The 71,575-nt window shown below is 46.6% G+C and overlaps 3 protein-coding genes across 6 annotated transcripts; 1 reads left to right on the top strand and 2 right to left on the bottom strand.

The window, feature by feature from the left end:
• Positions 1-17,287: 17,287 nt before the first annotated feature.
• Positions 17,288-21,283, bottom strand: ZNF22 (zinc finger protein 22). 3 transcript variants are annotated; one of them, XM_080914815.1, is made up of 2 exons: positions 21,176-21,283; positions 17,288-19,377 (listed from the first exon to the last, which is right to left on the bottom strand). In XM_080914815.1, the coding sequence occupies exon 2, from the start codon at positions 19,273-19,275 to the stop codon at positions 18,562-18,564; it is 714 nt and encodes a 237-aa protein (XP_080770941.1). In that variant the 5' UTR covers positions 19,276-19,377; positions 21,176-21,283; the 3' UTR covers positions 17,288-18,561. The 3 variants fall into 3 exon arrangements, with proteins under 3 accessions (XP_080770941.1, XP_080770939.1, XP_080770940.1); XM_080914813.1 differs by lacking the exon at positions 21,176-21,283 and adding an exon at positions 20,957-21,137; XM_080914814.1 differs by lacking the exon at positions 21,176-21,283 and adding an exon at positions 20,999-21,137.
• An 8,962-nt stretch (positions 21,284-30,245) lies between these two features.
• Positions 30,246-51,912, bottom strand: RASSF4 (Ras association domain family member 4; the record flags this gene model as incomplete). Its single annotated transcript, XM_080914956.1, has 10 exons — positions 30,246-30,306; positions 31,449-31,546; positions 32,235-32,356; positions 33,420-33,471; positions 33,684-33,785; positions 37,426-37,586; positions 38,190-38,281; positions 39,953-40,095; positions 49,432-49,507; positions 51,851-51,912. 10 exons carry the CDS (start codon positions 51,910-51,912, stop codon positions 30,246-30,248), a joined length of 969 nt encoding a protein of 322 aa, XP_080771082.1.
• DEPP1 (DEPP autophagy regulator 1) lies at positions 43,163-45,210 on the top strand. Of its 2 annotated transcripts, none has more exons than XM_080914958.1 (2): positions 43,163-43,312; positions 44,130-45,210. In XM_080914958.1, the coding sequence occupies exon 2, from the start codon at positions 44,132-44,134 to the stop codon at positions 44,732-44,734; it is 603 nt and encodes a 200-aa protein (XP_080771084.1). In that variant the 5' UTR covers positions 43,163-43,312; positions 44,130-44,131; the 3' UTR covers positions 44,735-45,210. The 2 variants fall into 2 exon arrangements, with proteins under 2 accessions (XP_080771084.1, XP_080771083.1); XM_080914957.1 differs by having other exon boundaries at positions 44,127-45,210.
• Positions 51,913-71,575: the final 19,663 nt, after the last annotated feature.

Raw genomic sequence — 71,575 nt, 5'->3', positions numbered from 1 at the left:
AAGCATTTCCAAAAAACTACAAGAGATGGAAAAGAAAATCTCAGGGGCAGAAGACAACATTGTAAACATAGACAAAACAGCCAGAGAAGATGCAAAAAACAAAAAGCTCCTAACCCAAAATGTCCAGGAAATCCAGGACACAATGAGCAGACCGAACCTAAGGATAATAGGAATAGAAGAGGGAGAAGAGTATCAACTAAGAGGCACAGTAAATATCTTCAACAAAATCGTAGAAGAAAACTTCCCTACCCTTAAGAATGAGATGACCACGAGCATAAAAGAAGCCTTCAGAACTCCAAATAGGTTGGACCAGAAAAGAAATACCTCCCGACACATAATAGTCAAAACACCAAGTGCCCAAAGCAAGGAAAGAATACTAAAAGCAGTAAGGGAAAAAGGTCAGGTAACATATAAAGGCAGACCAATCAGAATCACACCCGATTTCTCAACAGAGACTATAAAAGCTAGAAGAGCCTGGACAGACATCATGCACACCCTAAGAGAGCACAAGTGCCAGCCCAAACTGTGATACCCAGCAAAACTATCAATCACCATAGATGAAGAGATGAAGATATTTCAAGACAAATCAAAATTTACACAATATCTGACCACAAACCCAGCACTACAACGAATTATAGGTGGAAAACCCAATACAATGAGGGGAAATACATGCTAATAAAAACAAGAAAACTCCTAAGCAAGAAAACCAAAAGAAGAAAAAGACACAGACACAACTCAACCCACTAAAGCAATAATAGCAGGAAACAGAAACAACTATTCCTTGATATCTATTAACATAAATGGACTCAACTCCCCAATAAAGAGACATAGGCTATCAGACTGGATGCATAAACAAAATCCAGCACTTTGCTGCATACAGGAAACTCATCTCAGAGACAAAGACAGACACTATCTCAGAGTAAAAGGGTGGGGAAAAAACTTCCAAGCAAACAGCCCCAAGAAGCAAGCTGGAGTGGCTAATCTAATATCAAATAAAGTAAATTTCCAACCAAAAGTTATCAAAAAAGATAAGGAAGGACACTTTTTACTCATTACCGGGAAAATCTGTCAGGAGGAACTCTCAATCCTTAACATATATGCTCCAAATAAAAAAGCACCCACATTCATAAAAGAAACCCTACTAAAGCTCAAAATATACATTTCACCCCACACAATAATATTGGGAGACTTTAATACCCCACTCTCACCAATGGACAGATCAGGGAAACAGAAACGGAACAAGGACACTGTAAAACTAGCAGAGACTTTGAACCAACTAGAATTAATAGATATCTACAGAACATATCATCCTAAAGTAAAAGAATACACCTTCTTCTCATCACCCCATGGCACCTTCTCAAAAATTGACCACATAATTGGACACAGAACGAGCCTCAATCGATATAAGAAGATCGAAATACTCCCATGCATCCTCTCAGATCACCATGGTCTACAGCTGGTCTTTAACAACAACAAAGACAACAAAAAGCCCACATACACATGGAAACTAAACAACGCTCTGTTAAAAGATAGCAGGGTCAAAAAAGAAATAAAGAAATTAAAGATTTTCTAGAATTCAACGAAAACGAAACCACAACACACCCAAACCTATGGGATGCAATGAAAGCAGTACTGAGAGGAAAACTCATAGCCCTAAGTGCTTCCAAAAAGAAACTGGAGAGAGCATACATCAGCAACTTGACAGCACAGCTAAAAGTCCTAGAACAAAAGGAAGCAGATACACCCAAGAAGAGTAGACAGCAAGAAATAATCAAAATTAGGGCAGAAATAGACCATATAGAAACAAAAAGAACCATTGAAAAAATCAACAAAACCAAGAGCTAGTTCTTTGAGAAAATCAACAAGATTGATAAACCCCTAGCCAGACTAACTAGAGGGCAAAGAGTATACAAATTAACAAAATCAGAAAGGAAAATGGAGACATAACAACTGAAACTGAGGAAATTCAAGAAATCATCAGATCCCACTACAAAAACCTATACTTCACAAAGTTGGAAAATCTGGAGGAAATGGGCGAATTCCTAGACAGATACAAGATCCTAAAGTTAAACCAGGACCAAGTAAACCATCTAAATAATCCCATAACACCTAAAGAAATAGAAGAAGTCATCAAAAGCCTCCCAACAAAAATAAGCCCAGGTCCAGACGGGTTCAGTGCAGAATTTTATCAGACATTTATTTCGGACATAACACCAATACTCTCCAAACTATTCCAAAAGATAGAATCAGATGGAATACTACCTAACTCATTTTTTTGAGGCTACAATAACCCTCGTACCTAAACCACACAAAGACTCAACAAGGAAAGAGAACTTCAGACCAATCTCGCTTATGAATATTAATGAAAAATTACTCAACAAAGTCCTTGCAAACCAAATCCAAGAACACATCAAAATGATCATTCATCATGACCAAGTAGGCTTCATCCCTGGGATGCAGGGATGGTTTAATAAAAGGAAATCCATCAATGTAATCTACCATATAAACAAACTTAAAGAACAAAATCACATGGTCATATCACTAGATGCTGAGAAAGCATTTGACAAAATTCAACACCTCTTCATGTTAAAAGTCCTGGAAAGAACAGGAATCCAAGGTCTATACCTAAATATAATAAAAGCAATATACAGCAAACCAACAGCCAACATCAAACTTAACGGTGGGAAACTTGAAGCAATCCCACTAAAATCAGGGACTCCACAAGGCTGCCCACTCTCCCCCTACCTATTCAATATAGTACTGGAAGTCCTGGCTGGAGCAATTAGACAGCAAAAGGAGATCAAGAAGATACAAATCGGAAAGGAAGAGTTAAAAACATCACTCTTTGCAGATGACATGATAGTGTACTTGAGTGACCCCAAAAATTCCACCAGAGAACTCCTACAGCTGATAAACAAGTTCAGCAAAGTGGCTGGATACAAAATTAACTCGAACAAATCAGTAGCCTTCCTATACTCAAAAGACAAACATGTGGAAAAAGAAATTAGGGAAAAGGTACCCTTCACAATAGTCACAAAAACTATGAAATACCTTGGTGTGACTCTAACTAAGCAAGTGAAGGACCTGTATGACAAGAACTTCAAACCTCTAAAGAAGGAAATCGAGGAAGATCTCAGAAAATGGAAAGAACTCCCATGCTCATGGATTGGAAGGATCAACATTTTAAAAATGGCCATCCTACCAAAACAATCTACAGATTCAATGGAATCCCCATCAAAATTCCAACCCAGTTCTTCATTGAGTTGGAAAGAGCTAAGTGCAATTTCATATGGAACAACAAAAGACCTAGAATAGCAAAATCCATCCTCAACAACAAGAAAACATCTGCGGGAATCACTATCCCTGACCTCAAGCTATATTACAAGGCAATTGTGCTGAAAACTGCATGGTACTGGTACAGAAATAGGCATGTGGATCAATGGAATAGAATAGAAGATCCAGAAATGAGCCCTCATGTATATGGTCACCTGATTTTTGACAAAGGAGCCATAAACATTCAATGGAAAAAGGACAGCCTATTCAACAAATAGTGCTGGTCCAACTGGTACTCACCATGCAGAAGAATGAAAATAGACCCTTTCTTATCTCCTTGTACAAAGCTCAAGTGTAAGTGGATCAAAGATCTCCACATTAAACCAGATACACTGAAACTATTAGAGGAGAAAGTAGGGAAAACCTTAGAACACATGAGAAAATTTTCTGAACAAAACACCAATGGCTCAAGCTCTAAGGTCAAAGATTAACAAATGGGACTTAATGAGATTGCAAAGTTTCTGTAAGGCTAAGGACACTGTCAAGAAAACAAAATGGCAGCCAACAGAATGGGAAAAGATCTTTACCAACTCCACATCAGATAGAGGCCTAATATCCAAGGTATACAAAGAATTCAAAAAGCTAGACACCAGAGAATCAAACAACCCTATTAAAAAATGGGGTACAGAGCTAAACAAAATGTTCTCAATTGAAGAATATAGAATGGCTGAGAAACACCTGAGGAAGTGCTCAACATCCTTAGCCATCAAGGAAATGCAAATCAAAACAACCCTGAGATTCCACCTCACACCAGTCAGATTGGCCAAGATCCAAAACACAGATGACAACAGATGCTGGCGAGGTTGCGGAGAAAGAGGAACACTTCTCCACTGTTGGTGGGGTTTTAAACTGATACAACCACTCTGGAAATCAGTCTGGCGGTTCCTCAGAAAATTGCACATAGTACTACTTGAAGACCCAGCTATTCCACTTCTGGGCATATACCCCAGAGACACTTTAATACACCACAATGTTCATAGCAGCTCTATTTATAATAGTCAGAAGCTGGAAACAACCCAGATGTCCTTCAGTAGATGAATGGATACAAAAATTGTGGTACATTTACACAATGGAATACTACTCAGCCACCAGAAACAATGACTTAACAAAATTCTTTAGAAAATGGGTGCATCTAGAGAATATCATCCTGAGTAAGATAACCCAGTCACAAAAGAACAGACATAATATGCAGTCACTGATAGTGGGATGCTAACCCCAGAGGCTCGCACTGCCCCAGAAATAACTCACAGACTGTGTGAAGTCCAAGAAGAAAAGAAAAGAAAACAAAACAACAACAACAAAAAAAAGTTTTGCTCAATCCTTACCCACCAAGAACACATTGACAAATTCTGGGTTACACCCTGTATTACATGTACTGTTTGCTCATTGTAAAAAAAAAAAATCTTTACACAATAAGAAAACTTTGACTATTTCCAGGTTACATCTTGTTTTACATGTACTTTATGCTCATTGTAACTAGTAAGATCTTAATCACACTATCAAACCTTTAAAAGAAAAAAACCAAGTACCGACAAAAATATATTGTATACTTTTATGCAAAAAAATGCTTAAAACCTGTACATTTATCTTTGTTTTTTCAAATAAAATTGTACAAAAAATTTTTTAAAAACAGGTGCTAGGCATAAGGCTTGTTTATAATAATGTAATAATATATTTTTCTTAATGTTCCTCCTTCAAGAAATGTTCTCCTTACCATGGGTAATGAGTCCATAATTAATTAGAAACAAAACAATTCTGGCAAGTGAGAATGTGTGTCTGTAACACTGAGACCTTCAGGGCAGCCTTTAAGGCTGTGGAAAAGAACTCTGAACACATGAGTTCAAGAATACATAGATCAGTGTAAGAGCTGTGTTTTACAGTATTTCTCAACTATGCAAATGTAAGAGTGCAATATGATTTGTGTAAGTGGCTTCACAGACCTGAAAGAACAGAGGCAGCTGCACTAATGAGTCAGTTTTTCAGAAAGGTATTAAGGAGATAAAGAGATTCAGGGCAAGATCTCACCCAAATAAGTTTTTTTATTTGTGCTTACAAAGGTAGGCAGATCTCTGAATTAATTTGTTATGTTTGTGTTTTTTTTTAATGTTCTCTTGGGTATTCTGAGCTTTTGGGCTAATATCCACTTATCAGTGAGTGCATATCATGTGTGTTCTTTTGTGATTGGTTTACCACACTCAGGATAATATTTTCTAGTTCCATCTATTTGCCTAATAATCTCATGAAGTCATTGTTTTTAGTAGCTGAGTAGTACTTCATTGTGTAATTGTACCACATTTTCTGTATCTATTCCTCTGTTAAAGGAAATCTGGTTTTTTCCAGTTTAATCTCAAGAAAATGGAAAACCAAAGAGTGGATGCTTCAGTCCTTCTTAGAAGGGGGAACAAAATATTCAGAGGAGAAAATACAGAGACAAAGTGTGGAGCAGAGACTGAAAGAAAGTTCATCCAGAGACTGCCCCACCTGGGGATTCATCCCATAAACAGTCACCAAACCCAGACAAAATTGTGGATGCAAAGAAGTGCATGCTGACAGGAGCCTGATATGGCTGTCCACTGAGAGGCTCTGCTACAGCCTGAGAAATACAGAGTTAGATACTCTCAACCAACGATTGGACTAAGAATGGGGTTCCTATTGGGGGAGTTAGAAAAATAACTGAAGGAGCTGAAGAGGTATTCAACCCCACAGGAAGAACAACAATATCAACCAGTCAGATGACCCCCGCCCTGAGCTCCCAGAGACTCAACTACCAACCAAAGAGTACACATGGAAGAAACCATGGCTCTAACCACATTTGCAGCAGAGGATGGCCTTATTGGGCATCAACAAGAGGAGAGGCACTTGGCCTCCTAAATGCTCAATGCCCCAGTGTAGGATAATGCAAGGGCAGGGAGGTAAGAGGGAATGGGTGGATGGGTGAAGGAACACTCTCATAGAGGGGAGGAGGATTCCAGAGGGGAAAACAGGAAAAAGGATAACATTTGAAGTCTAAGTAAAGAAAATATCTAATAAATAAATAAGAATCAAGGGACTAAAATCTTTCATGGGATATTAAAAAAGGAACCTGGGTAAATGATTGAATTGATATATTAATAAAAGATTAAGCTTTGGCTTACAAGAAAGGGCTACCTAGATAGAACTGCATGGAGAGCTAACATAACTCTTTTAGAATTGTTTTGGTGGGTATTCAGACTTTGGTAGATCTATCTCAAGCAGAGAGCTGTCTGGAACAGAGAGTTATCTCGAGCAGAGAGCTGTCTTGAGGAGACTACAGAGCTGTCAGCTTGCAGCCCATCTTTGACTTTGAGTCATTTCTTTTGCTGCTCCCAAACATCTCTTTCTCAGGAACCCATCTCCAAGCTGGGGCTGGTCCTTAGCAACCTTCAAAATTATGTTTCAGTAACTCTGACCAAGCACGTGAAAAACTTGTATAACAAAAGACTTATACAATCAAAACTTCAAGTCATCAAAGGAAGAAATTAAAGAGGATATCAAAAGCAGGAAACACTTCCCATGTTCATGAATCAGCAGGATTAAAATGGCCACCTTACCATAAGCTGTCTACAGATTCAGTGCAATCCCAATGAAAATTTCAACACAATTCACACAAAATGGAAAAAAAAAAACTTTATATGGAAACACAGAAGCCCAAGATAGCTAAAATAACCGTAAACTGCAGAAGAAGCAGTGCAGAAATCACCATTCCCCAGGTCAGGATATGCTCTAGTTATAGCAATAAAACCAGCATGTTGTTGGAGTGAAAGAATATTGATCAATGGATTCGAATGGAAGACCAGAATATAAAAACATACCTATGGACACTTGATTCTTGACCAAAAAATACTCTAATACATCCTGGAGAAAGGACATTGTCTTTAAGAAATGGTACAGACTGAATTGGGTAGCTGTATGTAGAGGAATGAAAATAAATCCATTTCTAACACTGCATGGAAGTCAACCCTAAATGGATCAAGAACTTCAATGTGAGGCATTAAACCCTAAATCTTATAATAGAGAAAGTAGTGAATATGCTTGAACTCATTGGCACAGGAAAAAAACTTTCTGAACAAGACCTGCTACATTAGTTACTATTCTAATGCTGTGATGAAACAGCTTGGACTCCTGGTTCCACAGATATAGGAGCCTGTGACCATCATGACAGGCAGTCACAGTGCTATAGTAGCAGCTGAGAGCTCACATTCAGAGCCACAAACAGAAAGCAGACAGCATACTGGGGATGGCTGGAGTCCCCTAAAGCCTCAAGCCAGTCTCTCCTACATCTCCTCCAACAAAGCCACTCCTCCAGATCCTTCTCAATATATAACTCCAACTGGGACCAAGTACTAAAATATATAAGTCTACTGGGGCTCTTCACGTTCAAACTACCACACCAGACAGTGTTCACATTATGGCCAAGAGTTAATAAATGGTAGGTTCACCAAGCTCCAATGGCAGGCCATGGATCCTGGGGTCTTATAGACTAGGATCAAATAATACATGTTTTTGCAAAAAGATGCATATGTGAAGTGCTTTTAGCACTACTTAAAAAGAAAAGTGAAGTTTTACCAGGAAGATGTTATTTACATAACAGTCAGAATGCTGTCAGCAGATAGAATATTCACACTACTAGAGCCAGTAGGCAGAGAGGGAAATGGAAGCTTTTTATCACTGTCCACCCATCACACTCAGCATGTATGTTTTGCTTATCTACTCTGCAAATTGGTGCAGGGATAAGTTGTTTTCCAGTAAGAAAACAATAATTTAATAGGTACTAACAGCACATACTTCTTGTTCATTATACCACTCAAAACCAATTACTAACTTCCTATTGCTAGGGTCTCTAAATTTGGGACACCAATGTATAGGGTTTGTGAAATCACAGGATACATGGCTAAAACCCAAGAATTTATTTGTCTATACACTGGCCCCAAGAAAGACCATTTAAAACTATTTCCTAAGTGAGAAATAGCTACCAGCCACAGAGTGCCCAACTATGTATGCCCTTGGCTCTCATTTCAATCCTCAAGTATAAGTCAGCTTTTCAAGAAAATGAGCCCTGAGGGAAGCGAGACTGAAAACTTGGTAAGACTCTTATGTTGGGGGACAGGACGTAAACAATTAGCAGCTCAGTGATATGCATAAACAAGTGCTTATTTACATTGGGGTGCTTACAGGAAGTGTGGATCTGAACGGGTGGAGACAGAGGAGAGGGAGAAGCCAACTCATTTGTTGTCTTCTCTCGTGCCAACTATCTCTGAAAACTACGAACAGTTAACAGTAATTGCCATAGAACATTAGGGAGGAGATGTCCTTCTCTGGGGCTTCCCAAAACCCCATTACACAATAGTCAGTAAGGTGCGATAACTTAGGAGATAATTAATCCCACGGGAACAAATTACTTACTTAGTTTGACTTGATTTTTTTTTTTTTTTTTTTTTTTTTTTTTTGTGGAACTCACAAACCTTTGGGAAATCATAAAACGTTCGCTTTCACCACCTTGCCTATACCCTGAGTAATTAGAGCAGAGAAGCAGTTATTAGGTATTCCCTAAACTATCTTAGTGAATCTGCCTTTTGACTTCAGGATAAGGCTGCCAAAGACAGGTATAAGACGTAAGTATTTGATAGTAAACTATTAGTAATGCCTAGTGTAATATATGCATGTATTATAGTTCTACATGTAATGAACAGTTAGTTCATGGTATACACTGAGTATTACACCTTCACTGAGGAGGAAGAGAAAAGAAACACCAGAAGGTGTACAAAATGTATGTTCCAATATTGGGTGCAGGGAAGGGGTTTAAATAAAGAATAAATGAGTATTTGAGGGAGCTGGTATTAGGAAATATGGAAAAATTCATTCTCCCCTATTTATGAAGACAGCTATAAAATGAAAAATGTGGAGAGGCTACTAAAGCTTTGAAAACACCAGGACAGAGCACCAGAATCAGAGACACTATCAACTCACTGGTAAGTAGACTACAGCTTCATCCTGCCCAAGGACTAGATGTGAGTACAAACAGGAGCAGGAAGGAAGAACTGAGCCCTACTTCTTCTGCTGCAGGACCGTGAAGGTGGAACATCTAGAAGTGTAAGTGCTGAGAACCCGTGGTGGGTGGGAAAAAGCCTCTCATAAGAGATCCAATTAAAAATTATAAATAGTGTAATCACACATGACTGAATATAACACCCAAAGCCAATGGAAGTAAGACACAACCAGTACTGTGTTTTCTTCAGCTGGGTCTCAGGGTATCAAGAATGCATTTCAGGGCTGCCTAACTGGAGAGCCACCTCTGCATAGCAGCTGTTTAAATTGGGTCTAACAATTTTACTTGGATGAATTTAGAGTTGTGTGACATTTGCCCCCTTCTCAGCACCTCCAATGTGAGATCAAATTAGACCAAATAGGATGGGTCCTATCCTGGCAGTATGGGACAATGGTTAATCATCAATGTCTTCAAAGAGTATTCTTTCAGAGACAGGGAAGAAGTCATCAGAATTGAAATGAGGATGTGCTGAGCATGGACACTCTTTCCTGTACTTGGTAAGCTAAAGCACGAGACTATAAGTTTAAGGGCTGGGAAGGACTAGGCTTCATGAGAAGAGCCTGTCTCAAACCAACAAAATGGAGTTGCTTTTGCTACTACTTCCAAGAATAAGCAAGACCCAAGAGGTCATGGGAAATGTTTTGTCTCTTAACTTTCTATTGATCTTCGTGAGTTTTACATCATGCATCCAGTCCTGCTCATCTCCCTGTCCCCTCATAGTCACCCTTCACCCAACCCCAAAATAAAAATTACACAAATAACAGAAAAAAACAAAGCATAGAAAACATCTCATTGTTTTCAGGATGTCACAGTGTGTCCCAGAGTTTACCATTCTGTCCACACATCTTTACTTGTAAATATTCGTTGCAATGAGTCATTGGTGTGATTAGAGATCTCTGGACAGTATTGGATCCTAATAGAGACTCATCTGAGTCATCCTATTGATGCCCTATGTCATGGATATCCTGCAGCTTTGGGTCAACAGAACTGGCCCTTTCACTTGTCCCAACCATTTGCAGATGATACCGATTTTGGGGTAGGCCAGCTCAGAGCCCTAAATCTGGGCTTGGTTGACAGCCAAGGTAGTCAGCATGCCGGATTTCCCTTATCTGCACCACCAGAGTGTGCTCTACAGCACGACTTCGGTTAGGCCATCTAATGCCACCAAGGGCAGGAGACAGGCATCATATCTGCTCTCATGCCCTTAGGCCAGCTCATGTGCACCCATGCTTCCAGAGCCAGCTCCACTGTGCTGCCCAGTCAAGATGCAGGACTCACTCACCCAACTTCTGCAGCCTGCAAGGGGCTGGGTCAGCTCTACTGCTCTCACACCCTCGGGACTGGCTCATCCTGGCCTTCACCATCAGGGTTACCACTATGTTACCCAGAGGAGGGACAGAGCCCACTCTCCCGAGTGCCACAGCCAATGAGGGGGCGGGGTGGCTCTCCTACTCTCATGCATTGTCCTGGCTTTCATGCCACTTCATGGCAGGTGAGTGGCAAGGCCAGCTCTCCCAAGCGCTTGCTCTTGGGGCTGGCTCACCTGCACCTCTCCACAGCCATATTGTGCTACCCAGGTGAGGTACAGAGTCCACTCTTCCTCACACTGCATCCAGCATGGTACAGGACCCACTCTCACGACCCCGGGGTAGGCTCTCCCAACTGCCGCAGGTGAGGAGGGTTCAGGGGAGGAGGGCATTACCCCCATACGGATGCTCATGGCAGAAGAGTGGCAGGGCCAACTCTCCCATGCTCTCATTCTTGGACCGACCCACCTGCATCCCCATCACCAGGGTCTACAGCTGGTCTAGCTACTTTGTGGGTTCTTTTCCTCACCATTTAACCCCTTGGTTTTACCCCTGTCTCTAAATAGGAGAAAAAGGATAGAGTGGGGGTGGGAGAGATCCTTTAATATAATTTTTCTTCTTGTTTCTTCTTAGAGCACAACTACTAACAACCTGCAAACAACCTCCCTGAAGGATTAACAACCACCCACCCAAACTATGGAGCTTAAGCTTTGTGTACCCTTTGAAAAGTTCTCAGAACTCCGAATTGTCACACAATCACAGAAACGATCTGCCGGCAAAACCATGCCTCTGCTAGAGCACGAGGCAAATCACAGTCAGTTGCTGTGAAACAGTTCCACGTCCCCACACCTTGGATTAAAACAAAAAACATATTCTTACAATATTTCTGTGTTTTTTTTAAAAAAAAAGATTCCAGAACTCTCAGTACAAGGGTCAGCTCTGCTGTGCTGTCTAGGAGGGGGGCAGGGTCCAGTCTCCCAGGAGCTGCAGCTGGGGAGGGGAGGAGCTGCATGTAGACTGCAATCGGGTGTCTACATCCCACCTGTGCCATGCACCAGAGGGCTGGTCTGTGGGCGGCATGGTGGTCTGCGGGTCTCTGTCTTCCCCAGGCCGCACTCTGTGGGTGGTAAGTGGGGCTGTGTTTCTATGGCCCGACTTTGTTGTGAGGTGGAGCATCTTCCCCACCTGCGCCAAGTGCCACAGCAGAAAGCAAATGTTTGTCGTCTTTCTTCCTCCTCCTGAGCTGTGCTGCCTGAATTTGATTGAATTTTTAATTGTCCTAGGCATAAAACAGCTTGGGCCACGAAGCCAGGCATCAAGCTAGGATTTACAAAGGACTGCCATCCTCTCTGCACCGACTGATAAATGGTCATCGGCACCAACAAGGGGTCTTTTTGCCCACTGTCAGGGGCGTGGCGGGGGTTATGGTTCTCATGTTTTTTGTTGTGAGCCTAGCCTTTAACAGCTGGGCCATCTCTCCAGCCTTTTTCGGTTCTTATACACAACTATCCGACTCTAACTAGGTATTCAAATCTTGGTCCCTCCTTGCCTTTGGTCCCTCCTTGAATTATATGATATATATTCCAGACACGGACATGTCCCTTCTCAAGACTGAGGTGTTAAGACATAGAAGAGACTTGTAAGTGGCCTGGCAGAAATGATGATAGTCTGAAGAGACACATGTGTTCCCCAGTCAGGGTATTAAAACAATGGAGCCCAAGAAGTGGAAATGGCTCCAGAACTCTCATGCTGGGAGAAGGGAAAGGTCTCCACTAGAGGTGTCCACTAGAATATGCGTCTCAGACAGAAAACGTTCATAGTTCTAATAACTTTACAGGTCATGAAGCAGGGTGTAACAGAAGCCCAGAAGATGGTGAACTGGTAGAGGCTGGGGCCAGACTTGACTGCTTAGGCGCATATATTCCTGCTCTCTATGATTTCAATCAGTGTTTTAGAATTTAAGTTATGCATATGCTTTGATCAAATGCACACCACATCCCTCCCTTCCAGTTTCTCCTATACCTTCACCACTCCTCCCTCCTAATTTCATGGTTTTGTTTTTTCCCAAAGTCCACTTAGACCGGCCAGTGTGTGTGCGCAGGTGTAGGACCATCTCCTGGGGTGTGGGCATCCTTGTAGGGACAAACCCGTTAATAAAGTTAACCCAGTCTCCCAGCAACCCCCAACTGTCAAAGGTCTTCAGCAAAGACTTCATGACACCCCCCTGGGTTATCTTCTGACTTACCTTGGTCAGGTCTGTGCTTTCACAGCCATTCTGAGTTCTTATGTGCAAGTGCGTTGTGGTATATGTTAAATACTGGTGTGTGTGTGTGTGTGTGTGTGTGTGTGTGTGTGTGTGTGTGTGTGTTTAACCCATGTAAGGAAGGAGCAAGACGGTCCTCTTACAAAGCAAGAAAATAAGATTTGAGAGAAGCTAACCCTGCTGGAACTTTGGACTTTAGCTTCTCTCCTCCAGAATCATAAACACACACACACACACACACACACACACACACACACAAGTGTCTATTGTTTAATACAAAGTGTGACAATTTAGTATCACAAGCTATATGGCATTTTTGCATATCTAATATATACAACTGGCTCATAACATTTCAAATATTAATTTCACTACTCAACATCTTTTGGCCCCTGGGCACTTGGACACACACACACACAACAAACAAAGAAGTGAAGAAATAAATATTTTTAAAGTACCAGAAATCAGTAAAACTATGAACAGATTTTCTAATAATTTAACCCTGTTGGGTCTTTCTGAGCCTTACTTATCCACCACTGTATTATATATGGCATAGGAACTTATGTATTAGTAATGTCTCTTTTCAGTCATTGATGTTACCTTTAAATCTAATCTTCTCCCATACAATACATCCTGACCAGGACTTCTCTTCCCTCCCTTCCTCTCAGTTCTGCCCCACCAACCCTTTACCCTAGTCCACCACCCCCATCTCTCCCCCATCTCCTGAATCCCACCAGGACAGATCTCCCAGGGACATCAGCTATGCACAGCATAAGATACAGGCACAAACCCTTACCCCAAGGCTGGGCAAGGCAACCTAGTAGGAAAAATAAATGTCCCCAAAGCAAGCATAAGAGTCAGAGACACCCCAACTCCCACTGCCAGGAATTTTCCCCAAACACCAAACCAAGATCCATAACATATATGCAGAGGACCTAGTGCAGACCCATGCGAAGCACCATGACTCTGTGAGCCCCTATGAGGACACTTTGTTGATTCCACAGGACCTGTTCTCCCTGTCTCCTCGATCCCTCTGGTTCCCATAATTTCTCCTTCCCATGTTCTGTAGGGTTCCTATAGCTCTGAGGAGGAGGGACTTGATGACCTTCAACCTGGGCTCTCTCTTTGCCTAATGTTTGGCTGTGAGTCTCTGCTTCTTCTCCTATCAACTGCTGGAGTCAGACTCTTTGATGACAACTAGATTAGACACTGATCTATAAAGACAGTAGAACAGTATTAGGAATCATTTCATTCATTTGTCCCCAGCCATGTTTGGTTCTATCTTAGGTGGTTCTCGGCCATGCAGGCAGTGCTAAACATGGAGTGAAACTCAGATTAGACCATTAGCTGTCCACTTCCACAAGTTTTGCACCATCATTGCCCCCAGCATGTCTTGAAGGCAGGGCAGATTATAGGTCAATGGTTTTGTGGCTGGGTTGATGTCCCAGTCCCCATAACTGGAAACTTTTTCTGGTTACAAAAGATGGACGGTCCAGGTTCCTTGTCCTCCCTGTCCTATTACTAGGAGTCCTCTCTAGGGTCAACCCTGTAAATTCCAGGGGATCCCACATCTCTCTACTCCCAGTCATCTCTCCCTGTACTCTATCCTTCCACCCCTTCCCCACAGCCTGATCTCTCTTGTTCCCATCCCCACCAGCTCCAGTCAATTCACAGAATCTAGTCTATCTCCCTTCTCAGGGAAATCCATTTGTCCCCCCATAGCTCTCCTCCTTACTTAACCTCTCTGCATCTGATGTTTATTATTTACTTAACAGTTAAATCTACTTATAAATGATTAAATACCATGTTTATCTCTCTGGGCTGGGTTACCTCAGGAGGTTTTTCTTTTCTAGTTCTAGCATTTTGCTTGCAAATTCCATGATGCCATTTTTTCTCCATTAATTTATTTATTATTCACTTTACATCCCAGTTGCAACCCCCCTCTCTCCCAGTCCCCCATCACATGGCCCCTCCCCCATCCCTTCCTCCCTCCACCTCTGAGAAGTGGGAGGGTCCTACCAGGAAACCAACCTATGCTGGCACCTCAAGTCACTGCAGGGTTAGGTACATTCTCTCCCACGGAGGCCAGACCCAAAAAAAAAAAAAAAAACCATCCCAGTTGGGGGAACAGGATCTACAAGCAGGCAGGCAACAGGCAGACAGCTCCCACTCCAGTTGTTGGGGGGACCCACATGATGATCCAGCTGCACATCTGCTATACATGTGCAAGGGGGAGGGGCTAGGTCCTAGGCCCAGCCCTTGTAAGCTCTTTGGTTGGTGGTTCAGTCTCTGGAAGCCCCCACAGGTCCAAGTTAATTTACTCTGTTGGCCTTCTTGTGGAGTACCTGTCCCCTCTAGGTTCCTCGGATCCTTCCTCCAACTCTTCCACAAGACTCCCCGAGCTCTGTCAAATGTTTGGCTGTGTGCCTGCATCTGTTTCCATCAGCTGCTGGGTGGAGGCTCAGAGGACAGTTATGCTGGGCTCCTGTCTGTGAATGCAGGTTGACAGATACAAACACAGCCTGAGATCGAAAGGCAGTTGAAGGAGGAAGGCAGGTCAGCAATGTGTTTGTATAGCTCCTCTAAGAACGGCTCAGCTCATCCCCCCTCCCCCACCAAACAGGCAGGGGTTGCTACTGCATTCATTATGTCTGTCCCACACAGGACACCCGTGTATCCAGGCCAGCAGTGAGGGATACAGCTGTTGACAGTGCCTTCACGTATTGTATCACTGCGATAAGGCTTTGACCAACAAAGAGTCACCAAGATCTCCCAGTGTGTCCCTGTGTATCCTCTACCTGTGCGGTCACAGCAGTTTCCTCCAACCACACATAGACCTTCATGGTGTGGGGCTAAGGGTGGCAGTTTCACAGGTCAGTCCACTGTACCCAGAAGGAAATTGCCACAGGAAGCCCCTTTCTCCTGGGGTATTCATACAAGTGGCAATTTGTTGGCAGGGACTGGAGAAACAACCAAGTTTTACACCAAGATGCCATCAGGTGCCAACAGAAATGGAGCCAGTGGTGCCATTTCTTCCAGCTGTTATGAAGACAACCCTAATGCATGGTTGCCTCAGGCTTCTAAACTTTGTTTCTATTTCTACTCAGCTTCTGCCATTTGTTTCAGGCCAAGCCACCCTTAGCCCCACACCTCACTCATGGGACAGGAACGGTTTGGCATACTTACAAACCACAAGAAACACAAACAAAAACCTATGGAGCATGTCTCTTCCCAATAAAACATGAAGTCAAGGAGTCTGGTGGAATTGGGATGTGTCTTGGTAATAAAGCACTTCCCTAATAAGGCCTAGACCACTGTGTCTGGATGTGGGAGGAGGCTGTCTGCACCATAACAAGAACTGTGTTGGAAAACACCCGATCCTAGAAACTCAGCAGAATACAAGAGTTGAGGAGCAGTTTTTTAATACAATGAATCTGTATTTTCTAAGTTGTTATCCACTAGACACATCGGTATATTTATTAATTTTATATAATTGTGATCCCTCAGTTTTATTGGCGTTTCTAAAAAGAAATAAAAGTACACTGGTCACCACAGAAGACTCCCATGAATCAGTGTCTTTGATGCCTGTCAGCATCAGGAATTTCAGAATACTAATAAACTAAAGTCTGAAGGGTTTGTTTTAATAAGAAATACAGGTGGATCTATTAGATAAGAGTGAAAGCTATCAAAATTACTACAGAGGCCTTATTGTGGTTGTCATCAGAATGGGCAATTCAGAGGACTTTAGAGAATGGTGTTAGGCCTGTATGCCCTTTCCTCTCCTAGAAGCTATCTCAGACACAAACCTAAGACTGGCAGATGCTCACAGGGCCCCATAGATACATCCCTGCTATAGAGACTGACAGATGCTCACTAGGGCCTTATGGGTTTATCCCTGCTATAGAGATTTGGCTACAAGATATCAAGAATCAAGTCTTTCACAAAAGATGTCTATAATAGCCTTATACTTATAAGACACTTGGGATTCTCTGTTGAATGTAACTATTGTTGACAGGCCACATGCTATGTCTCTCCATTAAAATACAGGTGGTGGGGATGGTGCTGGTGGTAGGAGGGAGGCAAAGTTCAGATCTGAGAAAAACCAAAAACAGCAGAACAAGTCTCCTAAAAGCTGTGATCTGTTTTTTAATTTACTGAAAACAATTTCCCCTAAAGACAAATAGACAGTAGTATGTGAAAATATCTCAATTTTTATTTTTAAGGATAATTGTCATTAATACAGGAAGAACTGATACTATAAAAATCAGAGAACCTTAGCATTCAATAAACAAAAACTTGAACTAAAGAAGGATGTCTGCTAGTCTTCTTAAACAAACGCTATAAAGTAACAAAGTTAAGTTCTAACAGGGCTACAGTATGTTGGCCAGTAACTTGTAGACAAACATCTGTTTCATACAGTTGGTGGTATTCAAACCTCAGTCTGTAACTTTGTAGTTCTTCAGCCAGAAGTAAGTGGAGGCTTTCTTGGTAACAGTTTATTCATGCAAGAGCTGTTTGCAAGAGCACAAAGGAATGCCAAGAGGCTGTTGGTATGATTCAACACAAACCATTCCCATTTCAAGAAAGTGGCAGAGCAGTAACAGCATCATCATCGCAAGGGGCGGCGTGAGGAGGAGGAGGAGGTCTGCAGTTTCTCAATTTGGATTCTTTAAATCTCCAAGAATATGGTAAAGAAAAATAAACAAAAGAAAAGCCACATGGGGACCTTTTCACCCCTTCACTAACATAGTAGAAGGGAAGAGAACAAAAACTGGTTGTCATTAAAGCCTCAAACACTATGATAAACTATTATTAGTTTAAAAAAGCCAAAATCCTGTTTTTTGGAGAAAAATGGATAGAAGTAGAGAACATTACGGTAAGCACAGTAAAGCAGACTCGGAAAATAACCACATACATTTTGTCATCACAGTAAGCACAGCAAAGCAGATGCAGAAAATAACCAAATACATTTGCCGTCATTCACAAAATGTACGGTCAACATTTAAAGTGGGAAGGGACCTCTCTGGGAGAAAACAAGAGAACCAGGGGGAGGTGGAAACAAGGGTAACTGGGTGGATAAGATCAAAGCACATCATACAGATAAATCATATGCGTTAAAGAAAATGAAACTCATTACTCCGTACAATATACACTAATAAAAAAGACAAAAAACTATGAACTTGAATGAATTTTATTGTGTCAAACACTAAATTAATGCTGATACTAATGGTTAATAAACTATGAAACATTAAAATCAGTCAGTCCTAGAACTTAAAACTCATCCCTTCTTTAACGATTTTGAATACAGAAATTCCTAAAAAGCAAGAGTCATCATTGGCACGCCAGTGAATCATGAAAATGTGATGCTTTTTATCAAAATGTGGGGAAGAAATTTCAGCCGAGGCTAAGGATATTACATTCTTACCAAACTATTTTTTTCAGTTCTTTCTGCTCTGTCACAGAAGTGTATTTATTTATTTTTAAAGGAAATGAGGGTGGTTAGACTCAGAGTCTCAGCCCACAGTCGTGAGACTCCTGACGTCTCCCTGCTAGAGGACAAGTACCTAAGTGCTCTACTGTAAAGCATCCTCTCTGCTTCACTTCTTCTTTTTAAAAAGGCCGGAGGTGGCTCCCTTTACCTGGCGGAGCCCAGCCACTGCCTTCCTTCCCTTCCCACGTTTCCAGGACACCGGGTGAGTTTTCGCCCTGGCATTTTTACCCCTTTTGTGTGGCTTCTTTTCTTTGTGCACCTTCATGTGCTGCCTCAGATGGGAGCTCTGGCTGAAGCACTTGTCACACTCCTCACACTGGTAGGGCTTCTCTCCGGTGTGGGTTCTCTGGTGCTGAATGAGGTGAGAACTCTGGCTAAAGCACCGGCCACACTCATCACAGCAATAGGGCTTCTCCCCGGTGTGAATCCGCTGGTGCTGGATAAGATTGGAGCTCTGTTTAAACCTCTCTCCACACTCGTCACACTTATAGGGTTTTTCCCCCGTGTGGATCCGCCGATGCTGAATGAGGTTGGAACTCTGAAAGAAACTTTTCCCACAATCGGCACATTTGTGGGATTTCTTCCCAGTATGGATCTTCTTATGCTGAAAAAGGGTGGAGCTCTGACTGAAACTCTTAGAACATTTAGTACATTTGTAAGGCTTCTCATCCACGTTTCTTCTCCGTCTACTTATGCCTGAGTCGAAGCGAATGGCCACCCCCCATTTCTGTCGCTGGCGGGCTGTCTTGCGCTTGCTCTCGTAGGTTTTTCCTTGGCTTGCGCTTCGAGAAATACCCCCTTTAGGCTTTCCTAACCTCATGGTGAATAGCCAAATGTACTGTCAAGAGATTCTACTGTCTTCTGAACTTCTGAACTAAGGCCGCATATCCTAGAGTAACGCAACTAGTAACGCAATTTTCTTCTGTAGAAGAAAAACACAGATCAACCATTAATTCAACATTAACACCTCTTCAATCTATCATAACTGCATCCATATTTAAATCAAAGCACACCGAATACAAACAAAATTAATGCACTTTTAAGAGACAAATGCTTATTAGGTAATTCTAACACCAGAAGTTAAGCTTAATAAATATCACCGTCAATTTGCAATTTTACTGAGTTTGGAGAGGCGAAAGAAAAGATGAAGAAGATATAATAAATGTGTTAGGGAGCAGCAGAGAGTATTCTGAAAGACAAGTAAAAGTAAGATTAAAAACTCAGAGGGAATAATAAAATAACTGCAGAAGACGATCAAACCCTCTGCCACACAACATTGTATGTCAATTCTGACTGTGCTAAATTTCTCATGTAATAGCTGCTATGACATTCAGTTTCAAGAGAAATGAGAGATTAGATTCCTATTTATTCTTGTTTGGCTATTTCTGTAGATGATAACCTAGCAAATTGCATTGAAAATAGAAGCTAGTCAGTAAAAAGAATTACAAGTTTTCCAAGAGTCTTATTCAGAAAATACTAGGTGAGAAAAATCTGAAGAAATGCTTTATTCCTCCTTTCCCAGGCTACACTAGACCAAGAAGGAAAGCACAATCAAAAAACTTTATTTGTTAACATTTAAGGCTGTCTGGAGGCTGTCAAAACAACTCCTTGTGACACACACACACACACACACACACACACACACACACACACACACACGTTCCAAATATGCGGGAGGTGTTCAGGGCTGCAAAGCCAAACAGTTACTGGACTTTCAGTGTCTTAGGTTAGTTAGAAAGCCTTCTTGCAAGTCAGTAATTGTCCTGAGTTTTCTTGCATACAAGCATTTAAAGTTAGTAAATAAAACCACAAATAACATTTTTCCTGTCTTCTTGATTTTGTTCTATAATAACTTTTCAAGCATAAGAGTGCCCAGGGACTTTTTCTGGGTGTTTAATAATTTTATTTGCTATAACTGCAGCCAGAGAAAGAGCAAATTGCATACAACACAAATCTAGAGCAATATCTATCCATTAACTGCCTCCCTTATGTACAGTTAGGTGTTAGGTACAATCACATTAAACAGGAGACACTGTGGGGGTAACTGGTACTCAATAAGCAGCTATAATAGTAATCATACAATTTTAAACACATCTTTTAGAACATATTGGAACTCTCACAACTGGTTGGAAACTTATGGATTATGAAATCTACCTATGGATGAAGTAATAATATTTACAGGTAGCCTACGTGTGCTCTTATTTTTAAGGATTTTATGCAGCTTTACGCTTTTGCTTCCGTTTGTGGGTTTGTAAACACAAGCACAAAGCTCCTTTAATACACCCATCCCAATCCAGGAGCCGCCTCCGGGCCTAATTTCTCACGGTCTGAACTAGGAGAGAGGGGAGGGACGGGGAGGGTGCCCATCGCCCCCTCCTCTAACGCCAAGTCTGGTTTTCTGATAGAGGCCCCCAATAAAGAAGAGGCTCCGTAAAGCTGGATGGAGCTCCAGTCCCGGGAACCCGTCTAACCGGCATGCACCTGCTTCCTCACCCATTTACCGGAGCAACAAAGCGTCCACCCGCTCCCTCCAAGTCGCTCACAATGGCCCGGTGCAGCCTACACGGTCCTACAATGGAGTCTCTCTCCGCGAAGAGGCGACGAGCGGAGACGCCCAGGTCGAGGCCGCCCCCAGGCCGAGGCCACCCGCCCGGCTCCGTGCAGCGCCGCAGCCCGACCGGATACCCAACCAGCCCGACCCGCAGGCCCGGCGCACTCACCGCGCAGGCCGCCACGGTGCTCGCCTCGCGCCTCGCCCGCCGGAAGTGCGAGCGGCTAGCCGGACGCTCTAGGAAGAGGCGGAGAGACCCTCTATGGTCCCCGGCCCACCCCACCGAGCCCTGCGGATTCTTTCGATGGTCCTTTTGTGTTCCTCTCTTACCACTCAGAAGGCAGACCCAAGGACCGCAAGGCCTGTTACCTGCTCTTTTTCTATTCAGGTCGACGTACACAGAAACTGGCCTTTGTTAGATTCTCCCACCCCGCACCCCAAACCGGTTCAACTTGTAAATTGCATTCTTAGTACTGAATGTCTAGTATAGAGAAATAACGTCACATAAGGTGTTATTCTTGGGTGTTTTTGTTTTGTTTGTTTGTTTTGGCATTATATCACCAAAAGGCCCCGTGAATGAATTTTTGGAAGACACGGCTTGCAAAGGCTGATTGATTAAAATGACAGTGGTGAGGCAAGGGTTCAGGTCCAGAGTATGATTACTGTTCATCTTGGGCTGCATCCATTCCTTGTCTACTCATGTAGAAAGACATGTAACATCCTGATAGATAAAACACCTTTGGAATGTATTAGACAAAATCCCATTCTCCAATCAAGAGGCTAAGAATACTATATTAGGTAACATTTACAGCTGAGATGTCTAAACAGGGCTCTAACCCACCTCTTCATAATGTATTTAAAAGGATCTTGATTTATGGCTTTCTTTGTTCTGTTGCAGGTTGAAAGGTGGGGTTTGGGTAATTTAAATCCGTGTTCTCTGGGCCATGGTCACTCGTGTTTGGATCCAGAATAAAACTCTTATGACTTTGAGGTGAGAGTTGTAGTTTTGAATCAGCCACTCCTATCAGAGGAAAATGAATGTGTTCCGAATACTGCACAGGAAGCCCAGCATGGAGAGGATGTTTGCTCATGTTCACACTGTGTGTGAACAACTCAGAAAAAGCAGGCCTTTACTTCCTTCCCAGGGGAGTCCTTCCAGTCTGATGGCTTCAGATTCGTCACATTGCTGCAGACTTCCCTCATAGGTAACCTCGCACCGCTCCTGGTGCCTGTAAGTGCAAATTCCCACAAAGGAGTTGCACCTGCCACTGTGTCTTCTGCCAGGCTGGCTAGTAAGTGAACCTCTGTGGTCATGGAGAGTTTGCAATGTTGCAGATCCCCAGCCCAGTTAAAACATATTTTGAGGTATCTTTAGCCATGAAAATAACCACTACTTGGCCCACTTCTGTCAGACTCGGCATCCTGTGACTAATGGGCACAAATGTTTTGGGACGTGTTAATTTAACAAGACTTAATTTTCTACATCAAGAAGTTTGAGAGTCGTCTGATGGGCTGAGGCCTGCAGCTGAGGTTCCTTCATGTTGCTGTAACCACCCACTCCATGCTCCCAATAGTGTGTTTCCAAGTGTCTTCATTTATAACTCTCTTTAATCTGTTACTCTAAACTTTCATGAAACTGCTTCCATGTTGGGGCCTGGAGGTTGAGGTAACTGAAATCTGTTTCCAGGCTATGGTCATTTGCATTTGGTCCCAAAATAAACTCTCCTGTCCCATTTGAAGTAAGAGCCGTGGTTTTGTGACAACAGATGCAACATTCCAGAACTCCAGGCTCATATATCCAATCTCCTGGGTTCCCTGTTTGAATGTTCAATGAGTCTGACAGAGCAAACATGCCACCCCTCATGCCATCCCTCACCCCATTCCTCACCCCATCCCTCACCCCATCCCTCACACCATCCCTCACCCCACCCCTCACACCATCCCTCACCCCATCCCTCACCCCATCCCTCATGCCATCCCTCACCCCATCCCTCACCCCATCCCTCATCCCATCCCTCACCCCATCCCTCACCCCATCCCTCACCCCATCCCTCACCCCACCCCTCATGCCATCCCTCACCCCATCCCTCACCCCATCCCTCACGCCATCCCTCACCCCATCCCTCACCCCATCCCTCACACCATCCCTCATCCCATCCCTCACACCATCCCTCACCCCATCCCTCACCCCATCCTTCACCCCATCTCTCGGTAGTCTTCTCTCAGGTATTGACAGTCATATCGACACTCAACATCATTCTTGTCACTTTTTTTTCCACTCTGAACTTACAAACAACCCTTCTGTTACCATCTAGGGGTCTTGGTTGGTTATCTTTTCTCACCAATTAAAGAAATAAAAGACACAAAATATTCCAAGACACAAAAGGTAAAACAAAGAAACAAACAAAAAATGCACATGAACATTGGAAAAGGAAGTGTCAGACACCCCAGTTAAGGTCAGTGAGAAATCAGGCCCCAGACACAGCTACTGAAACACATACAGAAAGAAAGACTCTCCACAAGGTGGAAAGGGGATTCAGAAACCAAAATCCATTTCCTCATGTGGGGCTTTTGAGTGTTGTCGGTTGCCGGGGTTGAGTTCTCACTCCCCTCATTTCATATTGCTTAGTGTCCTGTTTGGTGTTACACTAACTTGACACAAGGTAGAGTCATTTTTAAAGAAGGACTCTCACTTGAGAACCACTAACTCCCCCCACCCATACACACACATCTGTAGATTATTTTCTTGGCTAATAATTGATGTAGGTGGGCCCAGCTCAGTGTAGGTAGTGCCAGCCTAGTCAGGTGATTCTGGGGTATTTAAGAACACAAACTGAATGGGCCCTGGAGAGGAAGCCAGCAAGTAGCATGTCTCCTTGGCTTCCTTAGTTCCTGCCTCTAGGTTTCTGCCCTGCTTGAGTTTCTGCCATGGTTTTCTTGGGGAATGGACTCCTACCTGGAAGTGTATGATGAAGCAAACCCTTTCCTTCCCAAGTTGCTTTTGGTTCCGGTGTTTAGCACATCAGTAGAAACTCGAACTGAGACAGTTTAGATGGATACCAGGGAGCTGACAGACCCACAGCTTTAGGTAAACATGCTCAGGATTGGCCTTGAACACATCTCAATAACCTGGACTTCTCAGCCTGCTGACAGAAGAAATTCTACCCGGCCTCTGTCTCAAGTCAGAAAGGTGAGAAGGAGGCTGAGAGTCTGCCAACTTTGTTATTCATCTGTGACCACTTTCCGTGCCTGCCTGCCTGGCGGGGATCTCTCTAGCTCATCCCTCATTTCCACAAACAGATTATTCTAGGCCTGTCTTCACAGTATGTTCAGAATCAAGCCTCTTTCCCACAACCTCCACAGAGCCTCTAGTGTCAGGGTCATTGTGCCCCCTGCCTCCCCCACCACACACGCCCTGACTGCGTTTGCTTCCTGACAAGCGTCCTTTCAAAGCTTAGTGTGACCCTCTAAGCACCAAGTTAGATCATGGCTCTCATATGTCCAAAACCTTCCCAAGTCTTTCCATCTCAAAACAAAAGCAAATGACCCGACTGTGGCACACGAAGTCCGACATGGTATGTGGTATTCTTGGTTGAGTTTGCAGGGCTAAGAGCCATGCTCGGAGGGCAGCAGGTTCTCAGTACATGTTTGCTGCATAGGTGAACTGCTGAGATGCTCCTTTGCTTATCTCAATACTTTGCCTCAGCTGCAGTCCCACAAAGCAGGCTCACCATATCTCCCTTGGCAGATATGTAAATGAGGGCTTCCGGAATCCATATCTCTGGCTAAAGAGTTCCGCCAGCAGAGGGAGCTGTTTCTGCAGGGCCACAGAGCACTGAGCTTAATCGTGGATATCAAAGACAGAATGAAATAATGTGCAGAATTGTCCTCATTAGCTTTGTCAAGTTGACGCAGCTTAAAATCATCTGAGAGGAAGGACATGAGGAATTTACCACATCAAATTGGCCTGTGGGCGTGTCTGTGGAGAATTCTCTTGATTATTAGTTGATGTAGAAGGACCCAGACTACTGTGAGTAGCACCGTGCCTTGGGTAATAGTCTTGAACTATGTAAGAAAGCTAGCTGAGAACAGGTCTGTGTGAAAGCCAGCAAACAGTACTTCTCCACGAGCCTCTTCTGCTTCAAGCCCTGCCCTGTCTTCCCTCGATGATGGAGCTGCTGGCTGAAATAAAGCATTGTTCCTCCCAATTGCTTCAGTTAGTATTTTATCACAAAGATAGCGACTAAACAGGAACGGATACTTTGTGCAACACACGGTAAACATGATTTATTGTTAACTTTATTGCTAAACTGTAACGTGTGGTTGGTGCTGGTTAAGTAAGGTTAGCAACAGTGCTGGGTGTAGTAGAATAGGAAAATAAACTCAAGAGCGAAAATATGCTGGGACTACTAGTCAGGAATTCTAAGTTTGTTGCCTCACTTAAAGGTAGAGCATCCTTCTTTCCTGTATAGAGAAACACCTGTACTGGCTACAAAAGTCCCAGGGGGATTCAGAATAGGCAGGAAGTAAAAAAGTAGTGGAGTTTTGAAAGGGGACAAATGTCAGGAGAGAAAGGAGCAAAGTCACCATGAGTAGAAAGAATGGGAGGGAAGCCTGGGGAGAGGCCTGGGCCAGGAAAAGACATGGGCATCAAAGTGGAAAGGAAAAGAGGTGTCAGCAATCAAAGCCCTATGCCCTAGGTCACGTACTAGCATAACAGTATTCTGTTGTTATACTTAGGCCCGGTACTGTAGCAGTTCTCCACTTGTGGGTCGTCACAACCCCCTTTGGAGTCCAATGACCCCATCACAGAGGTCAGTGAAGACCTTTGGAAATTTCCTTCAGATATTTCCATTGCAATTTATAACAGCAGCAGAATTACAATTGAAAAGTAGCAATGAAAGTGATCATTATGGCTGGGAGGTCGTCACGACATGAGAAAGTGTTGTAAAGGATGCAGCATTGGGAAGGTGGAGCATCCCTACCCGAGAGCATGCATCTCCAGATAAGGACTTACCCTGGCCAAGAGTGGATGGAGGCAACACGGTGGCCCAGAAGCAGCCTCAAGACACTCACTCCTGAGGTCACGTTGCTCTTTCCCTCCACTTTAATAACATGTCCTGAGGACTTTGGGGATCCAGGATGAAATCACATGCAGAACTGAGCCACATGAACACACCATGGGCACTATATAGTCCCACAGTTTTTGAGAAACGTAAAGTCTCCTGTGATGCTGAGATTTCTGGCCTTGTTAACGGCAATAAAGCTATGCCCCTCAACAACCTTGAGAGATAGGAACCATTTTTATCCCCATTTTACTGATGGGGAAAGTAAGGCAAGTAACTTTCCCAGTATAGAATTCAGTTTGACATGACCACAGACATGATATAGCCACCATCCTGCCTACCAGCTGAGCTTGGCACACGTCCCCAGCCTTGTAAAACAAACAAAGCTGTTAGAATATCCAAGCATTCTGTGATGGTCACTGACACGCAGTATTTTTCTTAACTGATACTGAACATGTCAACAGCTTTGGAGAAAGACATGGTATATACTGGCTAACTGCAGCTCACACTTGTCTGGAGCAGTGTATAAACTTCTTACTCCTACTTGAGATATGAGGACCCTTCTTTCTTGATTCTCAGACCATGGAGGCCTGTGAGTCCAAAAGTTACACTCTGTACTCTGGGGTCTATCTGTGCCTTCCTTTAGCTTCATCACACCTTGCGCCTTTGGCAGCTGGCTCTCACACATGAAGACCAGATGTTTTGAAACACCCACATGTACACACTTAGAGTCAACCATGCCATTTTTAAGTACATTAAATTATGAAGAACAGTCACATGTAGTCCTTAGATTAGTCAAAGGGAGACGAGACAAAGGGTAAGAGGAGAAGCCACAGCCTGGGCACCTGGCAGATTTTCTTTCTGGGGAGTCTTAGCTCAGTGGCTGTAGCTTCTCAGGAGATCTGCACCACAGGGGCCACTTACCCAGAGTGGGTTGGATATTTAAAGAGCTCATTCTGAAACAAAAAATATAGAGCAACAACAACAGCTGAGAAACAGCCTAGCAAAGAAAGTAATTTCACTTTCCTGTGGTTTTGTTCCTTAGACCCTGTCCTTCACATATATGTTTTGGTACATACATGTACACGAATAAGCACTGTATCAGTGAGGAATGCTGCTGTCATTGGCAGAACTGACCCACAGTCCAGAGATAGCATGATGGGTCTGGAATGGCCTGAGTATAGGAACAAACATAGTGTTTCTCTCAAAGTGGGTCCTTCAGCACACGACCCTGGACAATGACTCAGTAAGATAAGTCTATGGCATTGTCTTGTTTCCGTGGGACTGGATTAAAAAAGGAAATCCTGGGAATTCCCATGCTCTTGGCTGAGCAGAAAAACCTTTGTTACAACCCTGCTGGGGGGCATAGAGCCCCACCTCAGGTTCTGTGAGGCTCCCAGCACGTCAACAGTTGGCTAAATACCCAAGTGCAGTTCTTGGGGCCTAAATATAGCACACGTATCTGGTTGTTTACATATGTGCTTCTGCTTGGCTGTGACCTACCAGACTTCCTGCTTGACACTGATGAGGGTCAGAGGGCCTCTGAGAAGGACATTCCATGACTTGTCTCTGCACCTGTGCTCACACGGCACAGTTGGCATAATTCCAGTCCCTACTAAATCACCTGAGTAGACTACATAAGCCATTTCTCCTTTCCCTGGGACCAAGGAGCCAGATGTATCCTGGGTGAAAGGCTTTGTTTTGTCATAAAGTCTAAAGGTTATTGCCTCAGGAAAACAAGTTTTTCCCCTCTGTTCTGGTCATTTGTTCTGGACAAACAATCCTGTTTATCCTGAGCTCCGGACTTGTGCAACCTTGTAATGCTGATTTCATCCTGTGCTGTTTATTATTCTGGACACGGAGGACAGACCTATTTCCAAAGACAGTGTTTTCTGACCGGGATCTTCACTTTATCTGTAGATACCTATATCGTCTGAGAGGCGGAGAACACACCAGAAAGGCTTGACCTCCATAACAGATGATAGCCCTAGAGCACAGTGAAGCCTCAGCCTCCAGCCTCAGGTTCCTTTGCCTTGCAAAGGCTGGTTCTCCAGTTACCCTCAGAGAGCAAACGGGGCAAAGTTGCTCTAACACTTGTGAGCACTTCACAGGAACGCGGCAGAGGACACTGCTCTGCGCAACTTGCTAGAGATTTTCCTGTGTTATTCAGAAATTAGTCTTGATAGTATTTCAAAACTAAAGCATATTTTTAAAAGCCTTAACTAATATTTTGACAGCTGTGAAACACCGCTGAGCTGGCTGCTCCTTCCAGGGTTCCGTGTCGGTTTATCCTGGCACGGAAGGCGTCTCTTGTCCCACAGTACCATTCACTCTTAGCTGTCTGCTCAACGTCAGGGGTCCTTCTCAGGTGCTGAACTGTCCCCTTATCTGCTTCTCCAGAAGAATTACCAAGGCTCTATCTTTGTTCCTACAGGATCCAGTACAAGCCTGGCACAAAACAATAATTACTTCTGGACAACGGACAGGCAGCTAGACGTCTTGAGGATAAACATCCAGTTCAATTCTCAACTCCAGAGTCTCTGGCTAGAAGATCCTCATGCATTTCTGATGCTAAAATTCTGCAGTTCGGGACGACTCTATTGCTTAGGCCACCCACAGACCATCACCAGTGAGTCCTTTCCTGTGTTCAAAGGTGAGACAGCCTTGCCTTGGCAGGTTCCAACAGGTGGATGGTCCCTCTGCCAACAGCTCTTCATAGTGTACCACAACAGCTTCGCAGATTAGAAAAATGGGTCAAGGCAATAAACAGAACAAGAACTACAAGAGAGGTTGGGTCTGCAGGACTGTTCAACACAACAGGTGGCTTTATTAAGCTCTGAAGAAAGTACAGTGTCAAGGAGGTGAGGAGGCAAGAGACCTCCCTTGGCAGCTAAGCATCTCAGTGAAACAGAGCTGGGTCTGGAAAATCTAGGGCTGACATCTACCCTGCTTCATGGCTTCACTCTGCACGGCTGTTCTCACATTCTGCTCTTCAGGACCCCATGAGTGGCTTCCACATGCTCTGCATGGAGGATGGAACTCTGTCTTCAAAGACCTTCGTCCTTCTCTTTAGACCTACTGTCCGCAGACCTCAGAGGAAGAAGCTGGCCTTTAGTTTGCTCTGCTCTACAATCATTTCCACACCTGATGTGAACCACTGCATTGTTCTACAAATTAAGTTTTCTTGTTCATTCCGGAGATTCCAATCAGTCAGCAAATTGTTTTGTATTCATTTCTAGGGGATTAGAAGCCTTTTGTCCCCAAACAGACATTTTCCATTTTTGGGGGGAGGGGTTGGGTTTTGATAGGCTGTATTGAGACCAGTTCCTATCCACTAGAGAGAAAGAACCTCAGTCTCAAGGAAAGCAAGAGACACATAGACATCCACAAATGGAGTGAAGAGGACTGAACCTTCTGGAGCCACTGTCAGCTGCCCCCTTGCTACATGAATCAACTCCCAACACAATCCAATAGACATATTTCTTGAAGACAACTCCTTTCAAGGATTTCTTCGGATCACGCTCACAAGTTAAGGGTGAGCTATGCCAAGAACTGATAAAATCTTGCAGTCCTGGTCCTGATCTAACCTTTGGACCAGGAAAGCTGGCTAGGAAAGGAGGCTTGGAGGCCAGGACATCATGGTGAAGCAGTAGTTAGAAGCAGCCCATGTCTCACGACTGTTGGCAGCTCCTGGCCTAGCACAGTTCCCGAGTGGCAATGAGAAGCAAAGGAAGACTAGGAGTTCACGGTTCACATGGATGATATGGGAAGGGACTTGTGACCATGCAGAGGCTCAGAGACAGGCACTGGGCAAGCAGATGAAGCCCATTCTCCAGGGACTGGGTGTGATACTGTCCTCTCAAACTGGAAATACACAGGAACAAGGCTGGCCATACAATTCAACCATACAATGTGGCTGGTACCACAGTTCCAAGGTTCTTTATTACCACCTAGGCCAGCTTTGCCCATAGATCCTAGCTAGCAAGTTCCTGGGTGTGCCTGTACATGCTCACCATGGTACCAAGACTAGAGATACAGGATGCTATGTAGTCTGTAGACAGGTATTAAATTCCTTGGGCAGTAGCCATTGGTTAGTGATCAGTTAGGGCTGGGTCTCTGGGATTCCATGTGTACTTGCTACCACAGGCATCACAAAAGGCAAGCTCTGGCTAGTTACTTGGCCTCCACCAGCTGTTCCAGACGCTGCAGCATTGTCAGACGCAAGGCTTGGAACCTGGAGAGAGACAAAGTCAAGAGGTTTCGCTCAGGCTGGAGGGCCAGGGGGGTGAGAGCAGAGAGGGAGAGGAGGGGATCAGGGAGATTACTGCTCCCAGCTGGCTGATCAGCTGCTACCACCTCTGTCCTTCATTAAGGAGACTCAATAGGGCAGCAGACTGTGCAGAACTTCAAAGAAAAGTACTGGCAATTCTATTCCAGACGCTTTAGTAGGGACAGGAATGTGCTGGGATGCAGGTCAGGGCTATAGATCAGGTTGCAAGAAGATAATGTCTAAGCCAGGGCCATGCAAATACCTTGAGCTTTGTCCTCAGCCTGGGTTCCAGATTGCTCTTCCCAACCTGAGTCTATTGGCCAGGTGATTCCCAGGTCTCTACTGTCTTTAAAACCCTACAGTGACATGGCAAATGGACAGGACACTCTAGAGTCTCTGCTGAATCTGAGTGAGGCCCAGCCCAGTTGCACAGAAGGAAGCTTATGACTTTCTAGAGATCATTAGTGTGAAGCCAGAATCCAAGCCAGTCCCCACTCCCAGACTCAGAGTAGAGAGAGCAGTTTGACTTCTCCTGCCGAGTCCTCCTGAATGTTCTTCACATATCCTGCCCCATGCCACACATCTCTGAAGCACAAACAGATCCATGGGACTCAAAGCATCATAATGTCACATAGCCTGTCCAGATGCTGGTGACCCTTGCTTCCCCAAACAGCAGCCAGAGCTCAAATGTTAACAATCACTGCTCCCCACTGGGCTCAAACTTCCTGCTTGTAGGAAAGCCTTCGGGTAAGCTGAGGTTGTATCCAGCAGCCTCTGATTGTTTTTCCTGAGCTTGGTCATTAGCAGAACTAGAAAGCCAACTCAGGGTTCACCAGGTCCTGCCCTTTGTATTCTGTTCCAAGTCCCTTGCTAGGGAAGAGGTCCAGCCTGGATGGGTGTATGCTCTAATTCAGAAGGCTTACACCCCAGCTTGCTATCAGTACTGAGCAGTGGTGTAGGAGGCACTACTGGGGACCAAGTTCAGCCGGTCTCCCAATCGTACTTGGTGTCTACAGAAGGGAGAAACCTGCCTGCTTAGACAAACATATGCCCTGCAGATGTCCTCTAATGGCCAGAACCATTTCAGGCCAAGGGGTGATGCTTACTTCATAGTCAGCTTGATTATTTCTCTTTCCTCCTCTTCTTTTAGTTTTTCAACAAAGCTGTCAAGCACCGGCATTTCGAACTTAATGTACTGGGCAACCTAGAAACTCCAAGAACATTAACATTTGCTTTAGATGAGGGGTCTGAAATGTGTTTTCCGAAGTGCTCAAAGCCCAAGTCCTGTACCCACAGGAGCTGCCTCCCTTCCCAACCTTGCTGCTGGCATTGCTCTGCTCTATGTGCTGAGGGAGTGGGAACTGCTCTTATCTCAAAGGCTACGAGATCATCCATCGGAGGAAACGCTGCTGAGCTGAATATTGGGAAAAACATTCAAATCGGTGTCATTGTCACACTGAGTGCTCTTGGCATGGGTGGGGAATGGGAATGCCATTGTGCTCAACAATGGAACGAAGCTGTCCCAGCGTGGGAAGCTGAGGGAGTCAGTCACAAGATCCCTTTAGAGACCCATATTCTCCAGCCCTTTGTTTTATATGTGTATAGTTTTATCTTTGACACTTAACACCTTCTGCCCTTGGGTTGGCCCTAGTTAAAGGCCCCTCAGTGAGTCTTTAACATGATAATAAAAGCATGCACCACTGAAGGGAAGGTTTTACTTACAAGGAAAAGGGCAGGTCTGGGCTCTCCTAGGACCCCAGTTCTGTCCCCACAGCTGACAGCTGTGGGCATCTAGGATACACTGCCTGAGAAGACTGTGGCCAATATCCCCTTCAAGTCTTGCCTCCCTGCCCCTCCCTGTGGAGCAGACTGTCAGCTCTGGACGCACTCACATCATGGGGTACTTCCTCACTCAAGTCAGCTTCCATCAAGAAGATCTTGACAATTTTCTCACAGGGCCCATGCAGGATTCTGGATATCAATGGGTACTCACAGTCCTTTAATTTTGTCTGCTCTGAAATAGAATTTTATAAAATTCATGGGCGGTTAGAATTGCTCGCCTACCCTTGTATGTATGTATGTATACATGTGTGTATATGTAGGTATGAAAATATGTATGCATGCATGCATGTACTTATTTATTTATTCAGGACAGGGTCATGATAAAAGGGAGATATCCAGAGAAACTTTCTAAGACCTCCATGGATCTGCATCTTGGGAGACACATGGCTCCACTGAAGGGCAGCAGAACTGGCCACCGTAGGTCAGCTCTCTGGACTCAGGATTGAGGCTAGTGAGAAGAGACAGATGCCTTCCACACTTGCCCAGTTGCAAGACATCAATCTATCGAGGCCTCTCATCTACTGTCAGAAGTTAGATACTGTCAGGAGAGAAGTTAATCACCAACACCAACCCCAGTGGTGAAACAGAGGAATTCACACAGTAAATGCTGCTAAAAACTGTCCTTGTCTTCCATTGGCCACTGATACTTAGTCACCATCCTGCCTCAAAGTCCCCTCTGCCCCCCCCCCCCCCCCAGCCATCTTCATCTTCTCAACTCTCTCAAAGTGGGCTTCCTTGCTATGGCAAAAGGATTCTGGGCATCCCTCTGGGTGATTCATCTCTGGGAACAAACCAGCTTGTTTTCCTCTTGTAGACCTGCATTTTGGTTCATGTATTTTGTGGCCCCATCCAGTGAGTGGAAGTAGAGGGAGAATAATTTTCCTGTCCTATATATCATTTGATAAAGGCTTGGCACAGAGAATAGGGGCAGAGCAGATAGAGGGGCCACAGACTTGGGGACACAGAACAGCACCAAGAAGCTGCCCGTGGGCTTCAGAGGGCTGCAGAGGGCCCACAAGAGCAGATTCCAGGTTGCAGCCACTGACACACAATTCCTACTTTCCTAACTGAGCTACGCAGTGGTTCATTAATGGGAAGAGCCTGGGGAGTTCTCTTCCTACACTGTTGTAGAGGGTTCTCAGAATGGAGCTAAGTTTGATGGCGGAGAGAGAGAGGTATGGGGAAGAAGAACAGGTTGCACCCTTGCCACGGGAACACCAGAAGCTAGCACTTACCCCCAGACTCATGGACAATGTAGAGTGCGAACTCACTGGGGCCATCTTCCACCTGCACAGGCGGGCACAAGAAACCAAACCGCAGCACTTTTAGCAAAAGAGAACAGACCAAGCCCCAACCACTCCTTGCCTAGAATCCCAGGGACTCTGGCACATCGGCTTTCCACCAAGAGTCAAGTCAGCCAATCCCAGCCACTCCCACCGTCCACCACTCTATCCCAGCACCAGCCTCTTGGCAAGGCCACTCCCTGTGGTCACACTTACCCGGAACTTGTTTAGCAGCAGGGTGAGCACCTGCTGGGTGGTCATAGTGCTGTTAACCCGGACGTTGGTCACAGACCCATAGGCAGGAGTGAACACGGAGGTCTGTGTGGAGCAGATGGATAGCTCAGAGCAGGCCCAGAAGAGACACAGCTAATGTTAAAGTTCTGAGGAGACCCAAACAGTGGGAGACTACTTCTTAGAACACGTCACTTCCATTCCTCAAAACCCATAACCATGATGTTTGTTCCTAGACCTGGGGACACTCAAGGAGCTATTACAGTATTTGTCCTCAGGGCACTCTGAAGAAGATGCTTAGCACTGACATCCATCAATAGAAGCTCTCTGAATCTTGGAAGCCAGGACCCTCGAAGTAGGGGTAGGACACAAGGCTCTCCCTCACACTTCCTATCTATAGTATCAGCATCAACAAACATCTGTGAACTTAGGCTCAAAACTTTCGTATCTACCCTCTTCCCCCAAGTGCTGTCCAAGCAGAGGCCTCCAGTCACACTGTGGCATTTGCCAGCAGGCCCCTCCCTCTCACCCTCTAACATATTCTCCATACCACTCCCAATGGCACTACCCTTTAAAATACCCCAAATAACAAAATGTGGTCTGGCCCAGTTTCACACAGCCCCACCTTGGTCTTCCTACATCTCTCATTCCCAAAGACACTTGGTGGTTCAGAAACAACCCTTGGAGAAGACTACTAGGCCTGTCTGCCAGTGTCAGAACTCACTTTTAGAAAAACATGTAAGGTTTCCTGCGGCTTGTGTAATGCCACGGGCATCTCTCACTCTTCAGCACATATAATGCCAAGACCTCTAACAAACATCTGGCACTCCAGCTACACTGGCCTCTTTACTATTACTTAGTCAAACATTTGTGCATACTTTTTAAGACAAGTTCTAACACACAGGCCAGGCTGGTTTGAAACTCAAGAACTTCTTGCCTGGCCTCCTGAAGGTCAGGATTACAATTTAGTAACACCACGCCAAGCAGGTAATTTTCACTCTTTTGTGGCCCTGGAAATTGAACCCAGAACCTTGTACATGCTAAGTACCTACAAGTGCTCTGCCACCAGGAAGAACAGCCCCAGCTCTCTCCTTTATTTTTTAGATAAGGTCTCACTGTGTGGCCTTGAACTACTTGCACAGGCTTAAGTTACCTCAAAGCAGAGTCACTGCACTTTGTCACCATGCCTGGTTTATTTGTAATGTTTTGCATGGGAGGCGTCTTACTCTTTTTTGCAAGTATCTTGCCTTTTCCTCTGTCACAGCACAGACAGCCCCTAAGTTATGATGGTGTGACTCATCATTTTCTACTTTAAGACAGTGCAAAAACATACTCATTCATCAAGCCATATCTTAAACTTTAAATCTGGATCCTCCTGCCTGCCACCATTGTATGGCATACAATGTTACCCTCCATGTTGGGCAGGAAGAGTGTGTACAGCACCCAGTTAGCCACATAGTCATCTGGAGAGGCAATCAGAACTCTCTAGGGGACTATGTGTCTTGGGTATTACATGTTTCCACCTTAGGTCTTCATTAGGGTGAGCTCATCAGGGCACAACTAGACTGCCAACCAGACAGCTTCTGTAAAAAAAAAATTACCCAGGACACTGTCTGAGGCTTGGGAAGTCTGCTATAAGCACTGTAACCAGGTACTGGATGTGTGAAGCCTCTTACATGTTCTCTTGGTCCTCACAGTAACCCTATGAATTACCTACAAGTGTTCCTATTTTCTGAGAAAGGAAACCTCAGTTGGGAGGCATGATGGTTTGTATATGCTTGGGCCAGGGAGTGGCACTATTAGGAGGTGTGGCCTTGTTGGAATAGGTGTGTCACTGTGGGTGTGGGCTTAAGACCCTCACCCTAGCTGCCCGGAAGCTAGTCTTCCATTAGCAGCCCTCAGATGAAGATGTAGAACTCTCAGCTCCTCCTGTACCATGCCTGCCTGGATGCTGCCATGTTCTCCCCTTGATGATACTGGACTGAACTAAACCAGCTCCAATTAAATGTTCTTTATAAGACTTGTCATGGTCATGAATCTCTTCACAGCGGTAAAACCCTAAGACAGGAGGTTAAATATCTGGTTAGGGTCAGGCATCTGGAAAGGACAGTGCCGTCACGGAGGATTCTGCAATGCTTAGACCTCCGTGTGTTTCCTACCTGCTTAAAGCTGGTGCCTCCCAGTGAACCTGACTCCGCTGTTGTGGGCTTGCTAACTCTAGCTGAGACCCACAAGCACTCTAGGCTATAGGCTGTACAGGAAATGAGTCTTTATGGCAGAGGTTCTCAACCTTCCTAATGAGGAGACCTTTAATACAGTTCCTCACATTGTGATGGCCTCAACCATAAAGCGATTCCTTGCTTCTTCATAGCACCACCAATTTTGCACTGTTATGACTTGTAATGTAAGTATTATGTGTTTTCCGATGGTCTCAGGTGACCTCCTATGGTCAGGAGACCATTTGGCCTCCCCCAGAAGCGGTTGTGACCCATCGGTTAAGAACCACTGCTTTAGTGCCAGGGAAGCAGGGAAAGTTCATTCAGCTACTTCACGGAGAGGAGCATTCTTGTCAGCAAGGCCGTGTTTGTTCTGCACAAAGCCTGCCTTGGACGTGATACCAACCAAGCAGAGACAAAGGTCGTTGGGTTACTTTTTATGCCAGTGGATCACATCTGGACTTGAGGACAAAGCAGTAGGAGTGCCTACAGCGATTAGATGGGTCTGGGAATAAACCCCACGCTGTTAGTCGGAACAGTTTAGGGAAAGGATAGCTTAGAGTACTAGTGCACGGTCGTCAGGAATAAAACCTAGAACAAGTACCCCCACCAAAAACATCAGTGCTGAGAATTAGTAAATTTTCATTGTTGTTTGTGACTTAAAGGAATCTGTACCCCAACTTCTAAGAACTTCGTGTATAGAGGTGAAAGGGGGTGAAAAAACGGCCTTTTTGTCTTGGTTAGACTCTCAAAGTCCATGCTTCCTTCCTATGAATCACTCTCAGAAAGGCAACTGCTCTGGCTGGAAGGTTCCCTCTCCCATCCCCAGCATGGCAGGATGTGGCCTGCCACCGTATGCTCCAGCTCCAGGCAGGGCCACACCCAGACTGCCACTCACGCCATTTATAGTAACAATCAACTTATCCTGTTATAGCCCAACTTGTTAATGGGATGATGTAATTAGGGGAAGGCCATGTTCCCTAAGGTCAGCACACTTGTACAAAAGGAGAAGTGCTGGGAACTCAGAGATCCCCAGGTTCTCTGGGAAAAGATACTCATGCCTCTGGGCACACCTTAGCAAGCCAGCTTGATTACCCAGAGAGAGCTGCGGACGTGATGTCCCCGTGACCCTGAAAGGGAGCCTCACAAGCACGGGCCGGTTAAAGATACACTTGGCATTATTGTCTGCTTAGGGCCTTCTTGTTCCAAAGCCACACAGCTTAGAGAATGGGTGGGCAGTGGTTGTGTGTGGGCGAGCTCTGGCTGTAGAGAATGGTGGGTAGTGGTTGTGTGTGGGGGAGCTCTGGCTGTGGATGAGAACGTTATGCCACTGTTGGCACTGGGGACGAGCCTGTCACTCTCTTGAGCATTCCGAATAGGACAACCGCAGTTATCTTGACATCTAATGGGGGCATGGGACTAATGCTAAATGTTAGGGGCCTGCTCTTTTTTGTGTTGGGGACTAATTCCTGTTCCTGCAGAGCCCAAGAAAGGGCAGCTTGGGACTTCACCTTGTGGTTATAAAAGTGCCCATTGATGGAGAAACGGTGCCGGCGCATCCTCTGGGCTTCGCTCGGTGCCCGGGACTTGGACCTCCTCTGGATTATGCAGCTTGCGTCACTCTTGGTCCGCATAAGCTGTGGGACCTCCTCCTCGTCCTCCCCCAGGGGCCCTGCAGAAATAAATAGATGAGAAGGTGAGGGGGCAAGGCTGTCACAGCTCCAGCAGTTGGATGTTGGGGCTCCCTGGAGCCCTGTAGTCATGGCACACTGTAGAAATGCTGATCCTGGTTTGGATGCTGGGTGGCAGTGGTGCTGGTGTCACAGTGCCTCTCGTGGTCCCCACTGAGGTATATGTGGTCACTCCATTCCTGTCCTCTGAGCGCTCACTCAGGGGTCAGGTCCTTCACTAGATGCTAAGGAAAGGGTACAAAGAGCACAGGTGAAGGACGCCCGATCTCAGAGTAGAATGTGAGGACGAGGTTTCAGAGGCTTGGGACAAAAGGGAACAGCGCCCTCCATTGAGTCCACTTTCTTTTTATATCTCAGCCCATCTCAGACGATTCAGGCCAGGAACCCAAGGAGACACTTTTATAAGCCTCTGCTTTCTTTTCCGTAAAGGGATGAGAACAGTATGTGGAACCTGTTTCCTCTATGGGTGCTCAGTGAGGCTCTCTCATGGACAGATGCAGCTGGCTCTGTGATTCCCCATGGCTGCTCTTTGGAGACTGTGTATACCACCCAAAATGGGCTGGGTTCTTCTGGGCTTTGCTTACCTGAGCTATCTTTGGAAACCTCTGCCTTGTTTGCAGGTTGAGTGCTAGGCTCCTCAGCAGGGACCTGGCTGTCCTGGGGTGAAGCGTCCTTTCTGAAAACAGAGGAGCACAGTACTCACGTGGCTGTGACAGAGACAAAAGCCTCCTGCTTTCACAGGCAGGACACAGGTGAGGAGCCCAGAGGCTGGATGTGTCCAATTTTATCAGTGTAGTAGGAAGCTCCCCACAGCATCTGTTGGAAGGAATGGGAGCTGTCCCTTAGAACGAGTAACTGCTCTGAAATGCATCACAGATCATGTGCAAAGCCAGTGGCCCTGTGGTCCTGGGGTGCAGGCTCAGCCGGGTTAGTGCCTGCATAGCTGCATGCTGAAAGAGCTGGGTTTGTTGAGGGTGTTGTGGGTCTAAGGAGTCAGGCAAGGTTAACCTTGGAGATCAGATGTCCAGCCCTCTTGGCAGGACTGATCTCCACCCCTAGCCAAAGAAGAGAATATCAGGATAGAAGGACAGGAGCAATGAGAGTATTCGGTAGAGGGACTAGGGATGAGAAAGGAGCAGCCTGGTTACACAGGCTGGGGGAGGGGTGGCTGGTAAGGCTGCTTCTGCCTTGATGGGGGTCAGGGTGGGAAACATGAGTCATACTTGCAACCTCGACAAGGAGTCTTTATGTTCTAAGTCATGTTGCTCAAAATTTTGTACCAGTGACCAGGGACACCTGGGGTAAGAGCTAGTGTGTCAACAAGCTACATGTTTACAGAGTACCCATTTCATCTGCATGCATGCATCCATCCATCTGTCCGTCTGTCTGTCTGTCTGTCTGTCCATCCATCCGTCCATCCATTTATCTACCATCTATCTAGTGTGGAAGTGTACTTGGCTATGTAAGTTTATATGCACCACATGTTGCAGGAGCCCATGTAGGCCAGAAGAGGGCGCTGGATCCCCTGGAAATGGAGTTATAAGCAGTTCCAAGCCACACCATAATCATGCTGGAAAGTGAATTAAGGTCAGAGCAGCAAGTGTTAATAACTTCTGATCCCTCTCTCCAGCTCCTTCATACATTATGTTTTTAAAATAGTGTATCAGTATGCAAGCCTAGCCTGTGTTCCAACTCAGGATTCCTCCCCCTTCAGTTTACCGAGTGCTGTAATCTCAGGTGTACTTACATCACTGAGCCCATCTTATCTGCATATTTGTCAAGGACAAAATTCTGACTGTTTACCTTTGAAGAATCATTGCATGAAGAAGCAAAAACTCAGACTAACTGCCTTTGTCCTGATGATAAGAAAAATCAGATCTTAAATTTGGTAAATCTATGTCAACGGAATCTGTCACTGAAATAAAACAGTAGCAGCAGAAAGATGAATTTGGGTAAATCCCTAACACTCCGTTTCAAGGAGACTCTGGTGGGCTGAGGACATAGCTCATTGGTATTGCACTGAGTTCAGTCCCCATCACAATAAAGCAGGTGTTGTTGGGATCATGAAACTGTCCCTCCTGGAGGAGGGACAAAGGTCATGCAATCATCACCAGGGAGGGCACCCTAAGTAAGATTGTGTGTTTGGGTGGGTAAGGCTAGAAGAACTGAGGTAGCCACTGAACAAGAGATGTAGCTGATCTGTGCTCCGTGCCTAAGCCCCACACAGCAGTGAGGTATCTACCCCAAGGCTGAGGATACCCCACGAATCAGGATGTGTATCATGTGGCGCTCGTGCTGACAGACACCACGGAGGCCCCTGCCTCTGCGCCACCTGCCAGGCACTCACTGGAGGCAGCTGGGCCGCCCAGGCACCCACGTGGCAGAAGGCAAGTGCACTCGCTCCCGATCATCCTGCATCTGGAGCCGGATGGGTCGTCTGAGCCCCCAGGCGATGTTGAGGAGTCCTTCGATGATCAGAGCTCCTTCTTCCTGTGGGACCAACACAGGTCAGTCAAGGTCTCTCCTTGCTCTCTGTAACCTGCTGGGGAACACAATGCTCAACCCTGCCCCCCCCCCCAACACTCATCCTCCCAGGGAAGAGCGAGCCGTGTGTACATGCTTCGGTGCATGCGGGCAGGGACCGGAAGGAGGATGCATGAGATGTTCTTTCCGCTGCTAGGTCCAGGCCTGGCCAAGGACAGAGCTGGGGCCAGCACGGAGCTGCTGAGTCAGGTGTCCCCCAGGACACTGCGAGTGTCTGGCAGGCACGTCTACACTGCCGGGAGGAAACACAGCCTGGGGAAGTGTGCCTGGCCGCTAGTACTGGGCTAGGCTCCTTGGCTCAAACTGCACTGGGACAGAGAACCTCACAGTCACCACCAGGTTCTACTGGACATCCTACCGTCTGTGTGTCCTGCCTAGGCCTTCTCTCCACACATCCAGACAGGGGCAGTACCAACTGGTTCAGTTCATTTGGGACATTTCCGTGGTCTATCATGAGTGTTTCATGCTGTTTTCTTAACTGAACCCTCAACCTGCTCTGACTTCCTTAGGTCTCCAAAGGAAGCAACTGCTCCCTACCGTAACTTACAGCAGTCTACCCCACAGGCATCCCACCTGACTCTGGCTCAAACTCCATCTGTCCTTGGTTCTTTGTCTCTGGCGTATTTCCAGCCTCTGTCTCCATGCCCCCACCCCCGGGGCTCTCTGAACCCTTATGATTACTCCATGAGAAACTGTACTGTTAAGAGACCTACCTGAGATCTCTGGCTCCTCTGCAGAGACTCCAGCCTCACCAATATCTTTACTTATTTATTTATATGTTTTGTGCTAAGAACATTTAATATAACAGTCCCACACGCACCCCAATACTCCCCATCCCTGTTTTCTCTAATCCTCACTTCTCTTTGGGTATTTATTCAGTGATGCTCCGAATCCAGTTACCACTTAAACCATAACTAACCTCTTTCCATGTCTATCTGCGACACAGTTCCCATCTTACGTCAGCATGGATGGGCCTACTATGATTCACGACTAATGTGCGCTCTGAAGATGCTTTTGAACACAACGGGTTATGCTGATGACGTGGGTCCTAATTAAGAGTTCAGCCAGGCTTCCTAATCCATGAACAGGAGGCCTGGATTAATCAAAGCAAAGTCTTTGATTAGTTCCTTCCTCTGCTAGGGAGTGAGTCTGAGGCACAGTGGTGAGCATGCTGAGTGAAATCTGAAGACACACATGCTTAATGACAACTTAAACGCAGTATAGTGGGTTTGCAGTGGGCACCGTGCTTCCCAGTGAACCCCTAAGATTCACTCAGCTTGAAGAACCGTGATCCCCACTTCTCTTTCTCCCCACCCCCATTCTTGATAGCCATCGTTCTCACTTCCACCTCTATGAATGTGTCTTATTTGAGTTCCACATCGCACTTAAGTGAAATCATACAGCACCCCTCCCCCAAAGTCTATCCTCTCTTCATTGTCATGGAAAGTCCCCAATGAGAACAGGGATGCCAAGAGAACTTCTTCTCGTGAGTATGGCCTCGGCCCCACTCACAGTGTGGATCTCATGGCCGGCTAACAGTCATCTCTACTTTCAAACACCGCACTGTCCACAGAGAGAATAGTCCAAGGCTATTCAAAACCACACAGTGTCTTGATATGGCCTTACAGTGTTTGCCTTAACAGTCAGGCAAAAGGCTGGAGTCCAATGGACTCATTCAGGTGTAAGTTGGGAATCGCCACCCAACTTAAGCATTGCTCAGTATCTCCCGAGGCACTAACCGCACACTTGGAATGCACAGACACAGGACGAGCAGCTCTCCATGCTGTGGGAGGCCAGTGTCTGCCCAGCCCTCATGTAGCAGACCTGAGCAGTACCCTCTGAAACATCTCTTCCTCCAGCTTCTGAGGACAGGTGAGCAGAGGCTCTGAGGCCTGAGAAACATACTACTACTTCCTTCCCAGGATTGCCCACCTTGCCTTCAGCAGCCGCTGTGTTGGTATCGGCCCCGGAGGCCCCTGGGTCCTCACAGCTGCAGTCATTAGCTGAGCAAGGCAGCTGACAGAAGTCACACTGCAGCTCCTTACTCAAACCTGCAGTGCCCTGCCGTTGCTTTGATATCTTCTGACCCACCTGACCTAGACCCTATGCTCACAGTCTCCCGTTGTTCCCTAAGTATGCCCAGCACATCATTGTCATAGGGCCTTGGCAGGCATTGCCCCAGTGTTTTTAGATCTCTGCGCCAATGTCACCCACAGAGCAGATATTTCTGACATTGCTGCCTATAGCAGCAGCCTACCACCCTGCTCCACGGCCCCTCTGCACGCTCCCTTGAAGCCAGCCAGAGTGCTGAGTCACTGCACCTGCCCACTGATGACGTGATCATCCTTCCCATTGGCAAACAGGCGTCACGGGTGGTAACTTGTCCCACGGTATTTGGTATGCCATAAGCAGTCATCGGCACATGTCTGGCCAACAGTGGGTAAGCAAAATTCCGCTTGAAAGCATCCCATCTGAGATGTTATGAGAGAAGCCAGAGAGACCTCCGGGCTCTCCTGGTGCCTGTGTAAGGGGATGTAGATGTCCCTGCAAGGTTCATGTATCATCACAGTCGTAAGCGCAAGTCTAGGACTCAGCAAAAATTAGTACAAGGCCAGTGTGTCACAGGATCACAGGTGCTGGTCTAATCCATAGTAGAAAATACGGTGCTATACCAGACAGGGATGGAAGCCTGTGAGGGTCCTATGGTGGCCCCAGGCTCTCCCAGCACCCCCTAGGCTGGCTTTGGTCTCTACAAAGACAGTGAAGCTGTGGATGTCAAGGCACAGTGGCTGCCCCACACCTCACGCTGCAGTGTAAATATTTCCCAACCTCCTGCAGTCACATACACAACTTCCAGGCTGGCAGCTGGGCCAAGCCCCACCCTCCGTGCTCCTTTCCTCTGAGAACCTTCTGAAGCGCTGCTATTTTGAGCTCTTCCTGACCGTGACTGAAGGCTAGAGGAACCATTTAAAAGCAGCAGCGGGTGTTGGGTTTGCCAGACAGCACAGGACAAGAAACCGCAGCAGGTTGTCCTGACTGCCCTCTTCCCAGTGACCAGGAGCTGGAGACGCGGCTGTGACTGACCGTCTCGGGGTGCTTCCTTCGGATCAGACAAGCTTTAAGTCATCTAGTTCCCCCTGCTACCCTGACTGCCGACTCACAGGTAAGAAGAGCAACTGCCCTTTGGTGAAGTTAAAACACAGGGGCTAGTTTATCTCCGAGAGCATTTCTCATCCTGAGCTTTCACATCCTGGCTACTTAATAGAGAACAAGGGTGGTAGGTGCCCTTGACCACTCTAATACTAAGGTGTGTATCCAAGGCTTTTGCGTTCACAGGAGAGTTGTTTTGTCAAAGCTACGATTCCAGAAATTTCCCATAATATCCCTGACACTGGGCTGTTTGTAACCCTGTTTTTCAGATGGGTGATTAGAGGTTTAGAGGAGTCACACTGTGGAAGGTCTCCAGGTCATTACGTGGCAGAGATGAGTTTAAAACCTGGGGGTTCTCTTACCTGTCCACTCCTCATTTTAAAAGTTTTAATTAATTTATCTTACTTTATATGCACGGGCATTTTGCCTACACAAACGTAGACATGATACACACATACCATTCAGATCCCCTGGAACTTGATTTACAAATGGTTTGTCCCACCATGTGTATGCTAAGAACTGAACTCAGATTCTCTGCAAGAACAAGGGCCCCTAACCGCTGAGCCATCTCTCCAGCCCCAATTATCTGGCTATTCTTAAAGTATCCTAATCTTCGTTACCTGCGTATTTTGGTGTTAGCAGGAAGGATGAGTGGGGGTGGGGGCAGGGAGTGAGCCCTGGTCTCAGATCTGCAGGGTTTGTATTGCATTCTGGGTACCCAAGCCCTGTGTACCCATTCTGCGATGAGGGAGAGGAAGTAGGTGGATGTCAGGGAGGCATGGACCACTGGTTTTCTCTTGACTGACAGGCTCTGTTCACTTTATTAGCAGCAATGAGGTCCCGGCTTCTGCTGCCTGTGCCCCATTTGCCAACAATTCGGGAAACTTCAGAAGAGATATCACATGGGGCACCTGGGCAGGAGCCCCCAGCCTCTCCCAGCCTGGATGACTATGTCAGGTGCATTTGTCAGCTGGCTCAGCCCTCCTCCGTGCTGGACAAGGTCACAGTGCGGAGCCGTCCCAACAGACCCTGCCGGCCAGCCTGGGCTAGAGAGAAGAGGCACCAGTCCGAGTCTCTAGGTGACAGCTCTCCATGCTCCAACAGCCTACAGCCCACACTGCCCCCTCCTGGCACTGACAACCCTCTGGACTGGCTCTTTGGGAAGTCACAGGAACAGCAGACAGAACCCAGGACCGGTTCTTCAGATCGCTGGGGTGTGCCGAGACAGATGGCCAAGGACACGGGGAGGTTCTGTGAGGCCAAGGTGCCTGAGTATTCTCTGGGAAGAAAACCAGGGCCCAGGCACCAGACCTCTGGCCTGAAAAGCTGGACTTCTAGAAGGCCCTGCCAGGCCTTAGCGTCTGCCCCCAGCCCACGCCCCAGCAGCATCTTAGGAACTCTCTATTTGCATCTCCCAGTGATTCATGAACTCTAACCCCTCCCCAGTAAAAACTCATAAAGAATGTGGTGGGTCCTGTGGTCTCCCCAGCTTCTCTCTCCTGTGGTGGACACATCCTGGCAGGTCTGCAGGGACCGTGCAATTCCTAGTGAGACCCATCCTCCAGCGAGTGATGAGTGTCTGGCTCCCATAATGCAATTTGACTGGTACCATCTGTTTGTGACTGGCTGGCCCGTGACCTTGACGTGACTTAGTGTCTCTTCCTTGGTTTTATCATGGTTAAAGTGAGTGTAGGCAGAATAACCACCTCCCAGATGGCTCTAAGGAGGAGACACGGGCTGTACTCTGGGTGTCTGCCGTAGTCTCATGAGAAACCAAGGGCAAAGGGCCAAGGGAAGGGTCTCAGCCCCTAAAGCAGTGACTTTCAACCATCCTAATGTTGTGACCTTTGAATACAATTCTCATGTTGTATCATCCCCAACCATAAAATTATTTTTGTTGCTAATTGATAATTGTAATTTTGTTACTGTTATGAATTATAACGTAAACCTTTATGCTTTCAAATGGTCTTAGGTGACTCCTGTGAAAGGGTCCTTCAAACCCCCAAAAGAGCCATGACTCATAGGTTGAAAAGCACTGTCCTAAAGGTTTCCAAGGAAGAGACTGGTCTCTATGTTCAACCTTCCAGAGGCCCAACAAAAGACATGAGATCTTAGCAAAGTGTACGGCTGTGTTTCATAGGGACCGTCACCTTAGGTACCCAGGGAACCTGCTGTTTTTTGGCTCCAGTGCCCAAATTGCATTTAGGTACCAGAGAATTCCCATGCTCAGGGACAAAACAAAATGTAGCATGCAGCCAGCAGGGGGCCACATACCTGGGTCTAGTGGCCTCTCTCTGCTTATCTGTGTGTGCCCACCAGCTTTACCTAGGCCCTATCACAGGAAGGAACACAGCAAGCAGTTATCCAACCACCTTATTCTGACTAAGTCTGGCTGTCCTAAGGCTTTGGAAATCCAGACCAGTACTGAGTTCCCACGGCCCAATGAATGTCAGCTCCTGGAGGCATCTACCAAGCAAGAGTGTGAAGGTGAGGAGCCAGTGATGGTAGGGTTTTCTATCTTAGGGGGGTGGGTGTGGTCTTGGAGAACAGAAAAGAATCAGGACTCAAGGCCCAGCACCTATTCCCTTGTACAGGCTGGAGTCAGCTGACCATGCTCGGGATGGAAGGGTCGAAGGAAAGAGAGACTGTAACCACTTTGATGTCCTTTTTTTTCATATATATCTTCAGAATCAGAATGCAAACCACACGCCAAAAAGAAAATATTTCAGACAAGCGATTTGTTCGGTTTTCTTATTTGTAAGAGGCAGGATGCCAGCATAATCCTTCACCCTTACCAGGAGTTGGAAAACTGTGTACGTGGTGGAGTCCACTGAAGATCTGGGGAAGTCAGTGTCCCCAAGCTGCTGAGCACAGGACAGTCTAGTAATATACACTTTGTGCTCCCAGGGGACAGCTGTGTAGAGCTCAGGATGGAAGGGTCCAGGGTTACCTCAGAGTTAAGTGATCATTCAGGCCCAAGAGAGGGGGCATCCTGACCCTTCTAAGGAAGGATCAGAGTATCTCACACACTGCTGGGTGCAATGTGGCGCATGGCCACCAGGGGGAGGCTATGAACCACTAAGAGGTTAGTATGGAGGCTGGTTGGGAAATCCTGATCAGACAGCCTGAGTGGGATTAGTAAGTCTCTGAGCACCCTACAGGTTTATATATCAGCATTTCCAGATGACAGTCAACTTCAAATTGTACTGACTATTCTACACTTTTCATTGTGACAGAAGCAAAATTATCCCAAAGGCAAGCTTTACAGTAAAGAGGGCTGGCACACCATCCCCAGAGATAGTGCTCCCCCTAGATCTTAGTGATTAGGAGAAAGGTCTTTGGGTAACAGTTGTCCTATAGTGTGGCCTCACCCACAGATATACCTCATTTCCCTACAGGCATTCCACTTAGCAGTGAGGGAGTTTGCCCTAAACTGTACCGTCGGGCTGTAGTTACTACCAGCAAGCGAGGCTTCTGACAACCAGGAGAGTCTGTCTCTTCCAGGGTACAGCCAAGTGGTGAGTGGCTCAGTGCTTGGAGGTACCTTATAGCCTGGAACCAAGAGTAACAAACTGCCCCATGTCTGAGGTCTAGTCAGTGATACTCAATTCATGCGTCCACTGAGTTTTAAATCATAACGCCGGGAACAGCGTTGCTCTCTTTAACGCTCCGTCTTTGGAACTAGTCGGTCTACTTACTTTATTTACTCCAAAGTCCTATGAACTGAACCATCCCCTTCAGGAAGGAGAAGGGGAGGCTCAAAAGATTCCAGAAACAAACAAACTATGCATGTTTGGGAAACTCAAGATTCACCAGCATCCTCTCTAAGGATATGTATGTGTGTGGGTGTGTGTATATGTATATATGTATGTGTGTATGTATGTATATATGTATATTGTGTATATGTATACATGTATATATGTATGTGTATGTATATGTGTATATATATGTGTGTATATGTATATGTATATATATATGTGTGTGTGTATATATGTATATGTGTGTATATGTATATATGTATACATGTATATATATAGGTGTGTGTATGTATATGTGTATGTGTATATGTGTCTGTATATTGTGTATATGTGTGTATATATATATAGATGTATGTATGTATATGTGTGTATATGTATATATGTATAGTGTATATATGTGTATATGTATATATGTGTGTATGTATGTATATGTGTATATGTGTGTGTGTATGTATGCATGTGTATGTGTGTGTATGTGTGTGTGAGAGGAGGAGAGTCTGACTAGCCAGCTGTGGGGAGGTGAGTTTTCCTACCTATAAGTTGAGTAGGATCCTAAGGGTGCAGCTTTCATGGGTCACCGTCCATGTTTGGTGGGCTTCTTAGTGATACAGGTGCTTTTGAGTCATTTCTGCTCCTGCAAGTCAGCCCTCACTAATACCCCTGTGAGAGTCCCCCAGGATGACTAAGCTGGACTTTGGTCTGTAGTGTGTTCCTTTTCTAGGGTTAGTGGCATGTGTAGGACAGGGCATTCTGGGATTGTCCTATAGTAAGTCCCTGGGACATAGGATGCTGGATGGCCAACTTCAGGTCTAAGACTTTTGCCCATTCCTGTCTACCAGAACTCAGATTCCGGACTTGCAGGGTGAGCCCTGAAGACATAGCTGCTCTGGAGACATCAGCACTGGTGCCAAAGCCCAAAGCTAAGGGGTCAAGAAGACATAACAAGAAAAGGCAGAGCTCAGGGTGTTTGTTAGAGATGGCACTAGCGGCGCAGCTCTGCCTGGACTAGGGACCTGCAGCCTCCACTCTATATGACAAGAGGTACCAAACACCACTGTCCTGGCCCGTGGCCTGCCATGATGCCTGCCTGATGCCACTTGGCTGGATCTAGTCCAGTCCCACCTGGCAGAGGCCTCTGTGAGTGTCTGCTGCTCCTATTCAGACACCAAGAGATGGAGCACTTTAGCGGCCGATTGTATCTTAACCACGGAAATACATACCCCAGATACATTCGTACACTATGATTCTTCTCCTTGGACTGTAAAACGGATGCTGGAAACCCAGGACTGGCTGATCTGGTCTCAAGTAGATCCCAGCCTGGACCCTGCTAGACACTCCCCAGAGTATTTCAAGGTTTAAGAAACCCCTCATGAAATTCCAGATACCTAGCGTCTTTTGGAAAATACGTCAGCCAGGATCACATTCCCAAACGGCACCCTTGGGTTGCTTCTGATAGGTGGCTCTCCCCTTTAATTAGGAGCCACTCCCCACTGGCCTCTTGTCACATGAGCTCGACACTAAGATCTACACAAGACACCACTTCTAAGGTGAGGGCGCCACAGAGAAAGGGCACAGGTGAGGTGGTCCAGGACCCCTGGCTGGGTGGGTGGCATGAAATCAGGCAGGTAAAATGTAGAAGTAAGGTCTGGTTCTTCTTCCCAGCCCCATGCTCCCAGACATAAGACACAGAGTCAAAATATACTTACAAATATCCTGGCCATACAGTTAGGCTCTTCTCTAACTACATCATATTTTAACATAACTCATTTATCCTGATCTACATTCTGCCACGCGGCTGGCTACTATGCTTTGTTTCGTTACAACTTTCTGCACCTCACTATATCCCAGAATTCTTCCTGCCTCCTGAATGTCCCACCTTCTAGTCTACCCTTTCCTATGGGCCATAGGTTTTTTTTTTTTTTTTTTTTTTAATTGACAGGTGAAGCATCCACACAATACACAAAACTGGAGTGCCACACCCACCAAGCTTTGTGTCTAGAATGCTTCTCCACATGGAATCAGTGGGAGTTGGCTCACTGTAGTGTGTGAAATGTGTGAGGAGCACAGAGGGACCAAATTCCCTTCACCCTCCCACCAAGTAGGAAGGCAGGCAGAGGCAAGAAGGGGCTAGACTTCACACCCACAAGTGCGGCATTTATAAACGTACAGGTGATTTCTTTGCTAGGAAACAGGAACACCCCAGCCCAACTCTGTGTGCCAGTAACCTGGTTCCTCAGCCAGGAAGTTTGACAAGAGCCCAACTGGCATTGTAGGGGCTGCCTAACTACCCTGGGAACAGCATATGCAAACCTCAGCAGTTTCCACAAGCCAGGACAAATGGTGGCCCTTCAAGCAAGAGGGCTACAGGTCTCACCTCTCGGTGTCTTAGCTGGAAGCTCCTGCCCTCGTGGTAGCAATTGTAGGTTTTGAGCAGGCTTAAGAGTTCTGACCTAAAAAGACACAGACACACATGGACACTTGGTGAGTGGAGAAGCCGCCCTTCGGCCAGGCATCGGTGATACCACGGACCTCACTTTCTTCATCTGTAAAATAGATGTAGCAGCGTGTTTCTTTGCCAACCATGTCTACTCAACCAAGAGACCCAATTGTCACACTTGACCTTTCGCCCTCCGTCACCCCACAGCAGCTTCTGCATCTCGGCCCTTACAGGAATTGGAGGAAGAGGGAAGCTGAGGCAAAGGTGCTGAGAAGCAAGCAAAATCCCCAGGCAGGTTTCTATCCCACAGGAAGCACTAGACATGTGAACATGTCTCTCTCGGGCCTGTGTACATGTTTGCTATAGGGCATGTATGCATGTTCACTATAGAACACATGTGTATGTTTGCTATAGGGCATGTATGCATGCTCACTATAGAACACATGTGTATGTTCGCTATAGGGCATGTATGCATGTTCACTATAGAACACATGTGTATGTTTGCTATAGGGCATGTATGCATGTTCACTATAGAACATATGTGTATGTTCGCTATAGGGCATGTATGCATGCTCACTATAGAACATATGTGTATGTTCGCTATAGGGCATGTATGCATGTTCACTATAGAACATATGTGTATGTTCGCTATAGGGCATGTATGCATGCTCACTATAGAACATATGTGTATGTTCGCTATAGGGCATGTATGCATGTTCACTATAGAACACATGTGTATGTTCACTATAGGGCATGTATGCATGCTCACTATAGAACACATGTGTATGTTCGCTATAGGGCATGTATGCATGTTCACTATAGAACACATGTGTATGTTTGCTATAGGGCATGTATGCATGTTCAGTACTGTCTAAGAGCAGTCCTAACAGCTTCCCCGTGCTCTTCTGTGACCCAGTGACTCCAGAGACCCTGGTGGCTTGGATTACCAGCTGACTCCCAGTCTTGACTGTCCAGAGGTCAGTCCTGGGATGAGGGTGACAGGGTCCAAGCAGGCCACTCTGCTCAAACACTTTCTCCCAGCCCACTGGGAAGCGATTGTACCCGAGAGAGGGCCGGGACAAGGAAAATCAGCATGGCTGTGGGTGTCGGCTGGGGGGTGATGGGGTATGAAACATGCAGGTGATTTTTCAACCTCCCAGCGGGTTGGGAAGGGGAAGAGTGCAGGTAAAACTAGCGAGGTTCACCTACTGAACTTAGCGTCCAGGATGCTTGCCTATCAACGTGGAATCAGCAGGGGCTGGTACATTGTTGCGTGGGAAGCATTTGTTAACTAGAATGTGCTCTGACTTCCTGGCCATGGTCCCTGGCTGCACCCATTGCTCTATCACCTTCGGAGCGGCCTCCCCAACCCCACTCACAGCGCAGGAGGACAGTGACACCCTGACAGTGACACCCTGGGGCTCCTCCGGCAGGTGTGTCCTGTGTATGCTGTGGAGATGGGGAACCAATAGGGGGAGCAGTGATAACTGAGTGTCTGCATTTGTCCCATGCCACAAATGTGCAAAGGCTGGACACAAAAGTATTGGGAAATGCACGGGTATGTGGAGTTAATCGTGCCCAATTTTAGATAGCATTCATACTCAGGACTCAAAATGCAAGATAGAAAGGGAAAAAACAAACAAACAAACAAACAAACAAATGCTTCTCTGGCTGGCAAGACGGCTGAGCAGGAAACAGTACTTACAGCCAAGCCTGGGGATCTGAGTTCGACCCTGAGACCCAAATGGTGAAGGAAGGGAGTGATTCCCAAAGGTTGTTTTTGACCTCCATACAGTTGATATGGCAGGCATCCTCTACCCCAGACAGACACACACACACACACACACACACACACACACACACATACATGTACATGCACACACACATGCACAAAAATCACATAAATAAATATGATAAAAATATGCTTCTCTTTAGTTTAGAGAAAATATTCCAAGTAGTTCTTATGAGACAGAGTAAATAAAAATAAGCAAAGTTAAAAATATACCAATAAAGTAGTTTTTTTTTTTTATTAAAACCCACAACTGGATTTTTAAATTATTTTTAAACAGTAAGAGTTTCCAGATAATTCTAGTCTGTCAACAAATAAAATACCATCACCATAGAGCTCCACGGTAACCCCACCCCTTCTTGTGCAAACATATATCTCAAAGAATACCTACACCTCCAAAGAGGGGTATTCACCCCCCTCCACCAACCAAAGGATTGGCCACTGTCCCCGGGGCACAGTGCCACATCTGAAGAATTCTAGTACCGATATCCTGCCCCTCCCCCCGAGTAGAAGGCCACAGGGGGTTGCAGAGCTCCCCCAACCCCAACACTGCACACTCAGACGTACTTCAGAATGAACTTGCTGTCGCTGATGGGCACATGAGAGCTGGGTGAGCAATCTTCCTTCATCTTCAACTCTTGTTCTCAGAAGTCACCTGTCAGAAAGACAGCAAAGGATGTTGTCTGAGTTAGAGGTATTATTGATCAACACAGATTGGGGAGGGTAGCACTTATTCGGCTTACACTTCCATATCACTGTGCACCATCAAAGGAAGTCAGGACAGGAACTCAGAGCAGAAACCTGGAGGCAGGAGCTGATGCAGAGACAATGCGATGGTGCTAATTACTGGCTTGTTCATCAGTGATGGCTTGCCCAGCTTTCTTTCTTATAGAAGGAACACAGGGCCACCAGTCCAGGGATGGCACCCTCCAAAATGGGCAGGGACCACCCCAGTCAGTAACTAATTAAGAAAATACTTACAGTTGGATCTTATGGAGGCATTTTTCTCAACTAAAGTTCCTCCTTTTAGATAACTCTAGCTTGTGTTAAATTGACTAACTAGGGGGAGCAAGGAGAGCCACATTCAGTGTTGTCCAGCACCAATATCCCTGGTATGAGATCAGTTATCCACCCTCATGTCATACCCATCCAAATGCAGGCTAGTTAAAGTTGGAAGCATCAGGTCAAGGAGCTAGCCTGCCTGTCCCTCCAGAAAGTTCGACATGATCTCCAAAGCTCTAGATCAGTTTCTAAACATTTTAAGCCACATACTCTTTTCTCTTGAACATTCTAGATCATGGGTTCTTCTAGGCTTTTCTAGAGTCTTCCAAAGCTACCTCTGGTCCTCTTTCTTGCTTTCCCACTGAGCAGGGGTGGTGATCCCATCAATTACTTGGGCCCGCTTTCCCGGGGATTCGTCTGGATCTCACTTCTTCTGGACTGCAGAGCAGTTCTGTGGATTGTCTAGTCCTTGCAACACTATGACACATTACCCAATGTCCCCACTTTATGGGGAAAACAGGAAGAGGTGAAGCCAAAAATCAACCAATAAACAACAGTAGGGTACTCTTTAGATACAAGAGTCTGATTGGTTGATTCTGGTCTCTTAACTTTTCTGCTCTATATGGCTCCTGGCAAATTCTCTCTCTCTCTCTCTCTCTCTCTCTCTCTCTCTCTCTCTCTCTCTCTCTCTCTCTCTCTCTCTCTCTCTCCTGATTTATTTATTATATACACTGTAGCTCTCTTCAGACACACCAGCAGAGGGCATCAGACCACATTACAGGTGGTTGTGAGCCACCATGTAGTTGCTGGGATTTGAACTCAGAACCTCTGGAAGAGCAGTCAGTGCTCTTAACCACTGAGCCATCTCTGCAGCCCCAAGGTATACTCTTAACCCATGTTATGTGGAAATGTGTCTAGCCTCCAGATTCTGTAGCCGACTCAAAATTCAAGCTCTCTCTGCCTTTTTCCCACTATAACCACAGAAGCACGGGGGCCTTCATCCCTGCACTGCTTCTATTAAATACAAAGAACAAGATGCTTTCTCCATCCTTCCGACTTTCTTTCAGTTATAGTTGTTATCCCCTATCACATGTGGGCATGCTCTGAATTCCCCTATGGGTTCCCGAGACTGTGAAAGTTCCCACACCCTGTGATTGCCTCCTCGGCTTAGTTATAAAACTTATAAACCACAACTTGTAAAATTTTAGGAACAAGAACAAACAAACTAAAAAACCTCCCATGGATTCTTTTTCTGTCAGAATATTCGTGAAGAATTTGATCATTTTCGCTTCTCTCTGGTGTGTCTAGCTAGACAGCATAACTGTCTTTGGAGCATTTAATAACATCATTATTAAATCAAACAGGTAAAACAAGAGTTTTAAGTTCCTTAAACTCAAGCATTGATAACCCGACAGCCAGCCCGATGACAGAGATGGCTTCTAAGTGACTCTGACACGTGTGTGCATATGAGGACATGGATGCTTTGTGCTGAGGCAGGAAGAAGTCAAATGCCATCCAGCTCCTCAGAGTGGCGTTCAGTTTAAAACTTACCAGGTATTTATTTCTACATTTTTCAACTTAGTAATTTGAAACCACGGTTGCCCTGGTTATAGGAAGTAGAGACAGGTAAGAGTTATTGCTTCCTGGCTGGGGACCCTCACTGAGGGTCCTTCCTATTTTCTGGGCAGTAAGATGAAGCCCAGCATACCCTCAGTACCAATGCAAACCCCACTCTTCATCCCCCTGACTCCTTGCCTGTTACCCTCAAGATGGACATCATCCTAAATGGAGATTTGATGACGGAAGCAGGAGAATTACTGTTGGCCGGAGAAACAGGAGGACCTAGGAGAGATGGGTTTAAAGGCAACCTTAGAACTACCCATCGACACAGCTTTACCCACTGTAAGTGAGCCCAGCCATGGCCTGCAGAGAAGCCAGGCCCTTTGCAGGGCAGGCTTTGACCTACATAGTAACACAGCACTGCCCCAACTGAGATCAGACTGGGGACTCCCTGTGTATTCTCGTTGGCCCAGCAACGGGGGTTTCGAAATAGAACCGGTTCCTTTGCTTGGCTGGTTGAAAGTGTGGGTGTGTCCCTTTTCTGGGTGCTTCATTAAACACTGCTGAGCACTGGGGAATGCCCTGTGTTGGGGTTTCTGCATTTGCCGTGATGCCATGGACACACGGCACAACACTGTTAGGTTTTAAGCAAGCTCATTACAGGAAGGACAGGGTTTACTCAGAAATGACGAGAAGTGGGGTTTCCCTTGCTGTCCTCTGCAACTTCATCCAGTGTCTGCCATGTCCCCCCAGCTTTGCCCACCACACACAGCCCTATGGGACAGTGGACCATGCCACCAGACAGAAGAACTGGTAAGGCAGTGCAAGTTCAGAACCCTGGTAAATTTCATAACTGAAAACAGCATGAGTTCAATCTAGCTCCCCACCAGGTTCCTGTCCTGGAGCACATGACCATGACACCTCACTAAGAGGACCATGACAAATGGTCACATTGTCATGACCTAAAACCTAGAGTTCTCCGTGCTAACGAGTTATCTAGGTAGTCCCTGAGTGTTCGGCCAATGAGTTTCCATTCTTGGGCATCCCTTCCAACAAAAGGTATTTAATCTCTGGATCACCCTGAGTAGACATATGCATCTTCATCCGCCATGAATAAAGCAGTTTGGACAAGCAAAGACTGTCTCCTTCATCAAGGACCTTCATGGGTGGTGGGGGGAGGCCTTTGTCATACAGAGCCTGGTCTAAGTCTCTCCTTAGAAAGTCCCTCTGTGCTCCTAACACTCACTCAGAGCCAGACTCCCCCAATCCTGGGCTCAGTACCAGCTCATGGGCCCTGGTTCCCAACTCCTCACAGTCCCCAGCTGTGTCTGGGTACTGTTTGAGAACCCCAGCCTCTGTCCCAGCCCCCACTGTTTTCACCCCAATCCCAGACTGTGCTTCACCTTCCCTGACTGGCCTGTTGGTGGCACCCCAGCCATAAGGAAGAAATGCAGCCTGGTGCCCATGCATTTCGCCTCCCCCAAGTAGCACATAGGCATAGTTCTGCCACCCTGGTGGAAACACAGACCAGACCTACACAGCCGCAGAGCGCTCGGCACTCTCTCCTCTCATGTGGCTTGTGAGGTGCTAGGCATCAAAAAAGTCTCTCTGCCTATCCTTAGCTGTTCCTCCAGCATACAGAAGCAGAGGAAGCCTTGGCCAGGGTGAGGCAGAGTTTCTGTACTGGGTCCTCTTCGATATTTATAACCCCATTTGATTCAGTGATACTCTTAGGGACACCAGCACACAGTGTGCATGTGGGGGGGGGTGTTGATGCCCTTCTGCCTCAGCACTTGTCTATGGCCCATTGTAGATGACAAAGTAAGTCCCCCACAAGTCTATCTATCCAGCAGTAATACAAAAGGTAAGTCAGGCTCGTTCCTGTAATCCCAAACTGAGACAGGAGGATCACGGCCAACTGAAGCTCAGCTTGGGCTCCAGAATGAGATTATATCTAAGAAAGGAAAACAAAAAAATGTAGCCGTATCCAGGGGTTAAAGGCCTGGCTTCCTTGAGGGACAGTTGTTACAGAGCCCACAGGGAACTGGGGACGCATTCCTCTCTTCAAAATGTAGATCTTGACACCAGAAACCTGTTATGTTTTGGTTGGCTGGGATTGCTTTGGTTTTTCAAGACTGAGTTTCTTTATGTAGTCTGGCTGTCCCTGACTCTTTTTATAGACCAGGCTAGAATGAACTCACAGAGATCTGCCTGCCTCTGCCTCACTTAAAGGTGTGGGTCACCACGCCCAGCAGAAATCTGGGTTTTTATGCGTTTGTGTACAGCCACTTAAAGTTGGGTGCTTTGGGCAGAAACACTTGCTGCCCCCAGAAGAATCCCGTAAAATGATTAGCAATCTTTTCCAGCTCCCTGAACTTGGGGTCTTGTTACCTTTCTTCTACAAAAAGGACCTGTGGATCACTTTCCCGATGCTGCATTAATAACCAGTTTCCTGACAGCTACCCAGTCACTCAACATGAGCATACACAGCAATAATCAGAGGTGAGGCTCTAGTGTGGCAGCAAATGTGCAGTATTTGTCTCTCCAAACCTGGCGCCTCACTTGATGTAGTATTTTTCAGGTCTGCCCGTTTCATGAGAAGGCCTATGTATTTTGGTTTTTAGACGCTATCATGAGAGGCATTCTTTCTGATTTCTTCCTTGGCAAGCCTGATATGGTTATATAGAAAACTTACCTTTTTTGGGGGGGAGGAAACTTTCTATCTCATCACTTTGCTGAGTGTGTATAAGTTCTGAGAGGTCCCTGGAGATTCTTCAGGATAGTCCAAGGACAGGACCATGTTGTCTGCAAATGTGAATGAATGACTTCCTTCTTTCCAATCTGTATCACTCTTTTTCCTTTCTCTTCTCTTACTGTTCTATGACTTCAAATACTGTATCTTGAATAAAAGAGGAAAAAGACAGCACCCCTGTTTTGCTCTAAATTTTACCAGAAATGCTCTCAATTTCCTATTTAGTATAACATTGGCTATAGGCTGGCCATCAAGGATTGACACAATTATGTCACAGCCGTTACTGTTGTGAAAATGGCTGTATTACCAAAACCAATGCACACGCTCAACACACTCCTCACTCAACCCTCCATGGCATCATCCTTCGCCAAACCGGGGTAAACAACTCTACAGTTGCCACAGTCAGCTGCAAAGTCACAACCATACAGACCCAAAAAGCCATAGTCATCCACAGCAGGATGAGCGGTACTGGAGGCACAACCACACCTAATCGCACTGGATCCTACAACCATCCCATCGGAAATAGCCGAGCAGATCCTAGATCCCTGAGCAGAACAAATGACCTAGAAATAAAATTCATAGCTACAGCCAACTAAAGTTTGATGACGATGTCTACCAAAACTATCCATTGCAGAACGACAGCCTACCTACCAAGTAGGAAAACCAAACCTCATGTGTAGAAGAACAAAACAGGACTTTAATGTGGGCCTGACATTTTAAAACTGCTAGAGGAAAACAGGTAAAACACCTCAAGTCTAGTGAACAAGGGCGTCTTGAAAAGAATTCCAACAGCTTATGATGGACAGATGATGTCATGTGAAAAAGGAACAGAAGTTAGGGTGAAGGAACCTAGGGATTGTGGAGAAAATCCCTACCAACTACACAATGAATGTTTAGAATACTTAAAAAAACCAAACACCTGAAACACTGAAATCTGAACCATCCAATCTGCAAACAGGCTAGTGAGAGAGATTTGGATGAGAAATACACATGGCCAATAAATACATGAAAAGGCATTCAACACCCTTGGCCATTGGGAAAAATGCAAATTAAAGCAGTTGGAAAACAAACACTGGCAAGAATGTCTGGCAAGGGGCCTCTTATTCCCACTGGTGGGAAAGTCAATCTGGGCACCGACAATGGAAATCAATGTGCGGCTTTAAGAAAAATAAGAACGAATTAGCACACCACCCAGCTACGCCACTTTGATGGATATGCCCAAGGGGTTCTAAGACAGCACACCCAGGAGCTTTTTGTTGTTGTTAAGAAAAAGCACCAGTGTCTGTCTGCAGCCATAGACGTACAGCAGTAAGAAAAAGATGGATGGAGCTGGAGATCATGATTGAAGGGAGCTAGGGCAGACTCAGAAAGACAGAAGCTTAGATTCTCTGAGTATGGAACCTAGATTTCAAATTGGAAGAGCAGTACACACGCTTAACCACCGAGCCATCTCTCCAGGCCCCACAAAGTTCTTTTTTAAAGAAAAAGAGCCACTATGTGGTCAGCCCAGGTCCCATGTGGAGCAGAATCCACAGTGGATTTGCATTTGGACAGAGAAGCCATCGCTGCTGGGCTAAGGCACTGGTGTTTCAGGCTTTTCTCACTGTAGCATAACCTATTCCAGACTGACTAATGTCGGGAAGTTCCATTAAAAATGCATACATTTAAATATATTTAAATTAGGAAATAGTTCCAAGCACGGGGAGGCAGAGTTTGGTGGATCTCTGTTGGTTTGACACCAGCCAGCCTGGTCACACTGATGTCTAGGCAGTAAAGGCTACAAAGTGATTATGAGAGGAGGGGAGGAGACAAAAGTGGATCAGAGGGGGGAGGGGGAGGGAGAGAAGACAATAGTTAATCAGAGAGAGGTCACAGGGGAGGGAGGTTTGGGGCGTGGAAGGGTGGCTGCAGGGGACCAAACAGAGCACACACTTGCAAGACAGGTATGGGACTAGTTTGTAGCTTCCGACTTGTGGCCTGCCTTATTCTCCCTCTGAATGAGAACACTCTCTTTCTTTTAGTTCCCAGTAGAAACACCTGCAAGTTGAATGTCCTTAAAGTTAAACAGTGGTTACTTAGTAACAGAAAGGCCTTCCTTAGGTGCACAGGGCACGGAGCTACTAGGACCTGGGCGGCTGCAGATGCATGCCTTGTCTTTTGAGCCTTGTCTTTTCCATCTCTGCAATAGGAACATTGTTCTCCAAAGGTTTGACATTTCCTCAGCTGCTGCTCTTCATTCAAATGGAAACAGTCCGCAGGTTGGCAGAGAGTGCATCCACTAGAGCACCAAGTTATGGTTTGGTGCTTGTTCTTAACCTTGTTCCCCCTCAGCAGATCCCTGAGGACACACAGCAGTATGCTGAGTGTCTCTTGTTGTAGTGAGGTAGCATCTGCTACTCGGAGGAGACAGGATGGAAGCCAGAGAAGGAGTACAGCACAGCATCATGGGAGGACACGGAGGCATAATCATGATGCAATGGGGGAGGAGTTGGGGGGGTGTAAGGAGGGTCATTTCAGTAAAATAGGCTCTTGCAATTATAGGTTGCAACTATAGGCTATAGATCTCATGGAGGAGGGGCCTAGGGTCCTCAGCAAAACAGTCTCTGGACTGGAACAACACATGATTTAGTTCTCCATGGCCTTCAGTGAGTCACTTGGCTTCCCTGGATGTCAACAACTTCCTCCCTGAGTGGTACCACATACTCCACCTCCACTGAGCTCCAGAGTTTGAACTCTGGGATGCCCCACAAACTCCCCCTCCTTATTTGTTTAACTAGTCTTGCAGAAATAAAGATATCCTAGAAATACATTGTGTCATTCAATCTGCCTATAGGACTATTGAAACAATGGACCTCAAATAAATGGGAATTTCCTAAGAAAGCTCAAGCTGGGAGAAGGAAAAGGGGAACCAGAGGGTATTTTATCTCTCAGAATGAGATTTCACAGAGTCCTAATAACCAGCTACACAGCCTTACAGGACCAAACTGAAGCCAAGACAAGGCTGGGTCAAAGGTGGGTAGGACCACACCTTAACCGGGACTAATTAGAAGTGCTTATCAAATTTCCTGGAGGTAAAATGGACTTGTGGGGTTCTCTGGTTTTTGTCATCCCTCCTCCCAATGTGGTCACAGTGAATAAATCCCCCACTCCTCCCCATTTTCTGTTTTTCACTTTCTCTTTTTGAGACTGGGTTTCTCTGTCTAATAGCCCAGGCTGTCCTAGAACTCGCTCTGTAGACCAGGTTGGCCTCAGACTCAAGAGATCTGCCTGCCTCTGCTTTCCGAGTGTTGGCACTAAAGGCACCAGAGGTGTGCACCAGCTCACATTTCCACTTTCAAGTTGGGTCTTTGAATCTGTGTACTGAGACGGGCAGCCACAGCTGGACTGGGGCACCAGTTCTGACTGCAGGTTTGGTAACAGGTGAGCACTGGTTTGCCTTTAAGGTCCTTTACTGGGTTGACTGGAGCCTGCCTGTCACTCGAGCTCACAGTGTCTCAGTGACTTGCAGTATACCTAAGAGGTGACTTAGAGACTATTGCTGTCAGGGTGGGAGAGCATGAAGGGGGCGCATAGCCACTCCTGCCAGGAAGCAGAGCGGAGTCTCTCTCTCTCTTTGGGCATTTTCTCAAAACTGCTTCCTTTAGTGCTGAACCTCCCTGTTCCCTGGGCAGGGTGTCCAAACACAAGCATCTCCAATGGCCTACTTTCATTCTTCTGCGATTAAAAAAAAAACCCATAATCATAATCTTATCTGGAACTCAATGTGCGGATAGATGCGTCTTGGTAGAAATGGGTAAGGCCCGGCCTGCCACCCAGACAAGTCTGAAAAGCGGCCCCTGATATAACCTGACAGGCCAATTCAGTAGCTCCCCTCCCCCAGCGGCCTTTGTCCTGGTCCTGCTCGCCCCCTACACCCCAGCAGGCAGCGTTCAGGCCTCTAAGCTCACTTCTCTGGCAGATAGAAGCTCTCTCTGCCCCTCAGAGGCGCCTCAGGCAGTGTGGCATACCTGGCTACCTTCCCTCTGTGAACAGACAATGGTGAGCTGTCCAGACTTTCTGCTTCAGCGACTGCTCTGTTCTGCCAGCATGTGAGGCATCGACAGCTGGCACGCAGCCTGCGGTGGAGGGACAAAGGCCACAGAAGCATTTACAACTCCTACATCCAGGCCCCTCTTCCTTTTCTTTCCACAGAAGGCCAGATCTTATTCTTTCCATCACTATGGGATCTAGTCCCCGTGGACCGGCTGCAGAAGGAGCAAGGAGCCAGATGCCACTGGAGCAGAATACTCAGGAAATGAACTTGAGTGCATCTACCGCCTTTCATGATGAGCCTATGGGCAGCCTGCTTTTCAGTCTGCAGAGGGCCCTTCCCAGACTGTGGTGAATGCAGACAGTACCGTCCTCACTTGACAATACAGGCAAGGGGTCAACAGCTAAAGTAAAATGTAAATTGGTCAGTGAGACCAGAGAGCTTGGCCGTCTCCATTCTAACCTTTCCTGGCATAATTTGTCGATGCGAACCAAATAAGAAAGTGTCTTGAGTGTCAAGATAAAGGAGACAGGGCCAGACACAATCAAGGCCTCCTGCAGGGAGGGTTGCTACACCAGAAGGGAGGCAGATGCAGGCTACACTGCCTTGCACAACTGGGAAGCCTGTGGCCCCTGCTCCTAATGCTGGGGACAGGAGCCCAGACTCTGAAAACAATGAGCCTCTAAAAGACCATTCCAGCACCTGTCAGCCCTCACAGAGCCGGAGCTTCCCCAGAGAGCAGCCAGCTGTCTGCTGAGGGGATCTGGCTGGACACAGGCTGTCTGTCCTTGGTTGTACAGCTGCCTCACCTCTGTGGCCTGCTACTTAGACATAAACAGCAGGCAGTCACTTAGCAGCTGCTGCCCTCTCCTGCTGTTCAGTTGCGATGGCCTCTCTTCTCCCCTCCCCTGACATTACCCACCTCTGGCTAGGCCACACCCCTCCCAGCTCCTGTCCTAGGCTACTCAGACCCACCAGCTGGGAAAGCCCTGAGAGGGTGTGTACACTGGCAGCTGGAGGTGATGGAGATCCAGGGAAGTCAGACAAAGCACAGTCATCACAATCTCCCTTCATACCATGGCAACCATCCTAGCCAGGCCACCTCTGCCATATGACCCCTACAGTCCTGGCGACCTTATATGAACCTGTTCTGCCACGTAGGCTTCCTTGGTAATGTTTCCCTTCCTCTGAAGACAGGGGTCCTTGTCCCTGTCCCCTCTACAGCCATCTGTCCTCCCTCGTGACTTCCTAAAGTACATTGCAGCCCAGAGGCAGGGCCCCACCCACACACCTGCAGGACAGATTGCTGGTTTCTGCCCTTGCCCTCCAGTGTTCTTTCCTGTAAGCTGAGGTAATAAAGTCATTTCCAACCTTCCCACCCCCTCCCCATACAATACTCTCATACTTCCTGGCCCTGTGTCCAGTCTATTCCAATCCAGGTTCAGTCCTATGGAGGAGACCTATGGAAGAGACGATTCATGGAGTCAGTAACCCTCCAGCTACGGTTTGGGGCAGATCCTCAGATTGCCTGGGTCCAGGACTGCAGCCCGGCTGAGCAGATCCCCTGACTACTTGGTGCTAGCTGCTGCCAGGTTGTCCTCAACACTGGAATATCTGCTATACACATGCGACTTTTGGCCTCGCCTGTGCACCATGTGCAGACGCTAGGAGAGGTCTCCCTGGAGACCAGTTGCTATGTCTCAAAGTCCCTTGGGACATGTATTCCTCAGAAAACAAAACACTTCCATTGCTGAACAAGAAAATGTGAGAGTGATTGTGCTCACATGTGCATGCAAACACACACAAATGCACACACACACACACACACACACACACACACACACACACACACACACACACACACACGAATGGTCATACAGCTGAAAGTGAATCAGGATGCCAGGCTGAGAATGTCTGCTGCCACGCAAGAGAAACATTCTGGCTGAGATTTTCTTTGTCACTGACTTGGTGTGTGATCTCAACTGTTGTGCCTTGGGCCTTGAGTTAGCTAGTTAGGGGCAGCTGGTATAGTGTCCCTGGGGCTCTGCTCAGCACTGCATCTAGGGGACTACACTACAGCCCATCTTTGACATTAAAGGTCAAGCAAGGGAATGGGCAGAGCAGGGGGTGGGCAGGGCAGGGGATGGGAAGGGCAAGGGGGGGCAGGGCAGGGTGTGGGAAGGGTAGGGGGTGGGCAGGGCAGGGGGTGGGAAGGGCAGGGGGTGGGAAGGGTAGGGGGTGGGCAGGGCAGGGGGTGGGAAGGGCAAGGGGTGGGCAGAGCAGGAGGTGGGCAGAGCAGGGGGTGGGAAGGGCAGGGGGGCAGGGGGTGGGCTGGGCAGGGCAGGGAGTGGGAAGGGCAGGGGGTGGGCAGGGCAGGGGGTGGGAAGGGAAGGGTGTGGGCAGGGCAGGGGGTGGGAAGAGCTCCCATTCTATCTCAGGGGAAGTCCCAGGGGGAATCCCTTAGGCAGGAAGGAGATTCGGGGAACTACAAGTTTTGGGGAAACTGCAAAAGCTTTAGGCCAGCAGCTACTTTCTAGTTGCTGATAGTTTACTTTAAAACAGTTTCAAGGGCTGGGGCTGGCAAGGCGGCTCTGCGTGTAAAGGTGCTTGCTGCCAAAGCCCCAGGACCTAAGTTTAATCCTCAGAAGCCATGGAAAAGTACACAGGGAGAAACGACCCCACAGAGTTGTCCTCTACACATGCACCATGACATGCATGTGATCTACAACATGCACAGGTACACATGTACATGTGATATCTCTGTGTGTGTGTCCATCGTCTGTCTGTCTCAATAATAATAATAATAATAATAATAATGACAATTTCAAATATTTTCTTCAACATACTTTTAGGTTAAACAACTCAGCCTTCCCAAGAGTCTGGGTTCAACGTTTACCCTGACCGGCTTGTATAACCCCGCCAAATCCTTTCTATTTTAGAATTGGAGCTCATCACCAGTTAAACAACTATGATCCTAGGGCTTCATCCATAATAAACACCGTTAACATTGGGCTTCAGGCTCCAGAGAGATAGAAGCGCTGAAGAGGGAATGGAGAACTCAGAGGGGAGAAAGGGCTACTAAGAATCAGGAAACAGGTGGAGTTTAGCCCCGAAACAAGAAGTGAGTGGTATATTGTGTAGCCCTTTGGTTATGGCCCGCCGTACCGATAGCGACGGAGAAACAAGTGTCTGGTTGAGTAATAATCATCCTAGCCTTGGCTTTCCAGGTGTAAAATCTTAAGGTAGCGCTGAAACGCTCTTCCCGCTTCTAAGGTCGCGTCTCTAGGAAGCTGGCTGAGAAGAGGATGAGGTGAGCACAACTGTAGCTGGCCGTTGGATTCACGTGTCCTGCTAAGATTTAGCCCCTGAAGCGCCTTATCCTAGGAGATGTTAGGCGCTGTGTCTCCCTCAGCCCTGGCTGGAAGCCCGCAGTGCGCCAGGCTGGCAGGGGGAGGAGACTCGCGCACTGCGGCTGGGGTACAAGTGCTCTAGCGTCCTGTCTGATCACGGCCCCAGGGTCGAGGGTGGGGTACTCCAAGGACGCCCACTACCTCTGCAGTCTGAGCATCACTCACCGTCCAGTCATCGCGCGGTCCAGAGGCCACCAGCAAGAGAGTTCGCCTGCACCAGAATTGTACCGGCAGGGACTCTACACTAGAGCCCAGTGTCTGCAGCAAGGATCAAGTCCGCCCCAAGGATCTAGACACACCTCTTCCCGCCCCCGAACACGCCCCTCTCCGCCCTGGGCACGCCCCTTCTCTCTGGTCAACAGCATTGCCTGTCAGTCCATCTCTTCCAGGGCGCTTGGTACTGATGCCCCTCAAGAAGACCCCGAGCATTTACTCGCTTGTTCTGTCTTTACGAACACCACTAAACGCTCCGCGCGCCACTTAAGCCCCCAATCCTCGAGGGCACCCCAGGACGCACAGAGAAAGCAGTAGGATTGGGCCCCTAGGGGCCGGAGCCTGGGTTTCAACAAAGACCTTGGCGCAGGCGCTACAGTCTACACTCGGACTGTGCTCATTCTAGGGAGGATGGAGTGTGTGTGGGGAGGAGAGGGGTCGTGCGCGTGAAGCTGGGACATTTATTTATTGTCCAGGTTGCACCTGCAAGCAAAGTTGTAGCTTCTCAGAAAGCTACATTAAGGATTCAGAGCTGGTGAATTAAAAAGGTGAGTTTCCTCTCTCCGTCACTGTCTTCTGTTCAGATTGGCCAGAGCTGAGGCAGAGCCCCAGGCCACAGGCTACCTGGGAGCTCAGAGGAGCTGGGCAACTGAGGCAAGAGACCGTTGTTGACTGTTTTATTTCATGATTCCTATTCCTGGCCTCAGGACCTCTTGCCCTTCTTGTAAAGTACGTCATCTCAGCTGGGCTCAGTCCCTGGTTTCTAACCCGCTTAGAATCACAGGGCCATTTTAGAGTATGTGAGGGTCTTCTCAAAGTGTGGGTACTCACATATTTGAAAGTACACAGCATTTGAGTCTCTAAACCCCAATCCAGCACACTGTGCCAATTATGGCTAGTGAAGAAATGGCCAAGAGACTGGGCTCTGCCCTTTACTTCCGGGGTCACAGACTCTCTATTTCCCGACCTACAGCGGGCTAAAGATGACCAGCCTGCAGTCCCTCTTCAACTTAGCCTTTGCTTGTATTCTCTGCCAACTTGGGTTGTCTGTGTTTGGTGACCTGTTGGAATACATGTTTCTTTCCACAGCCCAAATGCTGGGCATCCTCCGAACTGAGATCATTATTCGGGTGCTTCTAAAAGTTTTTGACAAACCAAACGCACAGAATTCCACCATAACTGTCAACTTCTCCAATCCATCCCTGAAAAGCTGAAGAAATAAATAGCCCGTGGGGAGGGTGAGTCTCCCTGGGGCTCTTCAGCATGAATCATGCTGTCTGCCCCAGTTCATACTGTTGCCTCACCTGGCTTGCAACATAGGCCTCGGGTGTCCTGAACCCTCCTTGTATGTTTGACATGTGCTGCTGGTCTGGTCTGCTGTTGCCCCTCAGCCCTCAGTGGCTTTGGTTAAATGCTTATACTTTCTCTGGAGAACAAACTGCCTTTCACAGAGACTGCAGTTCCTTAAGTAGGAGGGACCGAAATGTCACCTATTATGGTGGAGACTGTGGGTACCCGCAGGTGCCTACTGAGCATCCTCTATCTTCTGTAAAGGATGGAGGAAAGGAAGGAGGGGGAGGGGAGGGAGAGACTTGTGAGAGAAGCCCACCTATAACAGCAGCTAGTGATGGGTCACCACTGCCTGTATTTTCCATGCTACACTCAATTCCCAAGAGGATGGTATGGTTAGAATTGTAACGGGTAAACTGATAAAATGTTGTTGCGATGTCTTTTCCAGGAGTTTTGCTTTGTTTTCTGTGCTTTGGCTGTGTGTATTAGACTGTGGCATTAAATGGGCACCGCCGTAAGAGAAACAAACAACTAGTTTCAGCCAATCTCGAAACTCCTCATCATGGCTTTCTTAGTTACCTTGAAGCTAGAAGTCTTCACACTCACTTCTGGGTATCGAGAGGAGACAGAAAACCGGGAAGAAGGGACTTGAGGGCAGGGTGGAGAGAACTTAAGTTTTCTCAGGAGAAAGAAAGAGCTGTCTCCCTTGCCTTCTTGTCTCGTGCAAATATAATATACGGTGTCTGGGGCACTAGCAGCCGATTTGAGATCATAACCCAGTATGTCCTCATCTTTAGTGTACGTCCTCATCTTTAAAGATAGTGGATTATAAAGAAAAAGAACCTCGGTCTTTATTAAACGTCTCAGAGTTACTGCCCTGTCTTCAGCAAGGCTTCACAAAAATGGTGGTGTAATACGTTCGACACGTGGCCAGTGTGACAGCTCCTTCCCAGTTGATCTTGCCTCCTTAGCTGTGTCCTACCCTTCCTGACCCCATCTTCCTCCTGTCTGGTCACACTGAATGTGGCTCACAGCCTTTGCACTTGGTGTTCCTTTGTTCCCAAGTCTCTTTTACAGACACTGCCAGGCTGACCCCTCACCTCCTTCGGATCTTAACTCACTGTCTCTTCCAGATCTTCTCAGGCCTTCAGTATGTCCCTCCCAACCCACACATACCCCTGTCTGTGTTCCATGTCTTCATCTTGGGCTCCCTAACTGAGGAATGCTCTTCTCTCAGCTGGTGAGCATCTGGGCTGTCATAGGGCTGTGTCAATATCCAGGATGTTCTCAAAGTCCCAGCTCCACTCCAGGCGAGGCATGGATAGTGTGAGAGTGGGGTTCAACCTCTGGTAGCACTGTGTTGGGGAACACATTTTTACCTACAGGAGTGAGGATCGAAGGACCCTTTCAAGTCTCAGGGGTTGAGGCTTCACAGAAATCTGAAGTACCTTGGCAAAGGGGGCTTTGAAGAATTCCTGCAAGAAGCTGGTGGGAAGCCCATTCTTACAGCATGCAGCCACTGGGATAGCTTTAGGAAGTGACAAAGTCCAGGGTGATTTATGGTGTCTGTAAAAAGGTGAATGGAAAAAATTCCTGACTCACTCTTTCATTCAGGAGCCAGGAAGAGAAAACTTTGGCTTGATATGTAAGTGGGGAAGTTTAAGGAGCCCTGGACCCTGACAAAGCCCACAGCATAGTTCGAGTTGAGGATGCCACCCTGCGTCTGCCCTGCTCTAGGCTGGCTTGAGGTGTCTTGGTACCTAGTCCTATTCTAAGACAACTGGGAAATCATCTTTGTCCCTCTGTTCAGGGCCTCGTGTGCTGAGATATAATTTAGATACATGAATTCTGAAACATAGGAGTGATGTTTGAATATGCTCAACCCAGGGAGTAGCACTATTAGGAGGTGTGGCCCTGTTGGAGTAGGTGTGTCACTGTGGGCGTGGGCTTTAATATCCTCATCCTAGCTGCCTGGAAGTCAATATTCTGCTACCGTTCTCCAGATGAAGACGAAGAACTCTCAGCTCCACCTGTACCATGCTTGCCTGGATGCTGCCATGCTCCCATGTTGATAATAATGGATTTAACCTCTGAACCTGTAAACCAGCCCCAATTAAATCTTGTCTTTTGTAATACTTGGCTTGGTCACAGTGTCTGTTCACAGCAGTGAAACTCTAACTAAAACAATAGGCTAATAGATTTTCATATAAATGATTTAAGATGAAAATCACTTTACTTTTTTTCTTTTCTTGTAAATTTTACATTTATTTAGTGTGTGTGTGTGTGTGTGTGTGTGTGTGTGTGTGTGTGTATTGTGTGTATGTGTGCTTCTACACCTGCTCATGGAGGCCAGAGGACAACAGATGTGAGTTGGTTCTCTCCATCATGTGGTTGCCAGAATTTAGGTCATTAGGCTTAGGTGCAGGTACCTTTCCTGCTCAGCCATTTTACCCACCCAACCTCCTTTGCTGAGTCAAGGTCTCATATAGCTCAGGCTAGCCTAGAATTCACTATGACTGTGTATCAGAGGACGGTCTTCTCACCTCCACCTCCCAAGAGCTGGGACAATTGCTTCACTGTTCTTGGTTCTGAGAGCCATTTTCAAGGCTGTTCCTTTGAAAGAATAAGTTGGGCTTGGTGGTGGTGGCACAGGCTCTTAATTCCAGTACTGGGGAGGCAGAGGAAGAAAAGGCAGGTGAATCTCTGAGTTTGAAGCCAGTCTGCTCAACAGAGTGAGTTTCAGGACAGCCAGGACTACACAGAGACCCCATCTCGAAAAACAAACAACTAAAAAGAGAATAAGTTGGATTTTAAAATTAAAATTAGTTATTGATTTCCCTTGACTCCTGGTAGATGGCTTTGTGTGGTCCTTTCTCCTCAGCATCTCTAACATGAGATTCAGAACAAGTGTTTTTTTTTTTTTTTTTCTGAGCAATTGTTCAAAAACCTAAGTGTGATCTCAAAGGAACCTCTGTGGCAGGTTACTGCACCTGATCTACTGGAGTCCCAGTCACTCACGGTTGCCAGTGCTCTTTGCTTGGGTGTGGTCCCCAAGTGAGGGCTTTGTATTCTCTGACGGAGCAGGAGGTTTTGTGAGGACTTGCTCTTGGATTTCAGTAACTGCTCCAAAATTCGGCATTCCGCCTATCCACCTTTTCTCTGTCAAGTGTTTTTCAGCAACTCCATTTGTTAAAGTGCAAATAATAACTCTGGGCTGATATGAGACTCTCAATCCATATCAGAGCCTGGCTGGAAATGATTATTTATTCCCCGAATGGACATAAATTTCAATGGCGTCCTCACAACTGCCTTCTTGCTGACTTGAACATGATTTTTTTTCCCCTTTATGGAAGTGCTTTGGAATTGCTGTTGTACCCCAAGCAGCATAACTTCCTAATGCTAGCTAGCACTGGGTTTTCCCAGGAGCCTTTACCAGGTCATGTGGTGGGAAGTACTGCTGAGAGCAGAAAACAGTGCCTGGAAGCCCTTCCTCCCTTTAGTTGTGGGGGATGAGAACAAAGATGGAAGCTACAGTTGTTCCTAAAATGTGTGGGAGGAAGGGCTGGCCTGAAGTCACCTTCGGAGAGCACCTTTATTAGCTGCTCGCTCTTCTCTCTCTCTTATCTTCCTGATTCTGGAAACACAACACACTGAAAGAGAAGGTAACTTCATCCAAGAGTACGAATCAGAAGGCTGAGGAAGGAAGGGATTGCCTTAGCTTTCTGAGGCTTGCCTGCCTTCCAAGCTCTGGCCCAACACCATCTGAGATCCCCACCCCCATCCTCCAAACCAGGGCTTCACACTTCACACTTGTGCTTTCACTAGACATCCACACTTCACCCTCAGAAGGTGGGGGCTCCTGGGAGGCTCAGGCAGCAGGCGGGGGGTGGGTGGGTGATGGTGGTGGTGGGGCCTGGGGGTACAGTTAAATGCTGTTATCTGTTTTGCCCGTTGCTGTGGATTGCCGCATAGTAAAAAGAAAATGCAGACAGCTGGGCATGCATGGGTCCCTAGCCCGCTGCATTTCTACAGAATTCATCTGCAGCAGAAAGTGGCCCCATGCTGGTCCGTATTTTAATTTCTTCTATAAACCACTGGGCTCAGGGAGCCACCGTTTGAGGGCAGGGTGACAGGAGGGCACTGCCCTTCCCAGAAATCATCAGAGGGGGTTGTTCAGTTCCCCCACAAAGAGTCTGGGGTTGTCTGGGATCCTCATTCCTGAGAATGGGGAGCTTCTGCCAGAGAGACACAGGGACCAGGATCTTCCCTGGAGCCAGGATGTGAAGCAGGCAAAGGAAGCGGAGACCTCCCAGAGGGAGAGACAAGAACCCTCAGGGAATACAGATCACTCAATACACACAAGGGCTATCTGTCCGGCTCTGGGTGTCTCTTAACAACAGAGAGTCCTGGGGAATTCACCAAAATTAAGAGGCTTCTAAGGAATGCAAAACATTTCTAGGGCCAGCCAGGCTGGCCTCCAGCCTGTGGCCTCCTGTAGAAATAAAAGATGTTTCAGTTGAGCCGATCTCCTCTCTCTGAGCTAAAGCCCACCCTCCATGCTGGGACCAGGTCCTTAAAGACTTGTGTGTTGGGGGAAGGCAGAGCCATAGACTTGCTGGACTTCTGATGCTTTCTCTCCATTTTGGAATGGGCACTGCCTTTACATCCCAGAAGGTCTCTCTCTCTCCAAAAAATAAATAAATAAATAAATAAATAAATAAATAAATAAATAAATAAATAAATAAACTTTGTCATTTTAACTAGGAGAGCAGAACGGCCTGTAGTTCACTGTGATTCACCAGAGCAGTAGTAGAGATAAGAGGGTCGGTGTCCTCCACATACGACCAAATAGAGCTCAAATGAAAGCAGGAAAAGCATCGCAATTGATGTGTTTATACAAAGGTGGGGGAGGGGATGTTCTATGGAGGTGTGGTGAGGGGAGGGTGCCTCAGCGGGTCTATGCTGAGGCATCCCTTCCCCCTGAGGGAATAGAGTTTATTCAGGACATGGGGAGGGAAGGAGTCAGAGGGGGTAGTAGAGGAAGAGAAAGGCGGGGTGGGGGGGGGTGGGGGGTGGGGGGGGGTGGGTGTAGGGGAAGGGAGGAGAGGAGAGGAGTAGAGAAGTAGAGGCCGGCCACGGGTATGTGGCGGGGAGGGGGCAAGACCAAGAAAGCAAGGAGGGGGGAATCAGCCCTTTTTATATTGTCAGGCACACCTGGCTGTTGCCAGGTAACTGTGGGGCAGAGCTTAGACAAAATTCTAACAACAACTGTACTAAGACTATAGAACTTATGATGTTAGTCTCTGTGCTTTGAACTGAACTTATACTGTGTCCACATTGCTTTATGGAGTGAGATCAGTCAGTGTATGCACGGGTGACTTACATTGACATACCACACCATTTCATTAAGGGTTTTGGGTATCAGCATCTTTGGATATACATAGTGGACTGGAATCAGTGGCCCAAGAAGGTGGCTCAGGAGATTAAGGGTTGGTGAATGGAAAGCCTGTTAGGCAGGGCCCACAGGCTGGTGATTAAGACAACAGTAGATGTTGCAATCTGAAGTCTGCACACCAGTGAGCTGGGAACTCAGCTGACTGCTCAGCAAAATGGCTGGCAGTGATGTGCTTGTGTTACAAACCCTTAGGTTTTCCCCTGGAGGCTACAAACTGGTCAAGTGAGACCCATCCGCACTGCAGAGGCCAGTTTCCTTATCCAAGGGCTTATTAAATTATATGTCAATCTCACTTAAAATACTTTCATCATAGCATCCAGATAGGCATTTGATCCAACAGCTGGCCTCTGGGCTTATAGGCCAGCCAAGCTGCTCCATGAGATTAGCCATCACACACAGTGTGGCCTATTCTGGAGTGTGACCAACAGTCCAAATTGCTTCATGTTCCCATGAGGAAAGACTTCATGCAAAGTGTAAGCCTATGGAAGGTTCCAGAATTGCTCAGGATAGAACCATCTTCTTTTCCTCAGATGTCAGTTACGTGTCTCACTATGTAGCTCAGGCTGGCCTTGAACCCAAG

This window comes from Micromys minutus (assembly GCF_963924665.1).
Source record: "Micromys minutus genome assembly, chromosome: 3".
Taxonomy (NCBI): domain Eukaryota; kingdom Metazoa; phylum Chordata; class Mammalia; order Rodentia; family Muridae; genus Micromys; species Micromys minutus.
The sequence above is the reverse complement of the archived record's forward strand: the minus strand, read 5'-3'. Positions and strand labels throughout refer to the sequence as shown.

What these genes read in the sequence shown, in the direction of transcription:
- DEPP1 (XM_080914958.1), top strand. Translation starts at nt 44,132, where the DNA reads ATGAGGTCCCGGCTTCTGCTGCCTGTGCCCCATTTGCCAACAATTCGG.
- ZNF22 (XM_080914815.1), bottom strand. Translation starts at nt 19,275, where the DNA reads ATGAGGTTAGGAAAGCCTAAAGGGGGTATTTCTCGAAGCGCAAGCCAA.